General features: G+C 42.2%; 4 protein-coding genes across 5 annotated transcripts; 1 reads left to right on the forward strand and 3 right to left on the reverse strand.

Annotated features, from left to right (window-relative positions):
- Positions 1 to 733: 733 nt before the first annotated feature.
- On the forward strand, positions 734 to 5,869 carry ky (kyphoscoliosis peptidase). Its single transcript, XM_035531267.1, has 7 exons — positions 734 to 860; positions 1,018 to 1,720; positions 2,208 to 2,322; positions 2,593 to 2,710; positions 3,145 to 3,336; positions 3,488 to 3,678; positions 4,265 to 5,869. The coding sequence occupies exons 2-7, from the start codon at positions 1,019 to 1,021 to the stop codon at positions 5,635 to 5,637; spliced, it is 2,691 nt and encodes an 896-aa protein (XP_035387160.1). The 5' UTR covers positions 734 to 860; position 1,018; the 3' UTR covers positions 5,638 to 5,869.
- Positions 5,870 to 8,316: 2,447 nt separating this feature from the next.
- On the reverse strand, positions 8,317 to 30,219 carry c11h20orf194 (chromosome 11 C20orf194 homolog). Its single transcript, XM_027013066.2, has 37 exons — positions 30,075 to 30,219; positions 28,758 to 28,837; positions 26,741 to 26,857; positions 26,174 to 26,298; positions 25,519 to 25,615; positions 25,326 to 25,432; positions 25,133 to 25,210; positions 24,947 to 25,048; positions 24,756 to 24,811; positions 24,522 to 24,657; positions 24,316 to 24,397; positions 23,812 to 23,848; positions 23,638 to 23,722; positions 23,184 to 23,260; positions 22,972 to 23,016; positions 22,812 to 22,857; positions 22,536 to 22,647; positions 21,813 to 21,883; positions 21,526 to 21,576; positions 21,316 to 21,406; positions 21,125 to 21,228; positions 20,785 to 20,931; positions 20,576 to 20,661; positions 20,347 to 20,448; positions 20,125 to 20,245; positions 18,024 to 18,112; positions 17,767 to 17,901; positions 17,502 to 17,627; positions 17,338 to 17,375; positions 17,124 to 17,259; positions 16,920 to 17,006; positions 16,708 to 16,814; positions 15,878 to 15,952; positions 14,781 to 14,956; positions 12,384 to 12,449; positions 12,190 to 12,283; positions 8,317 to 12,070 (listed from the first exon to the last, which is right to left on the reverse strand). Exons 1-37 carry the CDS (start codon positions 30,125 to 30,127, stop codon positions 11,967 to 11,969), a joined length of 3,441 nt encoding a protein of 1,146 aa, XP_026868867.2. The 5' UTR covers positions 30,128 to 30,219; the 3' UTR covers positions 8,317 to 11,966.
- A 1,174-nt stretch (positions 30,220 to 31,393) lies between these two features.
- On the reverse strand, positions 31,394 to 34,669 carry cfd (complement factor D (adipsin)). Of its 2 annotated transcripts, none has more exons than XM_027013059.2 (5): positions 34,436 to 34,669; positions 32,644 to 32,791; positions 32,251 to 32,389; positions 31,895 to 32,152; positions 31,394 to 31,769 (listed from the first exon to the last, which is right to left on the reverse strand). In XM_027013059.2, exons 1-5 carry the CDS (start codon positions 34,491 to 34,493, stop codon positions 31,620 to 31,622), a joined length of 753 nt encoding a protein of 250 aa, XP_026868860.2. In that variant the 5' UTR covers positions 34,494 to 34,669; the 3' UTR covers positions 31,394 to 31,619. The 2 variants fall into 2 exon arrangements, with proteins under 2 accessions (XP_026868860.2, XP_026868861.2); XM_027013060.2 differs by having other exon boundaries at positions 32,644 to 32,788; positions 34,436 to 34,667.
- Positions 34,670 to 55,191: 20,522 nt separating this feature from the next.
- On the reverse strand, positions 55,192 to 56,567 carry foxi2 (forkhead box I2). The gene is made up of 2 exons (XM_027013085.2): positions 55,976 to 56,567; positions 55,192 to 55,751 (listed from the first exon to the last, which is right to left on the reverse strand). The coding sequence occupies exons 1-2, from the start codon at positions 56,565 to 56,567 to the stop codon at positions 55,192 to 55,194; spliced, it is 1,152 nt and encodes a 383-aa protein (XP_026868886.2).
- Positions 56,568 to 65,000: the final 8,433 nt, after the last annotated feature.

Genomic DNA, 65,000 nt, shown 5'->3' on the forward strand with positions numbered 1-65,000 from the left:
ATTAGAGCCCAGCTTGCCTGTGTGATACAGGCCAGAGGTAGTTGAGCCCTATGCTGAGAGCGGGAGGGGACAACTAAATAAATAAAGACCTTACTGTGTCCGGCCTTATGTTGGCAGGCAGCCGATGGGTAATTGGTCAGCGGTAATTTGGGCTTTTAGAGCGCCGTATGTGAGAAGACCCTTGAGAACCTCAGGCAGGCTGTCTGACACAATGCCCGGGCCAATGAGGATGAAGCGGCTCTATGTATGGAAATAAAAGGCGCTGTGTTTCCCTGCACATAGCGACAGTATCCACCAAGGTCAGGACTGTTCCCCATATTTGTGTGTTTCTATACCGAAGGACACTACTCTGTGGAATGGGAGAGCGTTTAAGACAAGCTGGAAGGAGAAACAATATGTCCCCAACTGCACTTCTGTGTTTGTGTTTACATGATACCTGCCTGCGTCCGTGTCGACCCACTACACTTCATTTATTTAATTTTTACTTTGTATACAAAACATTACATTGCATTTGTCAATATGTCTGCCAGACATATAGACGAGGTTAATATGGTTGTATGTTTTTTAACACTTCTATCTGTAACCTGCTACCACCCTCGTCACCCTCCTTTCAAGCATCTACCCTCACCCCTCTTTGCTCATTGGTTGTCCTGCTGAGTCCAAATATATTTTTAGGCTGTTATCCCCTCTGAGGGGCGGATACGGCAAGTCAGAATAGATATATACAGATTCCCACAACGGAGAACAAAAGTCTCTTTCACACACTCTAGTCATATATACTATCTACCCTTTCTCTAACATTTGGCAATTGAGGATTAATATACCTGCTGACTGTCTCTGGGGAGAACCACTATTTCGAAGTAAGATTTTAAGCCTAGGTGTGAATCATCTGTGTTATTGTGTTTATATGTCTGTTTGTGAGGAGCATTGCACCATTGTGCATATTCTTAAGTTGATGAGCAGATACACCCAGCTGAACATAGCACTCTGTTTGTGAATTTTTGTATATGTAACCAGGATGATGACAGATGTCATGGTTCGGAAGTTGTCCTTCCCTTTCACCTGCCCGCCATGCCACACCCAGCCTGATCATCAACCAACCACAGAGCAGCAGTGTCACCAAGGCAACCAAGTACAGGAGCCAGAAGATCCAAACCATGAGAGTTTAGAGCTTGAATATAAAGGCACAAAATCACCTCCCAAGGACAGAGAATCACAAGCTCACAAGACACAGCCAGAACTACAGAGCACAGTGGAGGTCTCTGCAAATCGCAGCCCAGACCCGGAGCCCACGGGGGAAAACGAGAGTACCATTACAGCCTGTATGACTACTGAGAAAGAGGGCGGGAATGCACGTTCAGTGAAGAGGGGTCAGGCTAAGCCTCACGTCAGTCTTTCAGCACTGGAGGGGGTGTCGTCACATAAGACTGTTTTTGAAAAATGGGCGAGCCTCCAGTGCGATGAGCAACGGCCCAGCACAAAGCGCCAGCTCTCTGCAGAGAGTGCTGCAAAGTGTGTGAGCGTCAGGAAGAGGAGCACCGTGAAGAGTGGCAAAGAGGAGCCAGCGAAGGCTCTCCCTCACTCTGCCCCTGGCACACGGCCAAGGAAAGCCTGTCTGCCCGCAAGCTCCTCCTCCCAGAGGAAGCCAAGAAGACAGCTGTTCAGCAGCACCGCGGTCTTCCACAGAGTGGACACACATGCAATTAACACAGGGAGAGAGGTAGCACAAATGTGCACATATGTGTGCGCATGCACACACAAACACACATACACAAACACACACAGACAGACTTACATCATGAAAAATATTCCCAAGAACAATAAGATAGTAGCAAATAATATCTGGCAGCCAGTTCTTTTTCAAAAGTTTGCATGGAACTCTGTGTCAACAGAATTGCTGTAGTGCTGATGCAATTAGGGCAGTGACAATGCAAAAATGTTTATGGAACAATAATCGTGCTGAATTCATAATCATGCATTGGAGTAATCATGATTAATAATATACCAAGATAGTAACCAAAGTGCCACAACAAAACCTAACAGGCTAAATGTTTGAGTTCTGCTAAACTCACCAAGTTAAAAATTCTAAAAGAGATAGAGATGTTTTTCTAGTGTCTAGTCTAGTTATGTTTTTTTTTTTTTTTATCTAGATGCATTTATACTTATCATTATAGTGTTTGATGGTCAGCATGCTGTGTATGTTTCAGCTGAAGGGACAGGGAGTGTTCTCAGCTCAGAGCATTGCTCATGCAATCACACAGACAGCCAGAAATGAGCTGGAGAAACTCAGAGCCATATGGGTCTGGCTCTGCCACAGTATTGGTGAGTACCCCCCCCCCCGCACACACACTTACTTACATATGGGAGTCTGAATCAACAATGCAACAAGGTAACACATGCAAGTGTTAATATTATTACTAATTACAATGTGATAACACTGCAGTTCCACACATGCCCAAAAGAATGTGTCTGAGAATTACAAATGCATCATTTCTTTACTGGGCAGTTGCTGTTTTCTGTGTTGTGCACACATAGGCCCACACGTGAGCCTAACCCTGGGTAAGGCCTGTTGGTGTGTTGGTGTGTATGTAGAGTATGATTTGGAGGGGTACCTGGGTGTTTCCCCAAAGCTCTGCACCCCTGATGAAGTCATCAAGGAGGGACGGGGGTTATGCAGTGGATTTTCCAGCATCTGTCTAGAGATGTGCAGGTGACAATCTTGACACAAATATGCATTAAAATAAACAATGACTACCTAATTCATAACACACAAGTACACAGCAATTCCAAAATAACAACAACAACAACAAAAAAAAACATGATGGAATTCCTGACACTCCAGTGGATACCATTCTTAGCAGCACGGATCCTCCAGGACTGCCATCATGCCGTGTATTGTGATGGTGGCAGAAGGACCATCTCAGAGGCTTCTCCTCATCCCCGCATGGATCTCTCAGGCCCAGAACGCACAGGGCTCTTGCTCAGTAAATCACCTAGTAGTCACCCGTGCCATGTGGTTGGAAGGCATTCCCACCCAGCTTTAAATCACCTGCCTCCACACACATTTCCTCTCATTTAATTTCAGGTTCACGCGTTTATTCAATATACTGTGTTCTGATCTCACTTTCTCCCTGCGCTCTGTAGGGAGGTCGGCATTCAGTGTGAGGAGGTGAGTGGATACAGTAAGGGCATTGGGCACCGGCCTGGGTGCAGGCTGGCAGAGAAGCCCTCGGACCACATGTGGAACGCTGTTTGGGTGAGAGGGCAGTGGGGGCTATTGGACGCCTGCTGGGGAGCTGGTACTGTCGACATGGAAACCAAATCATTCATCAAGAGGTTAGAATCAGCATCCATGCATGCAAGCCTGCCAAGGCCAATACGTACAAAGAGAAGCATCCAAACACTCCTGGTTCTATTGTGTGTTTTTATATTAGAGAGAATCACGTAAGGTGCTAGAAAGTAACTCCATGTTGCATGTGTGTCTTAGGTTTGATGAGTTTTACTTCCTGACTGAGCCGGCGGAGTTTATAAACTCTCACTTCCCTGATGACCAGCACTGGCAGCTGCTGGAAACTCCACTCTCACCAGAGCAATTTGAACTAAGACCGCTGAAAACTTCAGCATTCTACACTCTGGGACTTACACTTCTACAACCCACACTATACAAAATAACTACAGGTAACACACCACACAGGCAGGAATATTTTAATACTAAATATTTTAAGATACTCACATAAATACAGAAGAAATGTAAAAAAAAAAACAACAAAAAAATGCATAGACAGCCAGGCATGCACGCACGCACGCACACACATACACACACACACACACACACACACACACACACACACACACACACACACACACACACACACACACACACAAATACATAGTAGGGTGCGGTAATATTTGGCTGCTGCCATTAGCGTATAGCTCTGGGACAACAGATCAGAGAACCCCAAAATAACTTATTCTTATTCAGTGTTTATGAAGTTATTGTGTGCTTCAGAGATTAGAGTGTCTCTGGGGAAAGAGGGCTAGTGTGTTATTGTTACCAAGATTTCCTGAAACAGAGTGAGGGAATGCCGACTGTAGACAGCCCTGCAAGCACACGGACGCAAACATATAAACATGGAAATGAAACCATGAAAAGTGAAAATAACAACTTCCTTAACGATGCCACAGGTAAATTAGTTGGGTACTGAACCTGAATACAAAACCTCTATTCCTCTAATGTTTGGCAATATATTAATGTATCCTGCAGACGACGGAGAGGCAACTGTGTCAATGAGTTCATCAAGAGCGTTGACCTTTGCCTATGAGCTGAGGCAGCGGGACATTCAGACAGGAGCTCCAGGGCAGAGAGAGGTCGACAGCTCCTGTGGCCGGCTGTCAGTGACCCCTCAGGGAATGACTCTGCTCTTGCTACCACCGGAAGCAGCGTCCTACCAGCTGAAGCTGTTCGCCCGGCCGGAGGGTGACACCGAGGCGCTGCGCTGGGTCTGCTCCCTGGAGGTGGAATGTCCCACTGTCCGACAGAGCCAGCCAATGCCGGCTAACCCGTATGTGAGCTGGGGGCTGGGGGGTGGTGCAGGGGCGCTGGGGGTGAAAGGCTGCAGCGTGCCAGGGGAAGAGGCGCTGGAGGTGGGAGACGGAGGGGAGGCTGAGGTGGTCTTCCACACCTCTAGGCCCCTGATGATGGTTTGTGAGCTCACCCACCCCGGGCTTGACCCTGTTCTGGCCAAGCGCTGCCAGGCATTGCAAATAGCAGAGGAGCGGCTGGTGTGCCATGTTCTGTGCCTGTACAAAGGCTTTTACCGCCTCTCTGTGTTCGTGCGGGATTACCACGATGCCAGTGGACCCTTTCAGAATGCTGGCAACTTCCTGCTGCACTGTAGGGGTCAGGGAGCGAATTTGAACTCGCTGTACCCCCCTGACCTCGGCCCGTGGTGCGGCCCAGGAATTCGCACCCAAGCGGCTGGCCTATCCCACTTCAGCCACACAGGGGCATTGGTAAACACACCTCAGGGGTGCTGTAATATCACCTTCCACCGCGCCTCACCGGAGATGCAGATACACGCGGTCCTCAGTACAGAACAGGCCCAAAAGGATGAGGTGAACTCCAAGCAGGGCCCGAACGGTGAGCTGCTTGAGAAGACACCTTTCCCACTGTCTCGGCATCTCCTGCTCACGTACTTGGACGTGAAGGTGACGGTGAGCGTGTGCGTGCCGCGGCCCGGGCTCTATCGATTAGGCCTGTACGGGCGCCAGCCCCCTCAGCAGGACTATGCGCCATTGTGCGACTACGTGGTGCGAAGCACGTGCGAAAGGCACGGTGTCCCCTTCCCGCAGGTGTACGCGGCATGGGGAAGAGGCTGCGTGCTGCTGGAGCCACGCGGGGGTGTGCTGGCACCGCAGAGCTGCGCGCGCTTTCGCGTGCGCGTGCCAGGCGCACGCAGGGTCAGCGTGCTGGCACCAGAGCGGGCAGAGCTGACGATGAACAAGAGCAGGGTGTGGGAGGGCGAGGCCTTCACAGGAGACGCCACGCAACTCAAACTGACCGCCGCCACCTCGGAGGCCTGCGACATGGCCGTCCTCATGACCTTTGATGTACTCGACCTGGAGCGCGAACCATGACAAAGGCAGTGTACATTTGTGTGGAAGGCAGCTGGATAGAACGCTTAAGCAGAGCTTAATGGAACGTGCTAAAAATGGATAAAGATATGCTTATCGTTTATTGTTTCCAAGTGTTTATTGTAAAATGTTTTGACTTGGACTAGATGTATATTGTGAAATGGAATTTCAGGTATGGCAAATCTTAAATTTGGAATCTTTTAAGTCAAGTAAACCTCTCTCTGTTTTGGCTGTGCGTCTTTGTCGGTTGTAACTCTACACAGGATAACATGTCAAACATCCTGTGCCAAAACTTTAGAACTTCACAAAGGGCCCCTTCCTCTCACTTCATACTAGAAACCACGCTATAGCAAACTCTTCACAGAGATCATCAGGTTGGCACCTGCTTTCATCTGTGTTTCACTGAACTAAGCCCATGACACCTACAAAAGGCTCTGGCATCCCAGACTCACCCCCCTCCAAGCTCACTTCAAAACAGCCACATACAAAACCTCTTATGTAAACCCACATTGTGTTCCTCCTTGGTGACTAAGGCCTCACCCAGTCCCCACTGATGCTGTTAATGTATGCTCACTGCCAACAGTTCCATATGGGCTTTACACACTGCACCAACAGCAAACCTGAGTTAATGTTCCTATGTTTACCAGTGTACTGCACCATGCAGCCAACCACTTCCTAACCCATAAAATCCATATTGCCAATCAAGGCCATATCCAGCCCTGTTAATGTGTACTCAGTGATGCCAATTTCATATGGATCTACCATTCTAGAAATGACAATGATATGACACAACAATCCACACACATGCCCAGTCCTCCATGTTCCTGAAACACCGAACACTCCAGCTTTATAATGGATATCCCCAACAACCCTGATCCACTGTCCTGATCCACAACCAATGACTAGGCCTTTCAGCTAGACAGTTCCTTCAGGGCTATCCTTGGTTAACAGCCTCTAAAACAAAATTCTACAAGTAAGGATGTGGCAGACTTAGCTACAAATCCCCTAATACCTTTCTCGACCAGGCTTATACATCCTTATTACCCATTCTCTCACCTCAGACATATGCAGGTCTGCACGTTTCAGCTTCTTACTTTCAAAAGCTTCATCAGCCGCGTCCTCAAATGGAACTGTCAACTCTATAAAACAAACGATCTGGGAGTTAAAAACCCTACAAGATTCAGTGTACTGCTTCAACTACGCTGAGACCGTTTAGTGTTGGACTCTGAAAGTAAAAGGAGAGAAATAAACATGCTAAAGGTCTAAGCGCCTGGTTATGTCTCCATGTACATCACCTCACACGTTAAAATATGTTTCAGCGTCCCAACACCCTCTGTACAGAGTTTTGCCGTTAGAAGGACGTTGTAATTCACAAATCTATATATAATCTAATGTCCTTTGCGAAAAGGTAGACATTAATTCAGGTGGATATAATTCTTAGATCAGTCCCTTAAGACTTTGTGTGTACAGTGGAGGGTAGGATTCATACCCAGAATACATGGCCCACTGGAAGGGAAACAGGGTTTGTATGCATATTAGTGGTTGAAAGTAATAAAAACAAAATATTGATATTAAAGTGCTAGACAAGTTGTTGAATTTTCAAATAACACAAGCCACTGATTTACACAAACAAATCCCAATGTTATCTTGTACTTCTCAGAAGGGTAGACCACATCTTCATTCTGTGTCTACCCAGCCCAGCACCAGTCTAAATATGTTGAATACAAAAAATTTACACTAAACACCTTTCAAACTGAATATCTTACAAGAAGCTTCATCTTTGAAAAAGACAAATGAGCAGCACACACTGGGCATTTTTGCAGGCTGATGCAGCTGGAATGAAGTGAGTTCTATTCTGCCTGGTATCCGGCTGGCACTGAGCGCCACCGTACAGAGCCAGGCAGGAGACGCAGAACAGGGTGTATTTACATGCTGCAGTCATAACAACTGAGGCCTCAGAATGAGCCTGGACCATAGCTCCCTGCCCAGGGAGAAGTGGAACAATGCCTGCTCTGTGTGTGTGTGTGTGTGTGGGGGGGGGGGGTACTGCCTCTGGGGAGAGGTGAAGTGCTGCTGATGTAAGGTGACAGTAGCGCAGGGTATTGTGTCTCTGAGTGGTGGGAGGGTTTTGGATCAGTGTACGGTGCTGGTACTGTGTAATAGTGGCTAGGGAGTTGCTGCCATGTGTGTATAGATGTGTCCAATGGGTTGTCAAGTTTTATTGCCTTTATGTTTTCGTACATAAATATGATCACTGCTTTGTGTGGGTGTGCATGTACATTTGGATGGAAACCAAAAGTGAGAGGAAAAGGATGTGTAGAGCAGGGCAGAGTGAATATCAGATAAACACACAGCTCTATTACTGCCTCCACACACACACACACACACACACACACACACACACACACACACACACACACACACACACACACACACACACACACACAGAGAGACAGAGAGCGAGTAATAAATAGGTTCAGTAATGGCAGGCTCTTGAGGCTTCTGTTGATGCAGGGTTTGGCATTTTTAAAGACGGTATCACCAGGTGACAACTGTAACTGCTGAGCATATAAACACAAACACCCACTCACACCAACAAACGTGACTCATCACTCAATTCCGAGACTTTGCAAAGAATAGTGAGAAACATCTACCAACAACAGAAAATCAAACGACACCATCTTAAACACTTATAAATAGTTTAATGGATTATTCAGTCTCATAAATACAACATATAGATTAGAAAAAAGCATCAGTCACAGGAGAAAACAAGAGTTACAGTAGTTTTATGCAAATACAACTCAATTATATCAATTTTCATATACTTTAGTGGACCCCTTACAAAACAATTTTTGGCACTTTTGAAGTAGAACTGTCTGGAATCATTTTAAGTTTTAAAAAATACTATGAACTCCAAACTTTGGGTATTCTGATAATGAGGTAAAGTCTTCTTGGAAATTCATTACTTATATTACCCTACTTTCCCTAGTATCTGTGATGTCCCACCATGTCCAAAGTCAGGATGGCATAGGTGTTCGGCTCTGTGCAAACAATAGCAAAGTGGCCATTTCTATTTTTGCACTTAAAATTAATTACATCAGTCTTGTTCCCTACCAAACATCTTCAGCAGCAATTAAAATATTTTAGCCCTTTAGATTCTGTTTTCCTAATGGGGCCCCTCTGAACACCTGCAGTAAACTGATCAGATCAAGATTTATGTCATCTGTAATGGATGTTTTAACCCAAAACAGCTCCATGCTGGTACAGTAAAATCTGCTCTTCTGCAGTCTCTGCTAGACTTTTCAGACTTCAGCAATGAGCAATAGACTTTAAGGAGCCCCTAAACAGATGGGGATTAAACAGTTTGGTTACGAACAAGTCTTCAGTATCTACAGCAAATTTCACATTTTGCTGCATATTATTAATGTTCCACTAGAGGCCAAGGTGAGGTCAATTTCAACCCCCCACCCTCAAAAAAAGTAAAAAATAAAATTAAATTTAAAAAAAGTAAAAAGTGCTTCATTTATAAGAATGGCAATTTTGGAACACTAATGCCAATCTTTAGCTTAAAAATAAAATGATATCCCCTTTTATCCAAACATGCAACCTCAAATCTAAGATTATTTTCCATATAATAGGAAAAATCTTTCCCTTGGACACTTGGACACCAAACTCTGTTTTAGTCCTCTAACCTCAGCTGCACAGGGACAATGGCCAGGGGAGCATCCAGCAGGCAGTGGGGGGGGAAAGTCTGGAGGGCCTCAATGGGGTCCTCCCTTCAAAAAAGATAATAAGGAAGTACCCTCTGCCAAATCTGTATGTATCCACACAACTGTTAGGTAAAAACTTGAATATGGGTCTTTAACAGAAAAACAATTTTGTCTAGTTTTGATCAGCTGCCCTCCAGTGCCCTCCTGCCAACCAGCATGCACCCCAGCCCTTCACATATAAGACAAACACTCTGCTTATCCTTTCACCAACACTGGCGCTCGGTTCTGCCCGGCAATGCACCTGTTCCTCTCGGCCAAGGTACTACAGTGGCACTGGCCCCTGAAGCCTACTACACAATTTTTGCTCTTCATACAGGAGTGCGACTTGACCCCTTATTTAATCTGATTTTTTTTTTAATTTGTTTCTTTCATCTTAAAATTCTTCACCTTACAAAAATACAATTTTCTTCTCAAGGTAATTCGGTTTTCTTCAGATATGTAAAATAGTTTTTTTCTTTGTAGTACCAGCTTGGTGAAAGGCATTTCTGTTCGTATAAATAGACCTTAGAAAGACATCTTAACACATGCAGACTGTATGTGCTAAAAATTACCGCTACTTTGAACTACAGATTATATAAGTGTTAGCTAGCCCTACACCCTTTAAGGACAGCTGCTCTGTTGAGCCTGGCTCTGGTAATGATACCACTCTGATAATGTGTGTTCATGGTACGGCAGAGATTGCGTAACTCCACTGGGAACAACTGCTCAGCATTAGGGAACTGTCAGTCAATGATGTAAGCTTGGCTGGCTTTGCTTTTTAGTTTAGAGTGGACACACATACTCACAGTACATTGTCCTTTCAGAGTTCACCATAACAGGTCCTGTGCTATCTTGGGACAAACTGCATTTGCTTACTAACAAGATACAAAGTGATGGGTCTCCATGACGATGGCTGCCAGTTTACCATATTGTGCATCTCCATAGCAACAGTGACAAGTGTCGACAGTGAGAGTAACACTGCTCTCTAGCATATCAATGACCACAGCAACTGTGACACACTCTTATACTGCATATGGCTTGGTGAGAGATGCTGTCTCATACAGTGTGCTAATACGTATATAGCATTCTACTACTGCACTCTTTATACTTGCAATACAGAGAAGGGCAGCTGTGTCTCAGTTTCTTTGGAAGCACATCTTTCCCCCTTTTCATGTCAGAAACACTTCATTAGCATCGCACTTTTAGTTTCTTAATGTTCATCTTACAGTTGCAAGGTCAGAACGGAAACTGTAAGACAGTGACACGGCTGCCCCCCTGCTGTGAGTACTTAGTTAGAGACACATGCATAGAGAACAGATTCCAAGTAAAGAGGTAAATCTGCCTGCAAACAGCATGACAAAATAACTGCCCTCCTACAGGCTCTGAGGATCACACAATAACCCCACTTCCGCTAGACAATGTTATTACATGACCCTCACCAAAGACTCAGCTAACACAGATCAGCCTCTGACTTTGTTGAGAAGGTATTTAACACAAGTTTCTGCAAGCTGATGGACAACCAGACACTACTGCTACACATAACCCCTACAACCACAAATTTAATGTGAGCAGTAACACCCATCTGAAAACCCAGATTTGTGACCATTGCCTGAAATCCTAAGCCCTCCATTTCCCACCCTATGTGGAATGATTTCTGTGCTTATGTTTGCAATGCTTGCTTTAATGACCACTTCAGAGTGGCTGGAAGCCACTGGACACATCAGTGCTGTAGTAGATGAGAGATGATCACCTTAGCCTCACAGCTGGAGTGCAGACTGATGAACCATCACATCTGTTTTCCCATCTGCACTTCCCTGGATGTGGGCTTCAGAGCCTCCCCCTGTTAGATCAGGTTTGGCCCTGCTGACTGTATTATAACTCTATTAGCATTTAGCTGTGATCCTAGCACTATTTGTGAATGCAATATTGGAATTGTAACCGAAAGACAAACCACTTTCATCTCATTAGAAGGTGTAAAGGCAATACAAAGTGCTACAGAAGCTCCTTCCATGTATATTAGCTCTCTATTTATTATAATTTACCTTGAGATCTATAACAAGATTAAATTCTGTCTTTCAGGTTGTGATTTTTGTCCCTGCAAAAGTCAGGAACATGCAGAGGTATTAGGCAATGATAAATGTGAAGAATTCCATATGGTTATGGATCGTGGCATGATTTCCAAAAGGAATCACATGCTGTTTAAGACAATGTTCACTGCATGCTGCCTTTGGGAAACTAGGCCAAGGTTAAATCAATGCAGCTTATAGCCTTTATTAACACCTCTTTAAACATAGGAACACATATATGACTTTTACAAAGCTACAAAGCCAGTGTCTCTCAGGAGAGTGGTAGTGACCTGGGTGAAGATCTCTCATCTGTCATGACTGAGACTGCAGTGGTTTTCGTCGACTTGAGGATGAAGTGGCTATCCCTTCTCTCACTTAGTGTCTTAGGGTATTTGTCTTACTGTTTGACATCATTTGAATAATAAAGTGAACAACTGATTGAAGGGCAAATGTTAGTGGTCTAGAAATGACCCCCCACCCGCACCCCACACCCTGCGACCTGGTCAGAAGGAATGCTCTAGTCAAAGAGATCAGCATTGATGTGCAGTTCCACTTCTCTGTTAAAACACTCAATCTCTTCATTGGCTTCCTGAAGATACTCCTCTATGAACTGGTCCATCACTGGACACACATATGTAAGGAAACAGTGAGCACGCCAGCTTCCCAGGTCTGATGACACAGCAGACAGATGGAAAACAGAGACCATTTCTACAGGGAGAAGTACTTGCACTGAAGGATACGAGGGTGGAAATACTGCTTTTCTCCAAAGAAACTCACATACTGATGGCCATTATAGAAGTAACCAGCAGGGAGTGGTTCCAGATAACGTGATACCTGTAAACAGACTGGTGTATACTTCTGTCCTTTGACCATATCAGCTGTGTGATTCTTTGTATGTGTGTGTATATACAGAACATATATATGTAATACTTACATGGATATTTTTTATTTCTTGTGGTGAAAGAGTCTTCTTGGTCTTCCTAACTTTCTTTGTCGCTTTCTGTAGAAAATATAAGTGTCAATGTGTGAATCCAGATGCAGGTATGTATTTTATTGAAAAGGGTTTTTGAAAGAGTATTTGAACATACACTCTTTAAGCCAGTTTTTCTTCTGTTTTTGCTTTGCTTTTTTGAATTTGAAACACACAAAAACTATGAAGCAACTGGACAAACTAACAATCTTAAATCTGTGACCGTGCTAAACATGACAGTTCTACTTAACTTGACTTGCAATCAGTGACAGCCTGCAGTATGAGACCCACAGACATCACCAGATGCTGAGTATGTTCCCTGGTGAGACACTGGCAGAACTGTAATGCAGCCATTTTCAGTTCCTGACAGTGAGTGTGTTCCTCAATGTTGTAGCTTTAGTAGCTCATCCTTAACAAGAGCTCCAAAGCACTCTGAAAAAGCTGAACTCAAACAGGTCACATAAGAGTCTGGTTTCCTCTTCTCTAAGTAACTCAACTCGATGTAAATCTGTGAAGGTGCTATTTCCTCACTAATCACAGATCATGGAAGCAAGCTAATGGCCAGGGTTTTAGTTTTTCCTAGGCTTGACTTCTCTCAGTCATTTCAGACTGTGACCCCACAGAAGCCAGAGGGGCCTGTTTGTAACACGGTCTAACCACACTGCTGCTGTTGGTCAGACCAGTAGAACTGAATTTACTCTTCTCAGGGTCCTGGCACAGCTGCTACTCTGGGCTGAGACATTGACTAACAGGTTAGCTTCACTGGCATGTTGTTTGATAAAGAAACTGGAATATGAGGAGTAAGATAAAGAGCATTTACTAAACAACTTATTAAAAGGTTATGTGGACTAAATTCACCTTGGCAGAACAGCTAAAATGAACTGTTTTCCTGTATGCATGTCATGTTCATACTTGGGTGAGTGCTCTATGCTACTATGAACAACAACTGGGATGCACTCAAAACAGTAACATGAGTGGTTTTTAAAATGTAATGATGCATTAACAGCAAATATGGTTCAGACCTCAAGTAAAATTCTGCAGAGTGCTCCAACATGATTGTGGATTACCCTTGCCGTTTAACCTCTGGTCAAGATGCTTTTGTACACTTCAGAAATCATCCTGCTGCTTTGAGCAGTCTTGAGGCAAGTGAGCCATTGGCTCTGGCATATATGTTCACCCTACCACCAGGTATGGAGGTACGGCAGAAGCAGTTCTTTGGTATAGCCACACCATGCTCACTCCATCACTATGGCTTCGGTTTGTATCATGGTTTATCATCATGGTTTTGATAAATCATGGTTTAACAAATGATTTAACTGGAATCATACAGGTGAGTTTCTCTCATTGTGGCATCACTGGACATCTGTAACTACAGTCCAGTTTTCCCAAATAGCTTCTTTATTGAAAGCATTCTTTTGTGATCAGGTTGTTTGCTATTGCTAACTGTGTTTGTGGTTTTAAAGGAATATACTAGTACTAAACCTCACAATTTTAGGGTAATTTAAATGGTTTTTATAGTGCTCATTTGTCAAATGCTTGGTTTTATAGCTACAGATGGTACAAGAACTACCACCCATAGACTTCCATGGGGCATAATTTCGAGATTACAAAATATAAAGATTGCTTTTAGATACTCTAAATATCACCGATATAGCAACATAACAGGAATTATATACCAACTGTTATTTACAAACCTCTCAAATAACAGAATGCTTAAATATCTTACAATTTACCTGGGATTGCTTTATGGCTCTGTACTCAACTGAATGTTGACTAGACCTTGCCCATTTGCTGGGAGCATTTAACTTCCATCTGCACTTACACTTTATTGGTATGTCAGTTTAAATAATTACAGATTTACTTAATACAGAAACATTTCTACCTTGTCGCCAAACATGTTTATGAGATTAAAATGTCACACACACAAAATTTGATCATATAACGAGTTGCTATTATCAATAAGGCGTAGAACAACCATTAGATTACAGGTAACTGGAGCTAGGCTACTACCTGTCAAGCAGTAAATAATGATTTAATGTTACATTTTTGGACAAGTACACTAAAATACCTATTAATAATTTTAAAAAACAACCCAAGAACATGAAATTGGTAAACAGTTTTCATACTTATATATAACTGAAACTTTCTTCAAATAAAAACTGCCCTGAAGAAATGTGTGGGATTATTTTTACACAGCCTGTGTCTGTAACTCCAGAACCAATCATCTGACCAACACTTTAAACCCATTTTAACTATTTAACATTAATTTACATATGCTCATATATACTCAAACTGAAACTGTCCAATTACTTAAAGTCTCGGTAGCTTGCCTTTTGCAGGTACGTATATATGTGAAAGTACCTGTTTAGCGCATTGCCTGAGCCAGTCCTTCAGCGCTTCCTGGGTGAGCCCCACCCCACAAATGACCAGGTAACATGTGTGTGTAGTTGCAGGACAAGGGGGGAAGCCCTGATTAGGGGATACAGTCACACTCCCACTGACAGAATCATAGCTCACATCCATCAACCTGTCACTGTCTGCTCACAAGCATGTACACACACACACACACACACACACACACACACACACACACACACACACACACAAAATACAGTCAAAAAATGTGCATACAGAATTTTTTTTTAAGTCTAACACTGACATGCTTTACAAAACCACATTTAACGCATCAGACGGGACGTGCTGAACACAGCTATGTCTAACACAGCGTGCTTGCAATCACACATCCCAATCTCACTACTTCTCTTGCCACAGTATGAACTACAACAGGCAGTAATTAAACTAGAATTAAAAAGGAAATAATGCATTATAATACAAATTAAATGACCACAGGAGTCTGACAGACATTGTACTAAATACCACAAATCATAAGTGCTTAAAACAGAACACCGATGGCTTACAGTGATAACTGAGCATCACAGATGGCATCAGCACCTTATGAGCTCTTGCATTGTGAAAAAAAGGACTGCACTAACCAGGGTACTTTTTTGGTGCTGAAACTACTACTAAAACTTATTTCACTCAAACTGCTGCATTCTGTTCTGTCCATGCAACTACACCACAGAGAAGGTGAACAAATAAAAAATAGGTTTAAGAACCTGCTTCAAACAACAACTGAGAAAAATGAGTGAAAACAGAAGAGAACAGAGATGAGTGGAGCAGGCCACACCACTTGGAGGATTGAGAGGGAAAGTCCTACCGTTCAGAGGCAGCCCAGAGGGCCCCTGCCTACCACTTTCCAAAGGAAAGTCACATATTCATCACACACACATATTTAAAACAGACAAAGCCATACTGAGAGATATCCTTGGGTTGAGTAATACATGTTAAGAAAAGTGTGACATGTTGGCGTTAAATATATTATTTATATGTTAAGTGTGGAAAGTAAAAAACATTTTAGGAGTAAAGAAGTAGGGAAGTATGCAGTGCGAGCACTGTACCAGAGAAGAGCACTTTGCCCCTGATGTGATAGATGTTTCCTGTGAAGGGGCTGCCTCTGAGAGAACTCTTCAGTGCTATGCCGAGGCAGAGCGAGAGAGAGAGAGAGAGAGAGAGTTAATGTTACAGCACAGTGCAATGTCATCTTTCATCGCTATGCTTGTTATCTTCAGTGGATCTTTACATTACTCCAACAACATTTCTAACATCTTCAGTTCAGATTACATTTTGTTACTATAAACCTGGAAGAAAGAATCTTTCTGTATCTACCGCTCTCACGGACATATACACACTCACTCACCTTTGCAGCACACACACTTGTGCACAGACTTGCCCAAACACTTGTGCATGCTCACACCCATGCTCACTCACTCACATTCTCACTCATTTACTCACTCACTCACATTCTCACTCATTTACTCACTCACTCACATTCTCGCTCATTTACTCACTCACTCACACCCTCGCTCACTCACACCCTCGCTCACTCACACCCTCGCTCACTCACACCCTCGCTCACTCACACCCTCGCTCACTCGCTCGCTCACTCGCTCACTCACACCCTCGCTCACTCACACCCTCGCTCACTCACACCCTCGCTCACTCACACCCTCGCTCACTCACACCCTCGCTCACTCACACCCTCGCTCACTCACACCCTCGCTCACTCACACCCTCGCTCACTCACACCCTCGCTCACTCACTCACTCACACCCTCGCTCACTCACTCACTCACACCCTCGCTCACTCACTCACACCCACGCTCACTCAATCACACCCACGCTCACTCAATCACACCCACGCTCACTCAATCATGCCCTCACTTACTCACCTTTGCAGCGTTGCAGGAATAAGATTCTCTCTAATGGACGGCTGAATTGCACACAGTGTTGAGACATGGAAACTGATCCACAGCCCGAAACAAACCTGCCCTCCCACCTACAGCGCAACCAACACAACAGCATTGGTATGGCACATGTAATCTCACAAAAACAACATACACATACCCACTTCAGGAACGGGAAGAAGGAGGTAGGGGCTCACCAGCCGGGATACAGCAGGTATCGGGCTCGGATCATCTGATGCTGGGAGAAGCTGCTGTCACTCAGAATCAGACGCATATCTTCAGCTCTGTAATCCAGACATAAGACAAACACGCCTCAGCAGGAAACACTACCACACATCTTACATGCTGATGCTCCTCTGAGAACCAGGAGGCAGTAAAGTGTAACACCAACACTTGCTGACCTGATCACGGCGCCTTTCTCAGCTAGGATGAACGCTGCGCTGGGGTTGGTTGAGCGGATCAGCTGCTGCACGTGTTTAAGCAGAGGGTGCTTCTGCTCTGCGGTGAGCCCCGTAAATACCACATTGTTCACTGCACCTGGACGCCACAAACAGGTCAACCCAAACACACTGCACAGAGAAGCACACATATATGCAGTATTCTCTTGGGGCTTACCCTGACTGCACTGCTCCAGGAGTTTGGGGAAGAGAAGCCTGGGAAAACAAAGCAGACTCATTTGAGAGAAGCTTGCTCACAAGGCTTTAGGAAGTCTTGTAATAAAGCGACAGTGGTAAAAGGTGCTTTAAGAGCTATTCCAGTGCATTTTGGGAAGATTTTACCTGTGTTCCAGAAAGGAGGTTAGGGGGTTCACACAGGCTGTAACAGCACCTACAAACATTTTGCTCTGAACCCGTGGGTCTGGATGAGACACAACAGCTTGGACTACATCCAGAACATCAGTGTACCTATATCAAACAAATTGATTTACATGCATGCACACATCTTAAGACAATCAAGCTACAGAGGTTATGTGGTGTATATATGTGTGTGTGTGTGTGTGTGTGTGTGTGTGTGTGTGTGTGTGTGTGTCATGGTGCGTCTTACCCCGGTGTGAGTATTAACACTCTTGTTGGGATTAGATGTGGCTTATTCTGTCTGGCCACAAGGCTGCTCAAGAACTGCTGAAGATGTGCTACACACAGATCTTCTGATTCCTGGGCAGGGTGGTACACCTCCCATCTGTAAACCAAACAAAATTCAGTATAAAAAAGGGGTCCTGTGAATCAGGAAACCTTGCGGAGTCCCATAGAAGGCATCTACTGTATGTGTTATTGCATGATTGTGAATTTCATTTCACTCACTTGCCACACTCCTGATTCACCTCCACCAAGAAATCACACAGACTCTCTTTATAGCTGCCAGGTAAGCCTGCAATGATGTAAAGGATCACCTACACACACACACACACACATACACACGGCAAGGCATGGTTATTTGTATAGCACTTTTCATACACATCGTCAATACTTAGTATATTCTGGGATCTATCACATCAGGAAGGTCTTTGCCAAAAACAAAAAATAAAATATTGCAAATAAATGTTTTAAAATAAAATTGACTACGATGAATTTAAATAAATAAATTGAAAGATTCACTGAAGCTATCTGGTAGTCTTTGGGAGTCCCATTATGAGGCCCTATCAGTAGTCAACCTTGATAGAGACAAAAGCATGGATCAATTTCTCTAGGTCTGGTTCAGTCAGGAAATCCCTGCTCTTGTTGATGTTCTTAAGATGATAAAATGCAGATTTATTAATTGATTTATTGTGACTGCTAAAACCGATATCAAAGTCATTAGTACACCAAGGTTACACGCTAGCTCTTTAGATTTTATGGTTTTGGGGTTCAAAAAGTCAGCTACTCTGTACCTTTCATTGGTGTTTTGCTGAATATAATAATCTCTGTTTTACCTTTATTCAACTGCAGAACGTTTTGGCCCTCTAGTGAGTGATGTGCTCAAGGCACTTACAAGAGAGTGGAAGGGACAATAGTTGCCTGGGGAGAGGGCTAAGTCAATCTGAGCCTTGTCTGAGCATAGCTGTGGTAAGATAGCTCAAAATCTTCTGTGACTTGGCCAAGAGGAAGCATGCATAAATTAAATAAGACCAGCCCAAGAATAAAATCCTGGGGGATGCCACAAGTCACTGGCAATCTTTCACAATAATTATTTTCAATTTCGACAAAGTAATTCGTCTTACAGGTATGAACTAAACCATTTTAGGACTCTTCCTGAGTGTCCAACTCAGGAGAGTCCTGAGTGTTGTCAATTCTGTCTCTGAGAATGTTATGGTCTATGGTATCAAAAGCTGCACTGAGATCGAGCAAAAGTAAAACTGACCCCTTCCCAGAGTATGCATCTCAACAAAATGGCCTTAATTACCTTAATTAAAGAAGTCTCGGTACTATGACTGGGCTAAAATCCTGACTACAATTTGTCTAGATAGCTATTTGTCTGAAAATTATTTTATCAATGATTTTTCCAATGAAATGGGTCTATAATTACTTAAAGTTGCTTTCAGATTTTTATTATTTTATTTTTTATTAATTGAAGCTTCACCACTGCAGTCTTTAGTGAGTTAGAAAAATGGCCAATAAGAGTGAGGTGTTTATGTTAGGACACTGTTTATGAGGTTTAACAAACTCTAGCACTTATTGTTTATAGCACTTATCATTGTGTAAGATAGACCTTATGTATTTTGCACTTCTAAGTATCAGCATTCATCCCTGTATTCTACAGTATTCTAGTTCATTGGTATGTTTAATTCTAACCTACTGTACTTGGACATATTCTATGAGTAAATGACAAAGCACTTTTGTAAGTTGCCCTGGATAAGAGCGTCTGCTAAATGCCGTAAATGTAAATGTAAATGTTTGCTAACTGAATTATGTCGGCTGCTATTGAATGAAGCACATTATTTAAGAAGCTAGTCAGTTAGGCATCAAGGCTGCAAGTAGATGATTTAAGGAAACTCACTGTATCAATTAAAATGTCATAGTTAATAGAAATAAAATGGGGCATTTTCATGATAATTTTATGGGGTGACAGAAATCACAGGCCCATTGGTGGGTAAAGACATACTAATGGCTTGTCTAATATTGACAATTTTAGTGCTAAAAAAGGATGAAAAAAAGGATGCAAAAGGTTGACACTAATTCAGGGGTCATTTCTATTTGCTAATTTGATAATTTGTCAACTATTGCAAAAAATATTTGACTATTGTTAATACTATTGTTGATAATGCTGTAGAAAAAGGATAACCTTGCTTTGCATATTATTGTATTGTAATCGTGCAACCATTGTTTGAAGCTTTCTCTGTGAATCTTTCTCTCTCTCTCTCACACACACACAACAAATGTGTTATAAAGAGTTATATAGATACCCATAATGCAAAAGCATGCTGACCTGCTGCTGTGGTTCAGGAGGAGAAGATTTGGGGGGTGTGTTTGGGAAAAGAGCTGCTAGGTGGTTGCTGCAGACAGACTCCCCATAAACGCTACTGCTGACAGCAAAATGCTTCAGGAACCTAAATATGAGAACACACACTCTCATCTTCACATGTGAGGTAAAACCAACTCAACACAGAAGCGCTACAGCCTGGATTTAGCCTCCGATCAACTGTGCTACCTGTCCATGTCTGGCAGGCCTGGATAAGCGGAGGTCAGAGGTTCTCTGGGATTTGCTCTGGTAGAATCATGGATCTCATGGAGCCTCTGCAATCGGGAGTGCCTGCCAGGATTAAAAGAGTCATGTACACAAACCTCTCAAAGCTGAGGATCAAAGGATGGAGGAGAAGGCAGTGCGGTGCTGCAGCCTGGTGCTGGAGCTGCTGTCAGAAAAGGGCAGGCTCACTCACATGCTCTTTTGCTCCAGGCTCAGCTGGATGTCACTCACATGCTGCACCCGGAGCCCAGATTCAGGCTTACTCCAAACCTGCAGGACCTGAGACCCCGCCACAACTCATTTACATACAAAATGCAAACTCAGTCAAAGCTTCTTCACGGAAAGACTAAACAGTGGGACCACCACGCTTATGTGTGTGTGTGTGTGTGTGTCTCTCTCTACCTGGGAGTAGAATCCTTTGTAGCCCTTGCTTTTGGGCATGAGAGCGACAGCTAAGCAGCGATCAGTGCTGTGTAGAGGGAAGGGAAGATGTGGCAGCAGAAAGCTCTCGTACTCTATGAACAGCACTGCTGCAACAGACAGGGAGTCCTGCCAAACATTGACATTCACACAGCATGTAGCTCTGTCAAAACACATTCTTCATGCAACAGTAAGTGCCAGTGTAGGCAGTGCACTTCTGGTACTTGCAATGCAAATTAGAATACTGAAGATTTGTTACATCACAGCTGGTCAGTAAATAAGTGGCTCATATGATAGTACTACACTGAGAGTAAATACTAACCCCATCATAGAGTTTGATGGTGCTGATGTGGTTCTTGGAGATAGTGATGGAGCCATAGCGAGGATGAACAAACAGTAAACCCTCAGAGAAAAACACCAGCTTCCCTAGAACACAACATCAAAAAGACAACACAAACATGTCAGGTCTCTACAAAAACGCTGTACATGTGCTTGAAAGGCAGTGATAAATACCTTCTTCAGGGGTGGACAGCAGACTGCTGGAGAACACCTGGGCTGAATCTTTCGTTGTTAGCGGAACACCCAAACAAGTGGCATTCTCCTCCTACGCCCTCACATGAGTTGGACAAAATAACAACCAGACAACAGATAATGAACATCTTAAGCATGTGGACCAACCCTGCAAAAACACTGTGCTGCACTAAGCACTACAGGATATGTCACCTTCAGTAAATGCAGGGCCCGCCCAGACAATCTCACATCAGACTCATCCACCTACAGCCCACAAAGAAGACGCAGTCGCATAATCAGGCAAGCTAACCCAAATTCATCAAATCAAAGTAGTGTATGCTGAAACTACCACACCTAAAACTAGGCTTCAAATACACAAAGATTGTGTAAAGCTTTATGTGCAACTTTCAATTGCAGTATTGAGGGCTGGCTTTATTTTGTTAATGTGTATTAACAGATTGCTTGTCAATACCCATAACACTATATAAGAGACAACGTACCAGCCAGCTGACATGGCGTGGGACTGAAGAAGTAAGCACAGTGAAAGAGCTGTCTGTGGACAGAACTCCATCTGCAGGACCAAACACACATATCTTACAGTTTCATACTGAATGAGGTGAGAGCTCCACCTGCAGGACAAGACACGCTTTATATTTTACTGACCAACAAGATGAAACCCTATGCAATTGGGTATAGACCTTAGGCCTTGCCATATGATGAGTTACCATTCGATGTGCAAGGCAACGATACAGCATTTGTTGATATTTCAAATGTTACAACATTTTGATATGTCACAATACATTTTAGTAACAAATTTTAAATCTAACAAAAAACTCAGTAGTAAACATGTACAGTATTAATCAGTTCATTAATCTGTTGTTGCCTACATGAAAAATGCTGTGATACAGAAATGTTTTACTACAAATATCAATTACAATGGCTTTATTTGGAATAATACAGACTTCTCAGCTTGACTCTCTGTAATTAGGTCCTACAAGAATCCAACAACAGAATTCATGCAATAAATAATTATAAATTATCTTAACCGTCGTAGGCAGTATTAATACCAGAGACAACTAATGACACACTTAAGATGAAGCTTAAGACTGTAGACACAATATTTTATTTAGTTTTATCCTAACTAATTAAATTTCATTTTATTCCTATTGCATCTGGGCTCTAAAAGCTTTGGTCATAAAGTGATTAACAAAAAGAAATCTCACCCCTCTCCTGAACGTAGATGCTAGACTCAAGAAAGGACTCTGAGAAAACTACAGATCCCAGGTCCCCTCCCCCCCACTGAAGATCTGGAATATCATACACCACCATAGAGGCCTGAGGAGAGTCCGAGAACAGTCCATTACACCTTAACCATGTCAAGACAATGAGAGTACACAGCCTTGATGACACAAACAAGCAATGTCAGAGAAACAGGAAGTTACAGAAAAATATTTGCAAGCTCTGCCAGGGGTATGACAAACAATGCAATGCAAACTTACAGTTTTCACCAGAAAGCGACTTTGCTCATCAGTGAGGGGTATAATTCTGAGAGGAAAAAAGTTTTCAAAAGACAATACAGTAATAAGGTATCTGTGTTGGGGTAAATAGGAGTACACCTGTGCATAAATGTGCATTATGCGTGAGGGAGGGGAGACCCACCTGCCCTCATCATTTACAGCCTGGATACTGAATACTGCTTTGGACCTGAATTACAGCACAAAGCAACAGTCAGCACAGCCTTCTTAAAACAGGCTGTATGGGTAGGGACTAGATGGGAAGTATTAAATATCAAATGAAACTTAACAACTGAAAACGCAAAACCACGTGGTAGTTTAAGTGTTTGTGAGAGAGTGTCAGAGGGAGAGTCAGACCTGAGAGCACTCCTGTACTGATGCAAACCAAATCTGTCCAAGGTCAGCTGAAACGTTTGCTCTGCTACATCTCTCGCCTAGGAAATAAGCCATACATTTTTACATTTCATGAACAGTTGAAGCATGTTGCATGGACACAAGCTCAAACGCATTACAGTGATTTCATTTTAGCAGCTTGTGGTTTACAGTACATCTTGCATCTAAAAAGACAATCAGGTATTATAGGTATATAGTATAGCCTACTTGCTGCCATAATAAACCACATCACTGCCCTGTACACTGCAAGGACAGCGTGTACTCATAAAAAAATAAAATAAAATAAAATAATATATATATATATATATATATATATATATATATATAAATTTATTTATTTATTTCCCCTTTTTTCTTTTCTTTTTCAGATCACCTATGGCTATTAGGCTGCTATTCAGTCAATGTAAGTTAAACTTACCTTGCTAGTGCTGGAGTTGATGGAGAAGCATTTTATTCCTGCCAGCACAGACTGAACTGCAGCTGAGTAGATCTGAGAGAGCAGCCTGTAAAAGAGCGAACTCAGTTTTAACTCCCCTAGAGTCGGTCCAAACTACAACCAACCCACACACAGCAACACTGCTCGAGTACTTACAGGAGTTCAGTCTTCGTCTGCTGTGTGTTATCATGCTCTGAACAAGGGAGGTGGGCAAGGGTGTGTGTGTGAGAGAGAGAGAGAGAGAGAGAGAGACATACAGTTAGTATAAAATATGTCGCTCAGAACCAGGAGTCTCTAGCTGCTTTTCCACAAACTCTCAGACTGTGCCTGCATCACGGGCTCTGCGCATGGATAACTCTTTGGCGCAGTGCTAAACAGCTAAACTGTATCTCTCTAGGACAGGAGTGAAACAGGGAAAGGAGCTGCTTAACTTCATGTCACGCTGGTTTTTGTTTCTTCTTATTTATAGCTTTTTCGTCTAACAAAACAGCAAGGAGGAGCTATACGCCACGGTGTGGTGCGTGTCAGCTCAGGCATCCTGCTGTGAGCATGTAATGGAAATGAGCATAGGGCAGGATGGGGTGGGGCTAAAGCGTTCTGAGCACCAGCCTCCTGAGAGAGGCTTTATTTTATGGACTTGTGCTCACTACACAAACTTACCCAAGTATGGCACATGAGTGCTGCCAAAGAAATATGTCCTTGCACAAGCCAGTGGGCCTTTGGGAGCCACACACTGAAGCAGCTGAAAGCAAATAGGGAAGCAGGGAAAGGATGAGCATGTTTCAGCACCGTAGGAAGCTCTTGCGCCCTGTGATTGGTGGTTGCCTTTGCATACGCTATGTGTACAGACCAGGTGTTTCTCGTACCATGTGTTTGGCAGGGCCGCCCCGAGCCCCTGTGCTGCGGACCTGGTGGGCTTCAGAGGGGAAGGTGAAGCAGTAGTTGTCAAGATCCTCTTTAGAGGAGTGACTCCCAAACAACACAAATGGCTGTCGGCTTTTACTGAGACACACACGCACAAAAATTTGACATCCCTCTTCATATGCTGCACACAGACTGACAACCAAGTTAAATGAGAAAACAAGTATGCTTGCACGTACCTGCTATCTGTAATATTACTGGATATCAGGCCATGCGAGTAATACGTTCTGAATGGCTTCATTAAAGAGAAAATTAAAAGAGAGAGATCATGGTTAATAACATTTTAACACGTCTGTAATCTCCATTTTTACATATATGGCCATTCAGCAGCCATGTGTGTAAGGATATGTGTGCATGTGCAGGGGCGTACCTCAGCAGTCTGAGCCTCTGATAGCTCCTGCATGGACAGTGCACTCTCTATGCCCATACTGGAGAACAAGCAGCTCCACTGCCTCTCAAACAAAGGCAGGTCCTGCAACAACAGCCCCACATCTCATCCCTCACGTGCGCTGGCCTTTGTGTGCATTGGATAATTAGGCAAAGATGCATTCTTTACCTCATTGAGCAGATAGTCCAAAGACACCGGGTCCAGTCTAGAATACGTCTGCCAAAGCAGCTCGCTCACATCAGTCAGCTACAGACAGATGACATTTTTGATCAGTAAAAAAAGGCATCATGAAAAGTTTGGTGTGGATTCTCTACAGATAACAGTCATAAGCCCTCATCAAGTGTCTCCTCTGACACTGTACCTTGTATTTCATGGTGAAAAATCCTCCAGCTCCAATTCCTTCTAGAGCAAATGCTTGAATAATGGGCCACTTCTCCAGCATGAACACATCAAACTTCTGCACATGGCCTGAGGAAAACAACATTCAAAACTCCATCCACAGAGACACGAGAAAACCATCCCTTTCCAATCCCTGAACGACAGGCTGTTCTTACTGCGAGAGCTGTAGGGGATTCCAATACAGCTGCAGTCCTCAACCATCGACACGAAGCTAGAGATTTTAAACTCTTCTGCTGCTTCCTCATCCTCATACTACAAAAAGGAGAAAGACAGACACCTCAACTTGACTGCCTTTTACAATCATTTTACAATCTGCACAGATTCAGTCAAAATGTCAGCCCAGTATTTCATAAGAAAAGTAATCACAAGGGAACTTTTTTTTACTCAGTGACTTCTAAATATTCAAATCACAACACAAGTACACAGGAAACCAGTACATGTAGCAATGCTATCCTATTATTGCAGTAACTTAGCAACCAAAGCGCCACTGGATAAGTATTTTATAATGTATTTGTAGCTGACCATGAAAATGTAATATTTCCAAAACTCACAAAGAAACCCCTTTAGTAACCTAACGTACATCATCTGTGCAATATAAATGTTGGTGTGTTGTGTTTATTAATGTGAATATAACTATATATAAAATATAAGTAACCTAACGTACAGATAACAGTCATAAGCCCTCAGCAAGTAGACACCCCTGCAAGTTCACTGACATCCCAAAATAGTGAAGTATATGGCAAACAGGCACCAATTTACAGTCTCTGTCCTTCCTTAAGGCTTGTAGTGAGCAATGTAGCAGATAATCACCTCTGCCTCAGTCATGCAGTGCAGGTGCAGGTTCCTCCAGTGAGAAACGTAGGGCAGCAGGAAGCGATAATTGACTGGGTTGCAGTACAGGTGCACATTCTCTGCCTTTATCACAATGATCACATCTGGGGACAAGCACACAAAGGTCCACAGGATAATTACAGGGTTTACACCCACAACAGGAGCTCAGCAGAACTTCTTCCACAGGATCATTGGCAGAATTGCCTGATAACATACAATACTCATTTCGGAGCCAATATTTATAAGTACACAGGCTTAAGGATTTTACTGAAACGCCATCTTAAATTCCACAAGTGCATTATAGAAACTGGAACATTTGAGAAATAGATAACAACATATAGTTCACATTTAAAGCAAAATCTAGCACCTTTAAATGTTTTTGTTTTGGTTTTTTTGCATTGTTTCGCATTGTTTTTTGCAAGGTATTCACCTTTGGAAAGAAAAGGTCAAGAGTGAAAGACAGCATGTATTATCAGAGAAAAGGAACAGTGTGCTCAAGCTCCAGGTTAGGCTAACAATAGTGTGGTTTAATGAGTTGGGCCATACCATCCAGCACCTCTTCAGGGAAATCCTCAAGGATCTGTTCCTGGTTATGTTTATATAACCCAAAGAAGAGGTAGCTGGCCAGCTCACTGCAGCCTTCGTTATAGCGGCTGTCAATGCCTAAGAGTCCACACACAAACAAACAAAACAAGATCAGACTCTTTCAGTACAAGTAATTTGATATTAAAATTTTATTTGCTTGATTTCTTGATTTCAGCTTGTGGGGACATTTTCTATACCTCTGATATATGGTTACCTTATATGTTTACAAATGATATATATTATATATACCTTATTTATTTATATATGATATATGGATACCTTATATATGGTTTACGTATATAATTTATTTCCGTATACTCAAAACTCAACATTTGTTATTACTGGTTTTTGGGTATTATAATCATTTTCCAAAGTCACAAAACCAAAAGAAATAGCATATGCCTGAGCTTATCTGAAGAAAAACTAACACTTTCATATTGAAGTGAGCTAATACTCAAAATATTTAAAAAATATATATATAAGTTTTGATTTTACAAATTACATTTTTAAAAATCAGATTTCTATGCATAAATAATGGGGAAAGAATCACTGTAAGCTTGTCCTGAATTTCTTGTCAACTCTGTTATGTACAGAAAACTACAGGAAGTCATAAAAGCTTTTCCTGAGTTATGTGACTTAGGAAGTGATCTAATTTCATTATGAAGAATAGCATGCAAAGGAAGTCAAGTTAGTTCTCACACTGTCAGCTGTAAGAACTAAATATTTGTGAACTCCTAATATACATAAACATGACAGTTGCTTCACCACTTAGTCAGCTATGGCAGATTTAGCGTGCTAATGGTCAACCCTGTTATCATTAACCAAGGGTTACCTAGTGTGCTTTTATAACAGGGGTTGACACTGTTAAATTGTAATCATGAATTACAGGAATTCTAAGGAAATTGTACTCACATTTCACTCTAAACCGATATTTCATACCATTTTCACTAATGATTAAGAATGCCTTAAAGTGTGATATTTTAATGTAAAGGTAATATATTTACAGCTTTTTGTCAATTTATTTTTTGCAAACAATTTATATACTTGGGGACTAATTAAGTGTTGAGTTTTTATTCAAACTAATTCAGTTCAAGACATTGCTTTCAGGAAGCCATATGTCCATAACAGGCCTGATTTAAACATGAAAAAAACAAATAGAAACTGATATTTATCTGAGAACAGCACCATACTGAGATGGCCCAGTAGGTTTTTCTAATAGCATATGATCTTTTATTAACTATAGTGGCAAGAATAAGAGAACAAAGGTTTTTTTCCCCCCCAAACATTCAATCAGAATTTGCTTTCCAAACTTGAAATGAACAATATGTTTCAATTAACTTTATTTTTCTGTTTAAATTGTCTTAGCTAGACAGGACAAACAGAAAGAGATTTATTGATCCCAAGGTAAATTGCAAGTTTATTTGTAAAGCCCACTGAATTTGATTAATGAATAAAATATCCTGTATAAATAAGTGTACCTTGTTTTGTCTCTCACCTATAGTATTAATATACTGAAACATGGTCATGTGACTTATAGGCATAATTTACTAGTAACTGATTTTAGCTGACATCTCTGTGTTTTACAGTACCATTGTAATACATCTATACAGTACCAGTCAACATTAATATCACTATTTTTTTAAATTCAATTGAAGACTAGTTTGCACTGTGACTATTGTTGTGTACAGCAACACAGCTAATGTTTGTGTGCGTGTGTGTTGTCTTAGTATGAATAGAAGAAGAAGCACAAAATCAATACGTCCAGGGCAGTAGGATATTATTTATTTATAAGAAGAAGCATACAGTATGCACCCACAGAGGACTTTGGATAAGGTACAATATATCTGCTAAGTCAAATTGGGGGAAAAGCCCACCATAACCACAGTCAGATAAAGGCATTTTAAACGGCTCTTAGTTATGCTCATTGATGGGATGAGCAGAATAACATGGTTGTCATCAGATAACAGGTTGAACTCACCCAGTGAGCAGAGGATGCCATCTGGAACAGTGCTCCCTCTGTCTCTCAGCAGAGCCTGGACTTGCCGAAGGCGTGAGGAGCTGTAAGCACAGCACAGCACGGTATACTACATGGTACACTACGATTTTCCTTAATATTGCACACAATACACCATATACATCAGTTGGCAAAACAATGTTATCAATCAGTGACCAAATAAAGAGCTAATGTCAAGTATAAGAATCTAAATGCTTAGCCTCATTCTTTTATTTTTAAACTTGAGCAGCAAACCATTATATAACAAAAAAAAGAGGCTATATGCTGCCTATATACAATTCTACTTGAAGATGACCTTAATTTTTTTTTAAACAATTACTGCTAAATTCTTATATCCATGGCGAAGAAAAAATATGGGCCTCTCTGAAGGGTCTGAAAACAGCCCCCACCCCCAGGCGCAGGGCTTGTGAACCTGTTTCAGCATGCGTCTAACTAACCTGCAAACTCTGAAATCCCATAAATTACTATCCAAACCCACGAAGTGCTAGAAGTGTTCATCCTCGGCCTGAACCTCCACAACTGCCTCATACATTTAACGTGACAAATAAAATCAGTTCCCTGATCCGTGCTGCAGTTCTGCAGCCATTCTTGCCTCTCTGGCTATTGCATCTAGCAATGTATTTATTGCTAGAAGCATTATTAAGCTACCAAGACAATTAATATTTCAAAAATAAAACGTGTGCTTAAAATGGAGCAAACCGACCTAAAGGCAAAAGCATTTCTAGAAAAATTAAACAAATAGCTATCGGCCTATCTAACTAATGTTTACACTGTCAGCAGCCAGAAAATTAGCTAGCTCGCTTAACTAACCTAATATAGCTAGTGAGTCACTGTGCTGGCTAACGCTAGTTACCCTCTGGCTCATTAACTCGAGGCTCGAATGATACTAAATGAATTATTGAGGCAGCTAGCCAGGAAAAAAAAACACATAACCCATGTTAACGCCAGTCGAGAAAAGTGTCTCAATCGCGAAGATGCAGCATCAAACCTGGACATTTAGACACTGCCATTAACTAACCATAGCTAGGCTGGAGCACGCTGCATTCGGACACTTAACCTAGTATGATTTTCATAATAATGCCAATTTAGCTAGCTAGGTATTTAACTAGAGAACGTCCACCAAATAAATGATTGACGGACAAATTAACACGACGTCGTTGTTAGCTAGCGTTAGCTATTCAGCAGCGCAATAGCGCTACGGTAACCGTCATCCGACTTAAAACAAAACACGCCGTTAAAGTATGCAGATATTCAGATGAACAGGAATAAAACTGTAATCACCTGACTGCTGAATCGACGAATGACATTCCATTCGTTCTGTTTATACCGGCCATATTTACTATAGTGACATTAAAAGTGGGATTTGAAAGAAGATAAGCCGTTATTTTTCAGCCACGAACATCCTCATAGTCAACAATCGCAGCTGGTGAAGCGTAACAGACTGGAGAACATAGTAACCGCCTGTACCATTTCTCCAAAGAGGGTATATCCGTTTCTAGGTAGTATGATAAATTTGAGTCCGATAAAGATAATATTGACTTGCTAGAAAGAGAATTTTATTGCCGAGTACTTAAATACGTAATTTAAAATATCTTTACATTTACATGTATTCAGTGGATAAAAAAGGCTTATGGGGCGGTTCCTACTCCTCCTGACCAGAATGGACTTTACAAATGCCTTCTTGCAATACCTAATGCAATGAATGTCCTAACAATGTCACAGCTCGAAATCAGTAACCGTAGAAGCGTAGTGTGGTTTATGCAAATCAAAGATGTAATTTACAGCGTTTGTGTTTGATGCATACCACAGTTTATCGTTTTGTGGGTTTTTTTTTTTGTCTGCAGAAAAAGTAACAAATATAGCATAAGATCTCATAGCAAATGGCCTCATCAGTTTTTGTGCAACTTAGATGTAAAAAACCGATTAGCAACTGATATATGAAAGAAAACATTCTGTGGATTTTACCTGTAGGCCTAAAATGGAACAGGAATTTCCTGTATTGCTACGCAATTATGCTGGACAGATACAGTGATTTGCAGTTGCCTGTCAAAATGACTTTAAACCACTGTGAAACAAATATATGCAACAAACTTTGTTAACAGCACTAGAATTTATAGTGGAGTTCAACATGTTTTAGAGTAATAAAGCAGATTTGTTTTTTGGCTATAGAAATTGGCTAAGACTATCGCACTTCTTGAGCTCACTCATTTATTTTTTCAGGTCTTTGGTGCAGTTTCTTCTCATTTGCAAAATATATTTCAGTTTAAATGTTTTGCTATATGTTTTGCTATAGTGTACACAAAAAATACATTCAACACTATTAAATGTTTTAAACGCTATTAAACTCCAAAGGGTACTTTGTTTAAATTAAATTGTTGTAAATTGGCTTAGTAGATGTATAGATGAATAGAGGTTTTATTTTCCTTGGTCTAGTCACTGCAAGAGCTTTTCCGTTATTTCCTTTAAGGCTGCTCAAGACTCTGTTAAATTGGCAGACATAACATCTCACAAGAGCCAGATATTGCAACACATACTAGACTTCTAAGGAATCGTGAGTGATCAGAATTGGGAATGACCGAGTAGAGATTCCACAAAGTGTACATGATTGCACATTTGTAAATATTTATTTTAATAGGAATGATGGTCCATTTCACAAAAGCAACAAACGAATGCAGAACAGCAACACGTCTGAGAAAGAACATTACAGAAAGTAGCATTACAACTTGTTCTAGAACAATGTGTTTAGGTTCCCAAGCATGAAGAATAGAACATGCAATAGTATAATAAGAAAACAGCTTGCTTCAATCTTTAGTGTCTGTTCATATACTACTGGGCCATAGTACGGGTGATCCAGGAATCATAGTGTGATATGATAGTGTAGAGTCCAGGCTTCTTTCTGGCCCCACATCTCTTGGCTCCGTTTGAGGTTATCCCCACGGCAATGCCATTGTAAAGAAGGGGACCCCCAGAGTCTCCCTGTGAAAAGCGTAGATAAGGAGGAAAAGAGACATGTTGGATTTGTCCATAAGCACAACTTGTGTATATACATGTTTGTAAGTAATAGAAAGGGTGCAGGTGTTAGGACTAAGATGGAAACCTACATCGCAGGTGTCCATTTTAGGTTTGGCAGCACAGATCATGTTGCTGGTGAACGCTGGCCCATAGTAGTCGCTTCGTTCACAGAGGTATCTCTCAATGACAGCAACGGTCACCTCATGCAGTTTGTCCGGTCGTGTGCCCAGGAAGTTGGAGCCCCAGCCAGCACTGTCCACGGTCTCCCCCTCCTCAGGATCAATCCCTCCTGCTCGCTGGAACTTCAGTGGCTTCACTGCATAAGTCTCTGTGACCGGTTGATTTAGCTGTCAATTATGGATGCTGTTATATGCCCATGTTGTGGCATAGGGTACAGCTCACTCTCAACCCCTCTGTTTAATTCCCTAATCCACACATATCTTACCTTGACCAGGGTGATGTCATTATCATAATTCTCTTTGTTGAAATCAGGATGGTTATAAACGGCAGCGATGTCAAAGGTTTGTTTGGAGTCCTCTGGCTGAGACAGAGAATGAGCACCCAAGACTACTTTAAAAGCCGGGCTGCAAAAAAGAAAGAAGGCACACAACCTTAATCTGCATTTCGAACTGCAGGTGGATTTACCGCTGCAAAATGTGGCAAAACGTGAACACCATAATGTTGCTTAGTTAAGCAAGGCTCACCTGCTACCACAGCACTAATCTATCAGTTATCATGTTACTGCTTGTTCGCCATTAACAGAATATCACTAGAACATATCAGACTGTGAAAATGTTTGGCATATTACTGATCTGGGAGGCTCAGGTACAGTACTTACTTGTCCTTGAAGCAATGCGCCGCAGTCATGAGCCACTGACTGGAGATCAGGAAGGCACCACACTCGTGCTTGCCCTGCAGCTGCAAGGAGGCCATGTAGGGGCGAGAGTGGGGGGCTGCCTCCTTACCTCCTGTGATGCAGTCACCTTCTCCGAGAGACAAGGCAGAATAAGAAGCTTCAATTCAAGCATCAACTGCAAAATAACTATGCAAAATATACAGAAAAGTTTGATTTAGAAAAAGGAAAAGTCCTGAAATTGTATATTTTTATATTGTGTTTAGATTCGCATATGCCCTGCCTCCCCACTAGCAGTCTCTATGTGGCGGCTATGGCGTCTACGTGGTCTTTTGTTTATGTGGTGCTTTCTGTTGTGACTTTTTATTGCATATGTCATGTGTTTTGATTGTATGCCATGCCTCCCACAGCTGGTGCATGTTCTTCGCTATGTCACTTGTGCATTTTCATGTTGTTACATTTTCCCTTCCTAAGCCTGCTGTGTTTGCCTGACCGATTGTCAGTCGTGGAGGTTACGTTGGCTTTCTTTAGGTGTGGTTAGTGCATGCTTATGTTCAGTTTTGTTTCATTAGTTTCAATAAGTTCTTCATTTGGAGAATTGTTTGCTTCCATCCTTTTTTGCATGGTTTTCTTTGCACTACATGAATATTGGACATGCAGGGCCTAGATGCTCCCCATGGCTATTTGTAGACATTCAGGTTGGAGACCCAGTTTTGCCTTTTGCCTTTTAAAAACCATGGCAATGCAGCTGGTTGATGACAGGCTTCCGCCACCTAGTGTCACATGATGCAACATATCAGACATCTGTATGGTTCCATGACAGAGCTCAGTCATATCCAACAGCTGTATGGTTCCATGACAGAGCTCAGTCATATCCAGCATCTGTATGGTTCCATGACAGAGCTCAGTCATATCCAACAGCTGTATGGTTCCATGACAGAGCTCAGTCATATCCAACATCTGTATGGTTCCATGACAGAGCTCAGTCATATCAGACATCTGTATGGTTCCATGACAGAGCTCAGTCATATCCAACAGCTGTATGGTTCCATGACAGAGCTCAGTCATATCCAGCATCTGTATGGTTCCATGACAGAGCTCAGTCATATCCAACAGCTGTATGGTTCCATGACAGAGCTCAGTCATATCCAGCATCTGTATGGTTCCATGACAGAGCTCAGTCATATCCAACATCTGTATGGTTCCATGACAGAGCTCAGTCATATCAGACATCTGTATGGTTCCATGACAGAGCTCAGTCATATCCAACATCTGTATGGTTCCATGACAGAGCTCAGTCATATCCAACATCTGTATGGTTCCATGACAGAGCTCAGTCATATCCAGCATCTGTATGGTTCCATGACAGAGCTCAGTCATATCCAGCATCTGTATGGTTCCATGACATTTGTCAGCCCACTCCACTCTGGTCAGTTTCAGACCACAGGACCGCTGACCAGATATTATTTTGTTGATTGATGATCTCAACACCGTTTGAAACTGACATACATGACATGGTAGTCAATGTTGTACTGTATGTATTATTCACAGTAGATGCTGGAATTACAAATCAATGTCACTGCAAGATTTAGATTGTTCTGACATAAAAACATCCAACCCACAGTTTCTGTCGTCTGAACACAACAGGCATAACAACATTTGGGCTATAGCCTCTGACTGACATTTTTTATAATAAAATCCTTTTTTTCTAATAAAATATTTCTAATAAAATCTTGTTAAAAGAAAGTATTTCATGTAAGCCATATTTAATACTCACCAGGCAGTAAAGAGGCAAAGAGTATAGCTGAAGCAAAGATGACTGTTAGACAGTCCATGATGAGCGTCTACTTTCTGCCCTCTGCTTAGAACCGCTGTTTACACGGTACCCTTCACCTTTATATAGTCTGGAGATGTGTGCAGTGGGCTGCCACATTTACCAGAGAATTCTGGTTTCTTGGAAATGTATCCTTTACTCCTCCCCCATGCAGGAGGTAGTAAGTGCCCACTTGTTTCTTATCTAAGTCATCTCTCTGGCTCCCTTCGCTTATTAAGCCACATCTATCTGGCTCATTTTTTTTCTTCCACAATGTTTCGCAAGAATTCTAAAATGCAAGAACTGGAAAGGACCTCTTCTCTCATGCCTTGCATAATTTGAGAGCATACACACAAACAGGGACAGAACGAGAGGATAAGATATAGAGAATGAGGAAGAAAGAGAGAGGGAGAGGATGTTGAAATTGCTTGGGCCAGTGTCAGCTTGTTGGGGCTGTGCAGAAAGAAGTGCAGGTTGATTGGAACTGCACGTATTTGTTGGTTTAGGTTCAGCAAGCCTGCCACCTTTGATTTTCATATTCACTTCAAGTGTGCAAAATACTGGAAAAGTAGCAGTGTTATGGGATGCTATCAAAGTTACGTAACGTTACACCAAATTCAGAAATCCAGGGCTGACTACCTGTCACATTCAGCTTCATTATGTCGGACGCGTTCTCTCAGATCCTCCAGTAGCCGTCTGCCTGTGCTCCCTCACATTAAGCCTTCTTCTGTGGCTGGCAGATCCGTCAGTGCTATAACTCATAAACTCTGGCATTCTCTCCCGCTCTCACTAAAAACTGCTACTTGACTTTTGGTCTTTTCTTGAAACCCACCTCTTTCAATGTTTTTGTCCCTAAACGCTGCTGTATTGTAAATTCATCTTGGGTTTGTGAAAGGCACCATATAAATAAAAATTATTATTATTATTATTCCAATTTACTTTCCAGATTGTTAAATAACATGAAGGTGAAGCGGTTGATAAACTAGTTTGAAAGCAGCACATGCCCTTGGACGTGTAAAGGCAGAAGGCCTTTTAATGTCACTGTTTTTCACCTCAGTTCGGTTTTTTTTTCCCATAAAACTCCGCCTGTCAGATTGCATCAGTGCCTCAGGGGGAGGCAATGTCCCTAAACACCCTTTCCAGTGTTTTAGAAACTCCAGTGGCTTTAAGATACAAGGCAGCCCAGTAGGAGGGGACAAAACCATATTACTCCACAGGCTTTCTTTACTATTCAAAGCATTTATTCAGTTTATTCCAATTCATTGTTATTCTGTCTTTCTCGTTTCAGAAGAAGAACCACAAGCTATAGAGCCAGAACTCAAGTGAACACTCTTTCACATGATTTATGGCCAAACCAGTTCCAAGCAATGTGTTAATTAAACTTTGGATAAACAAATGGGTAAACAAGTGTCCGTTGCCAGGACATGGGACTAGGTAATATGGTAGAAAAAAGAGGGAGACATCTGGGACTTTTATAATCAAATGCTCTGTTCAGATAAACAAAGCATTCTGTTTCTAAAATGTTATTAAAGCAGCATTAGAATCCTGTCTAAAGAAGCTCCAGCCTCAACTTCACTTCCACACTGATATCTGTATATGATGCAGCTTTGGAGGGGGGCTCCATCTGCTGTGCTGTACACATGTGTATTCAGTAACCTTATAATAGCCTTCACCCTCTGAGGCTCCAATAGGTTCTGACTGAGACAAACGGGGATAAAAATACAAAGTCCAGGTAGATAGTCGTAGTATGATCAGTTGGCCACAGGGAGGTAGGAGAGTTCCTTTTTCCTTGTTGGGGGTGGTGTGTGGGCGGGGGGGGAGGGTTGTGTGGGGGGGTGAATGTGTGTGTGCGTGTGTTTGTGTGTGTGTGTGTGTGTGTGTGTGTGTGTGTGTGTGCGTTCAGCACTCTGTCTAATTACAAAACAAAAACTGAATCTACAAAATATAGCTAAAATCATTCATCTAGTATTGTAGTTTTTAATGACTTTTTTAGTATAAACAGTGATAACGAATAAGATAGCCGTGAAAAAGTGCTCCAGGTCAGGAAACCTAAGGCTGGAAAGTGAGACACATTTCCGCTTCCTCACAGCTAAGAGTTGGACTGAATTGATGTCCCTGATTGGGGTCATAGGTCGGTGTGTCTTCTCAGGATTGTTTGTGAATGACTGACAGAAGGAAGTATCTCCTAACCTGGAGGAAGAGGAAGCATTCCCTCAGTCATCACAGTGAAGATGACCTCTTATTCCTGCCCCTCTGTCTGTTTCTTTCTACTTTTCCAGTGGCTTCCTTTTCTCATTTGATTTTTCATTCCGTGAATTAGTGTTTTGCAAAGCGTAGCTAAAATGTTGTTAATTCATCAAGGCTGCCCCAAAGCAAAAATAAATGTGATGATTGGCTGATGGACTCATTTCAGATGACTGTAAAAGAACATTGACATTAATCAGATTGGTTTTTAAACAGGAATAAGAGATTAGGTTTTTCTGTATTTTTAATAGAAATGTATTTATTTGCTTTTTCCTCCTTCTGAAGTGTAAGAGTAGCTGTCCCTCAACACTGCCCCTCCCACTCAACACTGTCCCGCCCACTCAACACTGTCCCACCCACTCCTCTTGTCAAGTGATGATAGGTTTAACCAATTTGGTGGAAGTTTTATTTTACTCTCTTTTCCACTTTCTAAATGTACTTCAGTGGAATTGTATGAAATTTACAAACTCAAAGGTGTAAAATGAAACAGTATGTATGAGCATGAGAGAACACAAATGGATATATTTGGGTTTAAAATGGTTGTCACTGTTCCTAGAACAGTAGTGTCACTGGCTAGATAAAATGGGTAAAACATTAAAATAAATTGCAGATTAGTCTGAAAATTAAGACAGATAAAGTGCCTACTGTCAAATTTTCTCGCTGGGTCTCTGTTTTTTCTCCTGGGAACATGTGTCAGCATTCCGATATGAATCAGCTGTCTCAAGCATTGCCTTGTCATTCCATCCAGTCTTACATCGCTTGTATATGACTATTGTTTTCTACGGAAGAATTAGGCAGACAGCTTTGTCATTTCTGTTTAATACGTACTATGAGCAGATTGAGACTTACTGGCCATTTATCAGGCTTTTATTGTGGGTCTTTAAAAGACCTTCTCGGGTGACCTTTTAGAGGAAGTCATATATGGGTCACACTCTAAGGTCATCACAAACTCTGTCTGTCCCAAAAACTAATCTGCAGTTACATCTTGTTTATCCTTTACATAATCCAGATTATTCAGGTGAGCGGAAATGAGTTTTTACGGTCTCATCTCTGGCCCAGGAGTTCTAAAGTGGGGAGCTCTGGAGAGCAGTGGGGGTGGTCTGCTGATCTACTGAGAGCCCTGTGGGACTTTGCTGTGAGCCTTAGGGGTGTTGCCAGAAAGCTGGCTGATGAGAGAGTGGCATTGTGTGATTTTTCCTCACCTCTCCAACCAAACCACGAGCTATTTGGAAGCTGCGTGGCTAAAAGCATCTGAAGCTTTTGCCACAGGGCAAAAGCCCTTTATTTTAAGACAACAACATCCATCCCTAAATATCATCACCTCTAACAGACACTCAGAGATTTGGGTTTCCAGTCTGCTATTGTGTGCTGAACAAACCTTTATCCCTCTCCACGGGCTGTGTTAACCTGTCCCCACCTCCACCCCTCAGGCCATTCTTACACCTCCACTACTAACTGACTGACATCTGACTTTTAATCCTCTAACTCTATAGAATCTTTTATCCAGGAATGAAACAATTAAATGCTACTTTCTACTATACATTCTTATAAACCTTTATTATTATTATTATTATTATTATTATTATCATCATCATCATCATCGTCATTGTTGTTGTTGTACTGAACATTGGGTTTGTATGGTAGACACTGAGCTTGTGGAGTTCTGAAAAAAATATTTAGCCTCACTTGTCCCGTGAGGTTAAACCTTTTTTTTTTTTTTTTTTTTTGCATTCTAAAAAACCAGGCCCATTGTTTTAACATTATTGACATTCCACCATGCTCTGTCCTGCACAATGCGAAAGCTCCTAGCTTTACTGTATCTTGAGAATCTTTTTGTTTACAGAACTTCAGTTATCGTGACAGAACCTAAAACAGCTCCGCAGCCCTTCATCCCTCCCAAAGAGGAGCCTGGGAAGCCATTTGCTTTCTGGGTCATTTCAAACAGCGACCAGCAGAGGGCAGCAGAGGGAGTAACGGCATTGGCACAGAGCACTTATGCGTATCAGTGGGTGAAATGAGACTCAAGATACAATAACTTAAAACACAATGAAGAGAGCTACTGCCACCAATGGAAGGCTGGTATGGCAGGCATGTTGTATCTTTCAAGACTGTCCCAAAGAAGTAAACTGTTTAATCCAAGAAGTGACCAAATATCCAAATATCCAAGAAGTGACCAAATATTTAAAGGTATCTGAAACATCTATGTTCTTTACTGGCACCACAATACAAATGCCCACCATTCTGGAGGCAGACATACTGCTCATACTGTAGGTCTACAGTAACCATGGACTAACACTACAGTCAGCACGATACAGTGTTTCCCAAGTCCAGTCATGCAGCTTTTCTGCTGCGTTTTCTCCACTTTAACTCACCTGATGTGACTCAACACGCAGTTCAGAAACCCTTCATTATTAGCTCATACCTATCAGATGAAGGGCCAGAGTGTTTAAGTATTTTTGCATTATAGGTCTCACATTAGATTGGGTTACATCAAACTCTCATATTGCACTGAAGAGAAGACTGGCAGGATAATGAGCGAGCAGATATTCACATGGTGTGTTCAGCCTCAGTGCTGCCCCCTAATGGTGTCAGACAGATGATGAAAAGCCAATAGCACAATAGTACATTGACATCTTTAAATGACTTAAAAGTATATTGTATGATGAGTATATTTAGAAGAGTTTTGTATCCTCACAGAATACAGATGCAAGGACTTGCAGGACTTTTAACATGTGAGTTTCTCCTTCCTGGTGAGCACGCATAACAGTACGTTACTATGGTTTCCATGCTGAGGCTGGGAGGAATTCTGTCTGCACCTGTTCCCAGCGGCATTATGGGAAAAAAGTATGTTCTTAGCAAAAATACTGAGTTAGCCCTGCAGCGAGTCAGACCCTCAAGACCACACACAGGTGTGTGTGTGTGTGTGTGTGTGCACGTGCAAATCACTACATGCAAATCTGTGTGTGGTCTGGCATAGCTACAGTTATCAAAAGTGGGAGTTTCTGTGCCTAAAGAGATATTGTGTTGTAGCTCTAAGTGTGAAGCCCCCTCCACCCATGTATCTCTGGGAGTCGTCCCCACCTGCCCCCCCCCCAGGTCTCGTGTTCAGTGCTGAACTGTTGCCAATGAAGAGGATTATTGCTAATCTCATAATCTCCGACATTTCCTCCACTGATGCAGGTTTGTGCAGTATGAGCTGCATTCACACAGAGCCTCACCATGCTAGTCAGCATCTCATGCTCATTTGCTTAGAGCCACGCTTCACACACTCCAGCCCTGGGCAACCAGCTACATAGAGTTCGATGTGCTATGTGTGACATGTGTCTATGGACTAGGGCATTTGCCTAGATTTACAGCCTACTTGCTACCTACATTATTATTAGCCACCAAGCCTTTTTTCCCAGGAGCCAGTAATCCATGTGCTCTCCTTCTTATTGTGAAGCAGGGATCTGCTCCTGTGGTGGGCCTGGGAGGATGGCAGGGGGATTCCGGGATTCCCACGCCTTTCGGGTCTCCTCTACAACTCCTCTATGTTCAGCAGGCCTGGTGATTGGAGTAGGCTCTAGAGCATGAGAATTCACCTTCCCGTGTGAATCTTCAGGTCAGGTTCGCTTGCCCATTGAACTGAGCAGGCTGGGATCAGGGACATGTACATGACTTGTAATCAGACGGTTGCCAGTTCAAGCTCCAGAAACACCAAGTTACCACTGTTGGGCCCCTGAGCAAGTCGCCTTGGTTAAAAACACCAGCTAAATGCTGTAAATGTAATGGAACATCAGATAAATCCTAGTGCCGCATGGCCCTTTAAAACAGTGGCGTACTGTAGTTCTTGTAGTTCTTGTGTGGGGAGTATGGGAACCCTGCAGATCTAACCCACAGCCCCTCTCCACCCATCTTACCTGCAGACACCTGAACCCACACACCCATGTCACATGGCGCACTCTAGCTTTTATCTTGGGGTGGGGGGTGGGGCAGTCTGGATTTGAGCTGCTGCTCCTCAGGAACAAACTTTCTCATGGAACCTGCTAGAAGCCACGGATCCCCTACTAAAAAAGCAGGATTCAAGCAAGCAGTAGAGTTAAGATTGAAAATGGTAAGTAGTGCTGGTGTGAGCGTGAAACAAGTGCCCGCTCTTTTGCCTCAGGCACACTCAGTCAGGAACGGAAAGTGACGGCATTCCCGTAGCCTGTGACTGACAGGTCGGAATCCCTGTGCCCAGTGCTCGGGCTCCCCCGTTTTAAGTCCCAGCAATAAAAACAAACGAAAAATAGCGCAAATCCAGTCTGTCAGTCACTGGAGAGGCAGCCACGTTTATATCCAGCCCTGTAAACCCCAGTGCATTCTCTGACTAATTTGTTGAGCATTGTTACAGTTGTCAAGGCCAACTGAAGCCTTACTCTGCCAGTGTTTACGTTGGAAGGGCTTGGTTCCTCCCCCTCAGGCATTATTATGGCTAGACGAGGCGATTGTCAATAACTGTCACCTTCCAAGAAAAAAAAGACTGCATCCATCCACCTTTACCCAACACAGAACCAGTGAAGGAACCATCGGCTGCAACCCACACTAAAAGCAAACACACATGGGTGGTGCAGAACTTTATTGTCCTTTTATTTTTCCATTTTGAATAATGCACAAATGACTTTCACCAAGGCCTATTAACAAATAATTCATTTTTCCCTTTTCTATAAGGAAAACCATCCATTGTGGTTGATTGGACAAGCAGAGAAGTCAAGAGGATTCCACCCATTTCCCTGGGTCTTCAGCATGAAATGCCTCCGATAATAAAGGTAATATTAAGACCATTTATCTCATCCAGATGGGCCAAAGAACAGAAGTGGCACTGTGGAGCTTTGCTGGCTGCTCTCCGCTTTGGCTTAGTTAATAGAAGGTTCTTCCCTGTGACTTATTTCTCTTGATGAACGGCTTCCTTGGAGATCTTGCTGAATGATAAAGGTGTTAGCTTGCAGATAATAATCAGACGGTATGCGTATGGTGGCAGCGAGCTATTAGTCAACCACATGTCTTTCAAGAGGACTGAAGACACACACTCAATCAACCAAATTCTGTGACACACAGGATGAGTTATTCAATTGCGATTTCGTGTCATGTCTTATTGGATAAACTACTGGTGGTTAATTTACAGTTGTTAATTTAGAAACAAACCAATAGAAGGTCCTGAACAGGGAGTAGACGTAGACACGATGTGTTTTTATAGAGAGACCACAGACTATCTGTAGTTGTTCTCTCCTAAACATTACAGCCAACAGTGGTTCTGTAGCCAAAGCACATATAGTACACAATAATGAAGTAAAGAATCCCAAAGACTTTGACAAACTCCCTCTATGGAGGTTGTATTAGCATAAGCGACACATATCAAGTGGTTATAGATGACTGAGGGAGACGTCCGTCTCACCATTTAAAAAAAAACTAAACACCAGGCTTTATTCGTACTGTGTAATATTCCTGCCATTTCTCTTATAGAAAAATAAAGCAGTTTTGAGTGTAATTCTGTTTGTTTTGTTTCCCCAGTAAATGCATTAGTTGTTGTACGAGGTACAATAGGACTAAACGTGAATGATCTGCAGAAATAAGCCTTTTTCCTTTATTTAAAATCATTTCAGATCTTGAAATATTAAGCATTAAAGGCTAATTATGAAGTAATTATGAAACCAAAGAAATATTTTAATCGCTTATTACTGAAATAGTCCCGCCTCGCTCCCAGCGCTGCCAGAATAGGCTCCGCCCATCTCGAACAAGTGGATTAAATGGATTGCGAAAATGAATGAATACACGAAAACGATCACCATAATGTTGATATAGATCTAAAACATTACACCTTTTTACATGAGATCAAAGCTGACTGTTAAAGGTTCTCTGGGGTAACGCTGTTAGTGTCATTCAGCTTTCCACTGGTCCGGGCCACGCTCGATCTGCCTGTGTATTGTGATGGAGTGAGTCACACACCTTGAGGTTCCTGTTTTGCTCAGGCCTCGCTACAGGCTGTCAGCAGCCACAGGAAGCTCCGTATCCCTCCCAGACACCCCCTCCCCCAAGCCCGGAGTGATTTATCAGCCTGCTGAGCGGTCTGGCGCAGGCTTTCCTGATCCAAGACCAGTTAGTCACGCTTGACACTTCCAAGGCGTCTCACGGCAATGCATGTGCCATGAATCGTGATTTTCCTGCCGCCGTGCTGCTTTATATACGCTCTTTATCCTGTACGCAGGGACCATTTCAGGAGTAATGGCCCAAAGCAGTCATTAACATGTACCCGATGTGTTGTCTAACGGAGACTCATGTTTATGCCCGCATTTCCAGAATAATGAAGCGTTCCCTTCCCGCACGCGCGTGTGTGCACACCCTCCAGACTGCTGCGAAGTGTCAGGCTGTTACTTTAAGGTGTGTGTCTGTCAGCAGCGGAGGCTGGCGCTCTTTGATTGGAGCCTGGGGTTATTTTTAACGCCACACGCTCCAGATTGCATCACTTCCCTTAGGACAGACAAACGCGTCCCTTTGCAGTGGAACCAGCAACGTTGCTGAGTCTGTAAAATTCCATTTCTTGTTTACATTAAAACTGGATCACAACAGGAAATTCTATGGAGAATTTTTTTGTATATTTCTGACACTGCAGCACAATTACATAATAAATGTATGATAGCTTGATAGTCCTGCATTAATTCATTTCATTTTTAATAAGCACGAAAATACAGCTAAAATGCTAAATGAAGAGGTATGTGATGTAACAATACTAGAGCATTATAAAGTGATAAAGAGTTTAAACAGGAAATGAAAGAAATGACAGGTTTGGCTGGAATTTGACAGGCAAGTTAAGAATGCCACCCACACACAGATGCAGATGCACGCACGCACACACACACACACACACACACACACACACACATACACACAGGGTGCTATTACTGCTGGGCATTAAACACTCTACTACTATTTCTACCTCACCGCAGACCTACGACATCATAAGATTTACATACAAAAGGTGTTTTTAATCTAGCCAGAGCTGTAGAAGCTCTGTTAGTCATCACACACATATGCAGATCGGGTTGTGCAATGAGTTTTGCATTACAGGGCAGTAAGAGCTCTCTGACTGTGCTGAAAGCCCACACTTTCTCAGTTTAACAGAAAACTGCTGTGGAAGATCCTATTAATCAGTGAAACAATTAGAATTAATTAGAAGACCAAACAGAATGTCAGTTAACAAACGTGTCAAATCTAAACTGCATGGAAAGACTTTCTGAGAGGAGATGTGCATTACTGAGGATATATTAAAAGGTCCTGAGCAGATTATCTCAGACAGCTATCTTTTATTGTACCATAGAAAAGCTAATTATATTTACATTAACAGATGTAACCAGTTATTATTGATATAATTGTGTTAAAGTTGTATAATTATGAAATGTGGAATTGTGAAATCTGTAGGCATCATGCACAAACTACTTTGCTGTGCACCCATATACTATGCTAGTGTACATGTCTGTGTATGTGTGTTTTAAAGGGGGTCATTGATGGCTAAATTAGGCCCTTTTATTTTGCTGCCATATTGTTAACATTGCTTGTTACGTCTCCACTCCTCTACCACCACTCCCCTCTAGTTCTGTCATTCTTTCTTTCTCTTCTTTTTCTTTCTCATTTCTTCTAATTCCAGGGCTGGCCAGGTCTTGCCTGGATTCGAGCAGTGCTGGGTTTCAAAGGGTAATTGACACCTTACCTGTAATTTCATGGTTTCACTCCACCTGCCTTTGAAGTCTCAGACTTGAGATCTGGAGCTCTGTGTGTGTGTGTGTGTGTGTGTGTGTGTGTGTGTGTGTGTGTGTGTGAAAGAGAGAGAGACAGTGTGTGTGTATGTGTGTACATGCATGTGTAAGTGTACGTCTACGCGTCATGTGTACCATTCTTTAGCAGTTGCTGAAGAAAGATTTTTAAGCTTTGTGAGCTCATTCTTCTTCTTTTTGATGGGGGGGGGGGGGGGGTGCTCTGAAAAGCATGAAACGTACTGAAATATATGTTTACCACCATGTATGTGCTTATGTATTAGAAATGTGTTTCAGAGGCACATTTATAGTTTATAGTTTATCTACTCTTATTTATAGTTCATCTACTGAAAGATTATGTACAGATACACTTATAAAATGCACCTAGGGCTGTATAGATAAGTGTAGCTAATAAGTAAGTGATAAGTATGTGTTTTGTTGTCACACAGCCTCCATATACAAAAAAGGGTAAAACGGAATGAAGGTGAATTCCGTGTGTGTGAGTGGTTGGTAAGTCCAGTATCTGTTCACTGTGATTGTGAGCTCTCCTCCCAGTTCTCTTATTTTCTCCCTCTTTCTCCTACACGCTGTAGCAAGTAAAAAGATTACCAAAGTGTGAGTTGTGCATCGCAATTCAGCTGTTTGGCATTAGAAACATCCTAAATATAGATTGACCCTGCAGGCAAGCAGGAAATGTTCATTTGGAAGTTGTTATGCTACCTATTAAACGGACTACACACGATTACGAAGTGTTTTTAGTGTGCGTGTTTTAATTTGATTTTATTTTTGCAGAAGTGTTGGGTAAGGTGAGATCAGGGTGGATTTTCTCAATCTGTAGCTGAGGCCCTCCTTTACGCAGTCAGACTAATGGTGCTCCTGCGTTCCTAAAGGCAAGTGCAGTGTGGAAGCCTCATCTGGAAGGGTGTGAGGCTATAATAATGATGGCAGGTGATTCATGCTTTTTGCTTTAATGAGTCACTTTAAACAAATCAAGAAACTACTCATCCACCCTAATTACATCCCATTTTACTATATCACCCCATAAAACTACATCACATACCACAGAGGACACTACACAAAATATGCTATGAAAACTATGTAGCGTTAGTAACACAGTGAGAAAAAAGACCGACAGAGGGGAAAAGAAACAGAGAAAACAGAGAGAAAGAAAGAGAGAGGGGGCTATTTCTCAGTATGTGTGTGGAAAAGGGTATGGAGTGTGAGTGTGTGCTTGTACATGAATTTGTGTGTGTGTGTGTGTTTGGGCTCTGCTCCAGATTACTGTCAGGATTACCAGGTCTTCTCCACAGGGGGCTTGACCCTTCCTCCTCCCATCACACTCCTCAAAACTAGCAGAGCGATGCCAATGACCTGCCTGTGCACCTGAGCACCCCACCCAACCCCCACCCCACCCCAATCCAACCCACGTCCACCACACCCGACCCCCCATCCCCTCTCATACTCTCACAACCAGAGGGGCTCCGAGCACACACATTAAGGATATTCGGAAGCCATGTATGTTTGGTCCTTGTCAATTGCTTCAGACTGAAACCCATCCATTACAAGCTAAAAATTGACTGCAATTAACTATCTTCTGTTCTCTATGTCTCTGCACCATCATGGGCTCTTGTGGTCAGGCTCCCTGCTGAAGAATCTCTCTGGCTGTGGCAGTTTGGCCCTCACTAGAGGTTCTCCACTTAGACTTCCTACCGATACCTTAAGTGCCAGCAGTGTGTGCAGCTCTCATTGTGCCTGTGAATGTTTACCCATAACATGAAGCTGGGTGCTTGCTACATTAATACCATCAGCTTGTGTAAACTGTAAACTATACACCACTGCACTCTCTCTCTCTCTCTTTCTCACCCCCCCTCTCTCTCCCTCCCTCTCCCTCTCTCTCTCTCTCTCTCTCTCTCTCTCTTCCTTCCCTCCTTTTGCTTGGCTCCTCTGAAGAGTTTTAGGACTGTGAGGTTGCTCCTAACAGCTGGGCACACATGAATAGAAGAATAGAATAGAATGCCTTAACCGCATTAATTGTAAACCAAGAGAGTATATACCTGTAGACCAGGAGGGTATATACCCATAAGCCAAGAGGGTATATACCCGTAGACCCGTAGGAGATTATATAGAGGACTGCAAGCCTGGCAGTGGACAGAATGGAACTGAGCCAAGTGTATCCAGTGTAGGCTGAGCTCTGTTTTGTCACAGGGACGAGCGAATGCCCCCTTAAACAGCAAACTTTTCTCTCTCCAGATGTCCATTCCTCCTGCTTGCCAATGTCCAAACCAGTCAGCATCCAGAGACCCAGGCTGATTAGGATGTGGTGGGGTAGCCTGTTGAGAGCTGACCTCTGGCTAGTACTAAGTGGTGTTTGGTTGCAGATGACCTTTCTGGAACCTCCCACGCTCCCACTGAAAGGAAGGGGGGGGGGGGGGGTTAAGGAGGTTTAAGGTTTAAGGAGGCTGTGGTGTTAGTTGTTTCCTTTAAGCGTTCCATCCAAACACACTGAAATCTACACCAGACTCAGGGCTACACATACTGACCAACTGACTGACCAGCCCTGCTGAAAAAGTCTAAATGTGCGAGTCCCTTGTGGACCCCTCCTATTCCACTCTTTCCCCTCCTCGCCTTCTCTGTCCAGGCAGGCTGCCGTTGGCCTCTGGATGAACCTAGCTGCGAGGGGAGAGGTGTCATCAGCAGCCTGGATTAGCAGCTCTGTGGCTGGGCTCGGACAGCAGCCTCGGGCCCCTTAATGAGTTACCCTCCATGGCTCACAGAGTGCAACATGGCCAGATGTTCAACCCAGTGTTGGATGGTTGGAGATGGGGAGAGATCTACGAACAATCTACTGCAGCTGTCAGTTGGAGCAAAACCCATCTGATGTTCATGTTAAAGGAGATCCTGCGTAGCATGACACAGCATTATGGAAATTAGGCCTCTGACTGGTTTCTTTATTGGCTGGTTGAGGGTGTAGAGAAAGAATCATGCAGAAAAGAAGACAAAAAGACACAGAACATTTAGAATGGTATTTTTAGCAGAGAAAATCAGAGATAAATAAATAGAGAATGACTAAGACTTTGAAGTACTTAAGATGGGAGTGTGGAACAGGCAATAAAGCAGACACTTGATGGCAGGACTCCAGGACCCCAACCGCAGACAGACCTCCCACTCTATACACCTGCTCTGAATAACTGCTTGCGTGACACACACACACACACACACACACACACACACACACACACACACACACAAAGTATACTTAGATTTTATTTCAGTGTTATTTTGTTTATCTCAAAGTGATGCGTAGAACTGAATTAGACTGCATTTACAAATATTAAAGCAATATATATGCAATTATAAGTTAGCGTCATTGATGAGTTTATGTTCAGGTCCTCACTGTGTTTAGTTACAAATCTGTAATGGATTAACTGACAACATAAATAGAAAGTGTTGTATTGATGTATTTGTTTTGTATTATATAACCTATAAAAACAAAACCTATAAAAACTAAAGTAAAAATGTGACCTCACTTTATCACACCCAAAAGGTTTTGGGTTCACCTACATCATATAGAATTTTGATACATAGACCTAAACGAAAGGTTGATTGATCATCTGAAGAGAAGAGTTCAAATTTCAGAAAACCACCATGCAAACGTGTTCTGATAACACTGTTGAACACACAGAATTGACCTTATCCTAAGGTCTCACTTCGCTCACAAATGCAGATTACCAGACCTATTACAGCTTTAGTTGTTCTATTTTAAATACTAAAACAATCAGAGCAATGCTGGTTAAACTAGGACTGACTCATTATTGGGCAATAGCATGTGCATGCTATCTTACATTCCAATATATTTTGAACTTTTTTGCTCTTTAATTTAAAATGTAATTTTCATTTTCAGGGACTTCAGTGGATGGAAAAAAAGGTTTTTTGCAATTTATGTGGCTATATAGTAATTAAAATGATATTTTCAACCCATAAGCAGGGCTATTTGGCATCAGCAGCGGAACATGCAGTGGATAAGGTTTCAAATGATAAGGTTTGCAACCACAGAGTATCTTCCTAAATGTTCAAAATCACAAGAGGTAAAATTATCCAGAGATCCATTCATGTTAAAATGACATTAAACATATTAAACATTAGAACTTTATAGAACCTTATGGAATTAAATATTTACTGAATAAAAGAATATTTATTACAAATCAAAAGCTAAACAACACAGTAGGAAAACATAAGCAGCACACAAACAGTTTCCATGGGGAAATAGAAAACAGTGAGATTCAGGGAGCTTAGAAAGCTGTATGACACAGCACAGAATTTAGAATTAGCCTAGCGTAGATAGTGATGTGTTTATAAGTAGGCTGAGTGCTCTCTCTCTCTCTCTCTCTCTCTCTCTCTCTCTCTCTCTCTCACTCTCTGTCTCTTTCTCACTAAGTGTGTGTGTGCGAGTGTGTTGGGGATAGTTCCCTGGGCATCCCCAGGCTGTGGGTTGTGGGGTTTGAGGGGGCTCAGGATACAATAGCAACCCCTGTACTGCACTGCACAAAGGCCTATCCATGTGGATTATATGCAGGGGGCTAGGGGTGACTGGGTCCCTGCAGGAAGAGTGGCCCACGGAGCAGAGCCGAGCTAAGTCCAAGTCCAGTTAAAGAAGGAAAGCAGAAAACAGAGATACAAAGACAATGCCACACATTCCTCTGTATCCCACTCTTACTTTCACACTCTGCCTTACCATGTCCAGTGTCATCCTGTATACGATTATCATGACGTCACATCAGTGTTGTTATGACTCTCAAGGTCGGTATATAACTTTTATTTGATACAAGCGCTTGTATCCCTGATCTGATGGTTGAGGAGGCTGAATGACAATACTTCTTGACAGTACTTATTGATAATGACAAGCTCTTATCAGTCAGTTCATCATTAGTTTAAATATGGTCTCATGCATCAGTAAAAATGCAGCAAAACAAAAACAGGCGGATGTTTATTTATTTTTTGCAGATTACACCATGGATTAATAAACATCTTCTGCAAAGAAAAAAGCACCACACAAGGTACAGATCTTTGGCAAACGCACTCCATGAAAAGAACCATGATTACCATTAGATATATACCTTGTTCATCAGTCCAGTTCTTACCTGTTAGTGGGCACTGGGTCTTTCTAGAACAGGCATTAATAAACACTTGGGTCAGGGCGTTTACTCTCCAAGGAGCTGCACCTTAAAGATCACAACCTTCATCATCATGATTACACATTCACTGTAATTATTGCAGCCACCATCTCACCATTTGGCTGAGTGTTCAGTTTTAGTGTTGAGTCCAACGAGAGGCTGGATTGCCAAGGGGAGACTATCCACACACACACGCGCACGCACACAAGCACACACACACACACACACACACACACACACACACACACATGCGCGCACGCACACAAGCACACACACACACACACACACACACGCGCACGCACACAAGCACACAAGCACACACACACACACACACACGCGCGCGCACACACGCACACACACACGCACACGCGCACAAGCACACACACACACACACACACACACACACACACGCACACGCACACGCACACAAGCACACACACACACACACACACACGCACACAAGCACACACGCACACACACACACACACACACACACACGCACACAAGCACACACACACACACACACGCACACGCACACGCACACAAGCACACGCACACACGCACACACACACACACACGCACACAAGCACACACGCGCACACAAGCACACACACACACACACACACACACACAAGCACACAAGCACACACACACACACACACACACACGCGCACACAAGCACACACACACACACACACACACACACAAGCACACAAGCACACACACACACACACACACACACACACACACACACGCGCACACACACACACACACACACACACACGCACACAAGCACACACACACACACACACACGCACATTTTTCAATAAGATTCCTAAATGGGAAGGGAAGACCAGTGCTCTACTATGCAGGCATGTCTTAATCATGTCTGCAGGAAAATCATTACAATGACATTTCTGTGCTTTGATCTCTGATGGTGGCCTCTCAGCATAAATATCCGTTTAAAAATACAATCAAATTGCCCTCTTCTTTATAGAATCGTCCTGAGCAAACCCTCTCTCTCTTTCTCTCTCATGTTGGTTTTGACATGTTGATCAGAAGAGCCGCTCGGCATGTCACACACAACCCCACCCCCACCCCGCAATTCTGCACTGACCGGTTCTAGGGTGACCTCATGAGATTCAACAGGCGTAAAAATAACGATGGACACATCGGGCGCCTCTGAGCCGCCCGGACTCGCCCACAGCTCATTCGCTTCACATGAGAGGTAATGCCACTTAAGTGAGGCCCCACATACACTTGGGACAGACATACACACTAACACAGACACACACACACACACACACACACACACAGGCGTATACAAAAACAAATACACATATTACATCACTTCCTGCTAAAACAAATACTTCTCTTTCTTCTGTACCTTTAGGGAATCCCTCTCATAAAAATGTGCAGTCAATCAAACAACCTAATAGGCAATATATGCACCCATCATAAGCGCCCATCTAGTGCTTTTAAAGTCCTTATACAGATGTACAGAGAAGATGCTTAGTACACTGCTATAGTTCTAACAGATGGGACATGAGTGGGTATAACAGCATAACTTACACTAATTGGACACTGATGTACGTTTGGCTCTCAGGATCAGCAGAGGGAAAGGGACTAAAAAGTACTTGTAAAATGATGATGACTTTGTAGGTAACCTGCTAACATTTCATTTACATTCTCTGAATATTAATGTGAACAAATTCCCTAAACCTGTTGACGCAGGACGGAGTCAGGCGTTGCAACCTCGTCACAATTTGTTTTTTTGTTTTTTTTTCCTGAAAGGTAACTGCATGCATTCAAGAAAATGTAACACATTTGTAATCGCAGGGCAGTGCGAGATCCCCCACTTTGAAACGTCTCCCTTCATGCTACCGTGGCTCTGGAAAGCCAGGCCCTGGTCCGTGAGAGCGCGACGCCATGTGCGCGACTAAGGCGTGGGGGTCTGTCTCGGGCCCAGACGGTGCTGGCTGCTGGGCCTTGCTGAGGTGGGATGTTACGCTGTGCTTAGCGTTAGGAAAGCGATGTAATACTTTAATTACAGCCCTTTATCACTCCCTCCACACTGTTCATATTTCCCCTCGCCTCAGACGTGTAGCAGCTCGCTTGCGGCAGGCTGGAGGAGCATCGCTGTGCTGCATCCAACCAAACACACACACACACACACACACACACACACCACACACACACACACACACACACACACACACACACCACACACACACACACACACACACACCACACGCAAGCGCACAAACACACACACCACACGCAAGAACCCAGACCTGAGAAACCGGGTTAGAATCCCCTAAGTTAATGCTTATTCAGAGTTAAATCTCAGATGTCAGAGAAAATCACATCTTACAGAAATGACCAGGCATTCTTAAATTACAGAATCAGAGACCAGAGGCACGCTAACATACTCAGAAATATCACTCAGAAATATCATTGTCTTGATATGTGACGAATGTGAAAAATGTTCCGTATGCCTAAACACATCATGTGCTCTTCAGTAAATTGTGCTGGTTCTGCAAACTGGAAATGATGACACAGTAGACTACCTCTATTGTCCTGCGCTCGCTGTTCTCCGTGACCTTCAGGAGGCCGGGGAGGTCTCAACGTCGCCTAGGGCACCGATCCGTGTCACCTCAGACTGGTTCCGAAGGTCAGACTTACTGGCCCACATGGTCCCTGGCTAATTGAAGGCTTCACACTTGCGAGTGTGTGTGCTGCAGTGAAGCGCGGCAGCCCTCCTCACACTCCTGGAGTGAGGTAGACCAGGCACCATGGCCCTTCTCTCTGGGCCTCATCTCCCAGGGCCTAGTTCACCCCCGTGCTGGTGAGCACAACTAAAGCAGGTCTGGGAAGTGCTGCTGTGGTGGAGCAGTATGTTAGCGATTCAGAGGACTGTGGATGGGGGGAGGGGCAGACAAGTAATGATGGGGATATTCCACTGTGTAATCCTTACTTTGAGGAGAGTCTTCCTGTGAGGTACATTTTAGAGACAGTCTTTGTTAATCAATCTTTCTCTCACCCTCTTCCTCTTTCCCTCTCTCTCTCTTTCTTTCTCTCTCTCTCTCTCTCTCTCTCTCTCTCTCTCTCTCTCTCTGTGTGAAACCTTCCTCTTCCTCTTCACGTCCTGGGTGGCACTGCCCTTCATATGCAGGGAATTTCTCACTGAGAGTCTTCTCCTAATCTCCAAACGACCAGTTCCCAGAATATTTGCAAACAGTCCTAAAGAAAGAAAGACAAAAGGATGAAGGTAACCCCTTTATTTCATTCTGCCTCTGTCTTGCAGTATCTCTTTCTCTTGCTCCATAGCTTTGCTGCTCTGGCACATGAGGACTGGCATGACAGACGCAGAACAATAATGGCACTGTTTCAGTTGCTTTTGGTAATAACACTGAGGCTTCTACCAAACTCTCTCTGCCGAGGATTTGGCCCAACGCCAGACACAATGCATCTCTTGCTGCATCTCCCACTTGGTTTCTGTCTCTTTCTGTTTTTTCTTTGCGGTGCAGCAGCGGAGACAGACAATTCACACTGTGTCACAAGCACAGACGCATGTCTGCCAGACGTATGCCTCTGGGTCCCCTGAAGAGAGGAAGGGCTTAATATCTGTCACATCTGCAAATGACCTCTTCAGATGATAGGAGAAATGGGTTAGAAATGGAGAAGGAAATGTTTGTTAGGTCACAAAAATTACTAGTCTGCACCAAGTTGAATATACGTGAATATTTAGTTGAAAAATTCGCTTAAATCTGAGAAGCATGCATTTCACACATCAGAAGCATTATGAAACTTTATTGACAAACCTTTATCTGAAGAAAAAGTGAATAAAAATATTAGAAGTATAGCCCTGCTTAGCTCTGCCTTTTAGAAATTAGAAGAAGAATAAATAAATAATATAAAATAAACAAAGGTATTATATTTATAATATGGGGAATATAAAATTCAATTTAACTGCTTTTTTGATTGTACAACATTTTTGCTCTGATGTTTTACATTGTAGCACCTCCCAAATGAAGTTTGGGAAGTTGGGAAATGAAGTTACATTTAGTAAATCAAGCGTTAAGCTTGACTAAGAAAGAATGGTCAGGATAATAATTCAATTTTAAATTATAAATGTGCTATTTAAAGTTTATTCTAACAATTTTGCCGTGGGGATAATAATTGTTAAATTATATAACTGAATTAGGAAGGACATAGTAATTTAATTGAACTGTTTTGTTTGTGCAGGTGTAATTACTGTAAAATAAAATAAAATTTAAAAAAAGCCAATTAATTGTAGTTCATCTCTAAACAATATCATTATAATTCTACAAATCATATCTAGCATTCAAAAAGACAAAGACATATGAAGTGACCTGATCAACCAAATGCTTAAAAGACTTAGTTCAATACATGTGTGCTACTGTGTGCCAAATTAACCTGCATAGAGCTGATCCAGGAGACTGTAACTTGTTTGTATTCATGATTAAATTTTGTTCAGGAATTTGTTCTTGCATTCCAAAGCCAAATTGCTCCTGCAGTATTCAGAGTGAGAGTCCTCATAAAAATACTGGAATTAGAATCTTTTGACATCACTGTGATTGACTGTGATATTCTGTTTTGGGGACATATGCATGTCAATTCTAGTATGATATTTTTTTGGCTAAAATGAGAAGATAAAAACATCTAAGAATCACAGTTTGCAAGATGTTCAATTCAGTGTACACTGGACAGTACAAAAAAAAAAGCTCTAAAAGGTGACAGAAAACTATGCCAAAAAAAACCAAAACAGAATAAGAAGAAGAATACAATGATTTCTGAGGGTTAAGTGATCATATTTTAATCTGTAGTTTTCTTCAAAACTGGGAAAATATCTGAAGTTAATCTGTTGAGATTTAACAGTCTCTGCCAAATAATCCATGAATCTTGACTGAGTTGGAGACATACAGTATCTTATGTGGAAGTACTCTGATCTTCAAACTTATAACCAAATATAATATATATATATATATATATATATATATATATATATATATATATATATATATATATATATATATATATATATATATATATTCCTTTAAAAGAGTGTGTAAAGTACATAATTTAATATAAATAGGTAAAAATAACTAAATAATTTACAAAAAATCGACAACCAACAACTACTTAATCAGTGGTCATTAAGAAGAGGGGAAAAGCGACATTGTTTGACTGAATTTTTTAAAGGTATTCAGACGGCCAGCATTGTGTTATATAAACTAGCATTGCCCTGTAATAAAATTACCTGTTATCTAAACAGATCTAAACAAAAAAACAACGAATGTTTTGACTAAAGTGTCAACGGCATCTGGATCCAAGATACACTCGCGTTTCATGAATCCTTTCATTGAGCTGATTTACAAATAATGGTTACACAGGTTGGCATATGTCAACATTTTTAGCATGAGTGGTAATGATTTCAATAGATAATAAACGATAATAAAAACTAAAGTCTTTGCTCCCGATTTCTCCTGCAGAAGGTATCATGAAGTTTGAACGTTCATAACTCCGTGCCCTCTCGCGGGTATATCAGACTGTTCACGCTGAAACTGTTGTAGAAGTGTCCATTGAACTGTGCGTTCTGGCCACCACCAAACGAGTTATAATACACGCCTCGGTTCATGGGCATGCTGTCGGAGTGCTCACTCGGTCCCCCGGTGTCTTGCGCAGAGCTGGAATGGTACGGACTCAAGGCACTTATGTTTCGACTTGTGACCTCGTTGACCAGTCCTAGAGATCCCTGCCTACCCACAGGACCTGGCGATGAGCTTAAACTGGACATACTGCTGAAGAAGTTGCTGAAGCAAGGCGCGGACGCGAGGCTCGTCGGTGACGCGCCTTTCCGGCTCTCGTTTGCGGCGTCTATTTCTGGAGATACAGACCCGCCCAGGTGCGGACTGTCGGAGGACTTAATACCTGTAATTGGTCGACCATCCTCGGCTTTGGTGCTGCCAGCGACTCCAGCGCTAGAATCTGACCTGCGTTTTCTTTTTCTACGGAAGTTTCCGTTGTCAAACATTTTTTCACAGTTTGGGTCCAAAGTCCAGTAATTCCCTTTTCCTTGGAAAAAAAGCCATAGTTAAGAATGGCACCACATAAAATTCCAATGCATTTCTGGCTCAAACCAAACCAAAATTCTATGTATCCTATAGGCATGTCGGTTTAAACAATATGCGTTATACAGTAATAACAACAGTGCAACGTCTCTGTATTAGATTCGATGTGTCAAAACTTTGTGCACTAGTTTCAGAGAGGTCACTATAACGCACAGCGCTGCCGCTTACCTGGGTCGTCCTCGTCGCGTGGCACCTTTTTGAAACAGTCATTGAGGGAGAGGTTGTGTCTGATGGAATTCTGCCATCCGGCCTTGCTCTTCTTATAAAATGGGAAGTTATCCGCCACATACTGATAAATTTGACTTAATGTCAGCTTCTTCTCGTGTGCGTTCTGTATCGCCATGGCTATAAGTGCCGAGTAGGAATAAGGTGGGCGCACGAGCTTCAATAGTTCCTCCTGGCTCGCTATAGAGAGCCATCCGAGGTCTGGAGCAGCGAACCCGGGCGAGTTGGTCAGATACTGCCTTTGGGAGCCGTAGGACGGCGGGATGAATGAGGCACTGTTGTTTCCATGTAGGTAGGACGAAGATGAATTCACTCCTGGGCCATTAAGCCACAGATATGGGTTTGGGGTTGGCGCGTAATCGCCGAGTCCATAACCCGCCGGCCGCTGCGCGCCTGGTAGACTTTGTTGGTGGTAAACAAAGTTGTCACAATACACAGCCATGTCCGGCGCGTCGTGAGCACTTTTAGGAACGGGCTGGAGAGGACTCACGCCAGGAGTTGCGGTGTGGTGGATCTGCGCCTCGATGGAGTTCATATCTCCCGTCCCGACACTGGGCACATCCAACACACTCTTACGAAACAGGCAAACTGTGCAGAATGCTCTCTACCTATCTGTTTCTGTTCCTCACGCGAAAGTGACGCAAAAGCGCAAAAAGTGCCCCGCTTTTTCGTGGAAGAGCTGTAATATTTTATACCGGTAAAGTGTGCCGAAGGCGTCGTTTACCGGGCTACCTCAACTCTTGCAGCCAATTAGACTCGCAATCAGTTTCACGGAGGCGTGGCCGACACTCGAGGACCGTTGAGAGATTGCAAAATTCATTCGCACCACGGAAGATGAAGCTAAGGCTAAGTAGATCAAACGCATCTGATAACAGAAACGGGGCATTTTCCCCCATTACGTTAATACAAATGTATTTGGTAAGCAACAAGCTACAAATGACTCCCACATCGCTTAGCTATACCTCTCACTACAGAAAATGCATAAGACGTTGGCTCTGCCACCTGTTCGTATGATTTTCTATGCCCTATAGGCTAGCTAAAACCCAAGGTGATGTCCAGGATGGGCCACAATCACATTCAGTCACAATCGTTTTTTATTTTTATTGCTTCATTGGGGATAGTCCAACATTTCTAGCAAACTAAGGTTTCCATAATAAATGCACTATTAAGCCGCATTTTAAAAGGATTGATTTGGATCTCATAATTTAAGATATGCTTAATGTGATTAGTTTAATGATTTAGAGCCATAAAACAAATGACTTCTATTATATGTAATTAATTATAATAATTATTTATTATTACTACAACTAAATTAATGTTGTATGGTTGTTAAATATGTTCTATTCGTTAAACATACATAAATAAAGAATGCTATATAAGTCTTCTAATTTCCTAGTATTTTTATGATAAAATAACTTTTTTTAAATGTTTTAATTTTTTAGAAAAGGTAGATTTACTTTTAACTTTTGTTTGCCGCAGCAATGTTTTGTTTTCCATTTTCAGACGTCACTGACGGTCAAAGAAATTGTTGTAGAACTGCACGCCGAATTATGCTACATCTTACTTCCAAAGAAAGAAAGTCCAGTAGAAACATTTCGTTAGATGTCCGATTTTCAATTAAAAGTAAAGTTCAATTAAAAGTATTATCATTGTCAGTAAGTTACTACTGTCACTGGGATATAACGCCTTATTTAAATCCTCTTATTTGTTTACTCGTTTTAATTTTATTCGTTTGGTGTGCGGGGTTGACTTTCCCATTTATATCAGGATCAAGTGAAGGGCTAAGGCGCAATTTGTGAGCACTTGGTGCATCCTGTGTATTTATGGCGTGAGCACGTTGAAACGCGTTGGGGATGCTTACGAAGAAAAAGGTCAGTGTTAGAGCAATATTAAAACACATACGTTATAAAAAGTTAAAAACATATAGCAATAGAAATAACAATATAGTCAGAAGAATCATATTCCCCGCATGATGGAATGATTTTTGAGAATTTAGTCACGGGAAATCTTAAATCTTGTTGGCAGTATTTTGGGAGTATGACCGTTTATTACTAAATGTGACTACGGACTGCTTTTAGCACCGCTTAAACTATTTTGAAAAAACATTGAAACTATCATGCATTTGCAAATAAAAGGCATTTTAACTGCGTCTTACTAAATATTCATGTAATAATGTTTGCCGTATCATGCCTATAATCTTACACAAGCTCCTTTCTAAGACGAACAGCGCCAGCTCGTGGCAAAACTGGAAAGAAGAATTAATAGAACCAAATGAACCTGGTTCAGTTAAAAAGGATGGAAGACCGACCCAATCGCTGCCAACATTTGAAATCTATGAACAGGTAATGTTGCATTTAGTTGGATTTTAGAACTTCACTCTGGACCTCACATTCAGCTACTAACTCACTGATCATTTATAGATATTCTGATTCGAAGTAATTTCAAGACTGGCTCTAAGGGCGCGGAAGCGTGCATTGCTCCCTCAGTTTACATTTTTACATCCTCAATTAAACCCTAATCCCAGTCTTGCCCAAATAAATCACGCCGCTAAATGTAACCATTTCCCTGACCACTTACAAGACAATGAGCAGGGCAAATTACCTTAATGGTAATGGGATGTCATTTTGTTACATTTCTCCAGTAATTTCAAATGTGGCATTAAACCGTTATTTTGTCTATCCGATTCATGTTTAAACATGTTGAACAGTAGGCTAATGTAGTACCGAGCACTAGTAACTTTAAACGTTGTAAACAAGTTACTGCTACTGCTTTGGAAGGAAATGTATCTGTCATTTGTTGGTGAATGTTTTCCGTTAAATACATAGGGCCTCTTACAGTGGTAAAAATGTAAGATTACTCCTGCTCCGGGGTTAGTTTTGCGTAGGTATGAGGGGTGATGTGTACACCCCCATTTATTACCAGTGCACCTTAAATATGTCAAAATTGAAAACATTGGATTACATTATATAGCGATCCTTGGGGACATCTAAAAACTTTAAGAAATATAGACTTTATTAGAATACTTTTTTAGAAGTTTCATAAAATTATTCTAACGGAATTTCCATCTCAGCGAATGGACGCGCCTTGTCTAACACGCTCGCGTGCTCTGCAGACTGAAAGTTGCACTATGCACTCCACAGAGGTCGCCAGTGCTACTAAAAGCTGCAAAACCTTTGCATCCAGAAGATGGCGGTATATGCAATCAGTTTAGATGCACGGACTTTTGGACGTCACCCTTTCAACGTGATTATATTTTAGGGTAAACGTAATAATCAGAACTTCTGCCTCTTTATATAAGAATACATTTAGATAGTGTTGCTGCAGTAGCTACAGCCTTAGCAAAACTGAAACTATCAGACACACCCCAACATTCATGAGCCCACAATAAAACGAGCCCACAATAAAAGGCCTGCATTGCATATACACACTATTTTAAAATAAATTTCCTCTTTATAAAACTGTAACTAAATAGTCTACTTATACCGATAGACTGCTTAAACTGATAGCCTACTTACGATCAACCGCATACTGATAACTGAAGATTCATGCTGAGTGCAGGTGGTGGTTTGATGAACAGTTGAACTGTTGAGACGTAAACGCGAGCCGCGGAATACGGCGCGCAGACAGACTCGTGCAGTGGGAGAGAGGCTGATGCCAGGCTTGCTCAGGACTGCACTCCTGTGAAATTATTTCAGCCGAATGTCATAGTCATAGTCTTCTACTTACTGACCAGAAGTACACTAGTACGTAAACAAATTGCGACCAATGAATTAAAATGGTTTCCGGGTAAACGTGTAAAGGCAATAGCTATACACACACACACACACACACACACGCAATATGCTGCAGATGGCAAACGAAATGGCAAATATCTGCAATATTCTTAGACATGCTGCATTTATTCTGTACCTCACAATAAATGCATTATCACCTAGTCTGTTATGCACCGATGCAGGCTGCTATGTTTAGCTATTCCAGTCCTAAGACACTTGTTCTGCCTGTTATGGTAATACCATGGCTAAGAGGACAGATGGAGGCCTACTGTCACAGACATTAAAACAACCTGCATGAGCTGCTGAAAAATGTGTGTGTGTGTGTGTGTGTGTGTGTGTGTGTGTGTGTGTGTGTGTGTGTGTGTGCGTGCGTGTTGGTGGGGCGACACTGAGTAAAATACGAATCATGGGCATATGGAGGAAGGAAGAAAAGAGCGAAAGAAGCAGCATCCTCTTCGGCTCCGTGTTGGGCAAAGACAGCCGAGGGAGGAAGACCTAATGCACACCTCTAATCTCAGAGATGTGAGCTCTCGCACTGGCTCTCTGTCTGCTCTGCCCTGCCCTTTACTGCTAGAGATGGAGACTGTCTATGCATGATCATATAACTATGCCAGGCACTGACACTCTTTTTAAATCATAATTCACTTAAATGCAGTCTCTCTCTCTCTCTCTCTCTCTCTCTCTCTCTCTCTCTCTCTCTCTCTCTCTCTCTCTCTCTCTCTCTCTCTCTCTCTCTCTCTCTCTCTCTCTCTCTCTCTCTCTCTCTCTCTCTCTCTCTCTCTCTCTCTCTCTCTCTCTCTCATATATATATATATATATATATATGTGCCCAGGCTTTACTTGTATACTCAGCTGCTTCAGACAGAGTGAAATCAGAACACAGGTGGCAGTGTTGGACCCACGTGTCCAGCTGGGAAAAGAAACAACAGATGGAAACACTGGATTTGTATTCAAACTTCAATGCTTCACTGAAAACTCTAAAAGACATTTAATCTGAAGTGTAGCTGTTGTCCTGCTGTCCCTGAACACAGGTGAGTTAGCAAGGTGAGTTAGCTTCTCAGAGGCAGAAGCACCCAGCAGAGTACACAGAGCTGGAGCATGCTGGAGGGAGACAGGACTGTGTAGCATGGAATGGAGTTTACAGCTGCAGGTATTTAATACTACTCATTTCCAGCGCACGCGCACACGCACACACACACACGCACGCACACACACGCACGCACACACACACACACACACACACACACACACACATACACACACACACACACACCACAATGTACATATAAAACACCTACACACAAGCCAGGGAAAATGCCAGTGGTTTGCGTGGCTAAATACCCAGACTGCAGGTAAATCCTCTGCGGCTCACCTGGTAAGCGTGAATGAATGCCGTGTATTTAGTGCTGGGACAATAACAACATACACACTGCAGGCAGGACACACAGCCACTCCTTAGCCATGCCTTAACCTCCTATAACTGTGCCACAATAGGTCAGTATATAGGATGAGATGATCCAGACAAGCCTGAAGGATTGAGCAGTCCCTATTTAACAGTGGAGATTTTCTGAAGTCCTGACACATCAGTCAAAGGGCAGCATGTGAAAGGGCAGGGGTGATGAAGTTGGAGGAGCTGCTGTAACTCCCATTATGAAGCTTATCTCAGAATCCTCCCATCAGTTCTCAGCAAATGGCTTTCTAGAACAGCAGCAATAATCACAGTAATAAACCATACGCCTTCTCTCCCTCTATCTTGGTTCCTCTTGTTCTCTCTCTCTCTCTCTCTCTCTCTCTCTCTCTCTCTCTCTCTCTCTCGCTCTCTCTAAATATTAAACCTAAATCATAAGCTCTGCTCCTCTATCCTGCTGTATACCATGAAACATTACATGTACCACATGTGTGCTGCACTGATTCTGGACAATTAATTGCGTATGACTTTTAAAATGACCACAATATTACAGTTAAGGTCCTGTTCTTAGTCATATTCTGAATATCATGATAACATGTTACAAGTCTCCATAATAATTTTTATCAAATAATTCTGAACCATAGCAGGATTGAAGGATGAGTATTTAGAACATGTTGGCCAGTCATGGCCAGAGAGACAGCTCAACACCTCATGATAAACATTTAGTTGTATATGTACTAGTTGGAGCTACTTAGAGAAAAGACCTTTACAAGAAGGAAACAATCTCACAGCTTTGATACCAGTTTAAAGAGGCAGAACAGTTCTGACATCACTCCTCAGTTACAGGCCTCCATTAAGTCCACTGTTAGTCATGTCATTCCAGCAGGACACCTCCCTGATTCCGCGTGGAATGTTATTGTAGATAATCCTCGTTGTAGCCGTTTCTATCGTCTCCCTAAAATTCCTATGGAAAACATATCCTATTGTGCCTGATTGTTCCTGCCCAACAGAAATAATATCTCAGTTTCATGAAGGCATTTTTCAACCAATTGTTTAGTCCTTACCTACATATGTTAAAGACTTCTACAAACTGTTGAATGTTTGAAGGAACAACTACTACCTGCCAAGTTTTTTTCAATGTAAATTTTAGTCATCCCTAATGAGGTGAGAACTTTAAAACATTTTCTTGATGCAAGACCTAAGAAGAACCCTCCAACAGCTTAACCTTTGACTCCAAGTACTACTTACAAATAAAAGAAGTTAGTAAATGAACTACAATTGGATAATTCTATGCAAACGTCTTTGTTGGATTTGTTGGGAAACGTTTTTGAACAATATACTGGACCTGTACCCACAGGATGACATTTTTGGTGCTTCTACAAGCACATTTCAAGAGCTCTGTTCATTTCTTCATTCTCCAAGTTCCACCCAGCTCTGGTATATACATGGAGTATAGCACATCCTGGCATGAGGATAACCTTTTTACATGTTTCAGTTAAGAATGAAAATTGTGTTTTAAATACCACGCTCTATTATAAACCTACAGACTCATTCTCATTTGCAATACAACACTTCACATTCCGAGGCCTGCAAAAACTCCATTCCTTGTTCTCAGCTTTTAAAATTCTCATTTTCAGTGAGAATGGAAGTATGTGAATGTTTTCATAAATGTGGATCTTCTGAGGAAGTCACAGATGATGCCTTTCCTTGTGTTTTACCTGTTCAGAGAGTGGATGCACTGACCTATAAACCTGCTGTTAAGACTACAAGAATTGCTTTAGTGCTGACTTATCATCCTACAAGTAAAACAGTAGCTGATATTATACTTAAATCCCCCAAAGACGTAATTCTTTTAAAAGATCCTTCAATAATCTCTCACAGACAAGACAAAAACATCAAAGACATGCTCATCAAGAGTGGGATAAATGACCAATCAGATAATAACAGTGGTACCGTAGCCTGCAACTGCTCTAGACATGCTACATGTAAATGTATTAACAGCCACTAAAATAACTAGAAGCATCAATTGTTAATCACCCATTCCTGTGTGAGATGTCTACTGCATTGGTTGCAAGAGATGTAATAATCTTTAAACTGGAGAAACCAAGTAAAAACTTGCTGATTGTTTTGTTGAACACATTCAGACCACCAGAATTAAGGATCATTGTTTCAAAATGTCACAGGCGAAGAAGGTGCAGCCCAAAAGCACAGGTCTCAGGCAGAAGTGCAGGTCTCCAGCTGAAATGTTTAAAGAAAATAATGAAATCGGAGCACAACACAAGAGTGAACTAATTACATTCGTGGCCAAAGGTTTTGAGACTGACAAATTTTGGTTTTCACAAAGTTTACTGCCTGTTTTTTTTAGATCCTTTTGTCAGATGTTTATACGGTATAGTGAAATACAATTATAAGTATTTAATATTTCTTTTTTTTTTTTTTTACTGTTTATTGACAAATACATTTAGTTTAAGCAAAGACTTAATATTTACAGTGTTGACCCTTCTTTTTAAAAACTTCTGCAATTTGCCTTGGCAAACTGGATATCAGCTTCTGGGCAAAATCTTGACTGATGGCAGCCCATTCTTGTCTAATCTCTGCTTGGATTTGATCACAGTTTCTGTGTTTTTGTTTGTCCACCCTCTTTTTGAGGATTGACCACAGGTTCTCAATGGGATTGAGATCTGGGGAGTTTCCTGGCCCTGGACCCAAAATTTCAATGTTTTGTTCACAGATCCACTTGGTTATCACTTTTGCCTTGTGACATGGTGCTCGTCAAGCTGGAAAAAACATTGTTCATCACCAAATTGCTCCTGGATCATTGGGAGATGTTGCTCTTGGAGGATGTTTTGATACCATTCCTTATTCATGGCAGTGTTCTTAGGCATAATTTTGAGCAAACCCACTCCCTTGGATGAGAAACAACCCCACACATAAATAGTCTCAAGATGCCTCACTGTTGGCATGACACAGGACTCATGGTAGCACTCACCTTTTCTTCTCCGGAAAATCATTTATCCAGATGTCCCAAACAGTCTGAAGGGGGCTTCATCAGAGAAAATAAAAACTTCACCCCAGTCCTCTGCAGTCCAATCCCTATACTGCCTGCAGAATGTCAGTCTGTCCTTGATGTTTTTCATGGAGAGATGTAACTTCTTTGCTGCACTTCTTGACACTAAGCCGTCCTCCACAAGCCTTCGCCTCACTGTGCGTGCAGATGCACTCACACCTGCCTTCTGCCATTCCCGAGCAAGCTCTGCACTGGTGGTGACCCGATCCCGTAGCTGTATCCTCTTTAGGAGATGGTCCTGGCACTTTCTTGACTTTCATGGGCGCCCTGAAGCCTTCTTCACTACAATTGAACCTCTCTCCTTGGAGTTCTTGATGATTCGATAAATGGTTTAGACGTTATCTTGCAAGCAATAATGTCGTTGCCTGTGAAGCCCTTTTGATGCAATGCAATAATGACTGCATGTGTTTCCTTGGAGGTAACCATGGTTAACAGACGAAGCAACTAGTCTGCTCTTCTAATCAGCATGACAGAGTGATATCAGCTGCATTGTCATCGTTAACACTTTCTCCTGAGCTAATGAGAAAGATGATGCTAGCAGGCCATTTTGGCAGTGGCTGGAATGCAGTAATTTTTGTGATTAAGTTAATTTTTATGGCAAGGAATGACTTTGCAATTATTTGCAATTCATCTGATCACCCTTCACAGTCTAGAGTCAATGCAAATTGCCACCATAAAAACTGAAGCAGCAAACTTTGGGAAATTTGTACTAGTCTTAAA

Source organism: Electrophorus electricus, chromosome 11, assembly GCF_013358815.1.
Source record: "Electrophorus electricus isolate fEleEle1 chromosome 11, fEleEle1.pri, whole genome shotgun sequence".
Taxonomy (NCBI): domain Eukaryota; kingdom Metazoa; phylum Chordata; class Actinopteri; order Gymnotiformes; family Gymnotidae; genus Electrophorus; species Electrophorus electricus.

Bases quoted from the DNA above. Each gene is read 5' to 3' on its own strand.
- ky (XM_035531267.1), top strand. From the start codon at position 1,019: ATGATGACAGATGTCATGGTTCGGAAGTTGTCCTTCCCTTTCACCTGC. The intron at 1,721-2,207 runs GTAGCACAAATG...TGTATGTTTCAG, and splicing joins CAATTAACACAGGGAGAGAG to CTGAAGGGACAGGGAGTGTT. The intron at 2,323-2,592 runs GTGAGTACCCCC...GTGTGTATGTAG, and splicing joins CTGGCTCTGCCACAGTATTG to AGTATGATTTGGAGGGGTAC.
- c11h20orf194 (XM_027013066.2), bottom strand. From the start codon at position 30,127: ATGGCCGGTATAAACAGAACGAATGGAATGTCATTCGTCGATTCAGCA. The intron at 20,246-20,346 runs GTAGCACAGTTG...TCTCATATTTAG, and splicing joins GGCCTGCCAGACATGGACAG to GTTCCTGAAGCATTTTGCTG. The intron at 17,376-17,501 runs GTAAAATCTTCC...TTGTTTTCCCAG, and splicing joins ACCTCCTTTCTGGAACACAG to GCTTCTCTTCCCCAAACTCC.
- cfd (XM_027013059.2), bottom strand. From the start codon at position 34,493: ATGGACTGTCTAACAGTCATCTTTGCTTCAGCTATACTCTTTGCCTCT. The intron at 32,792-34,435 runs GTGAGTATTAAA...TGTCTCTCGGAG, and splicing joins CTTTGCCTCTTTACTGCCTG to AAGGTGACTGCATCACAGGA. The intron at 31,770-31,894 runs GTAGGTTTCCAT...CGCTTTTCACAG, and splicing joins CTAAAATGGACACCTGCGAT to GGAGACTCTGGGGGTCCCCT.
- foxi2 (XM_027013085.2), bottom strand. From the start codon at position 56,567: ATGAACTCCATCGAGGCGCAGATCCACCACACCGCAACTCCTGGCGTG. The intron at 55,752-55,975 runs GTAAGCGGCAGC...TTTTTTTCCAAG, and splicing joins ACGCGACGAGGACGACCCAG to GAAAAGGGAATTACTGGACT.